The 72,089-nt window shown below is 39.6% G+C and overlaps 1 long non-coding RNA gene across 2 annotated transcripts; it reads right to left on the bottom strand.

Moving 5' to 3' along the window:
* Positions 1 to 40,549: 40,549 nt before the first annotated feature.
* LOC125918917 (uncharacterized) lies at positions 40,550 to 59,807 on the bottom strand. Of its 2 annotated transcripts, none has more exons than XR_007456616.1 (7): positions 59,723 to 59,807; positions 53,612 to 53,802; positions 53,056 to 53,113; positions 45,822 to 47,726; positions 44,990 to 45,197; positions 44,610 to 44,688; positions 40,550 to 40,846 (listed from the first exon to the last, which is right to left on the bottom strand). It is a non-coding gene; the product is annotated as an uncharacterized LOC125918917 (long non-coding RNA). The 2 variants fall into 2 exon arrangements; XR_007456617.1 differs by lacking the exon at positions 59,723 to 59,807 and adding an exon at positions 54,082 to 54,281.
* Positions 59,808 to 72,089: the final 12,282 nt, after the last annotated feature.

Here is a 72,089-nt window from a genome sequence, read left to right as displayed (position 1 = left end):
ACCTACTTTGTGCTAGAGACTGTGTTACGTATTAGAGATTCACTAGTGGTTTCATGGAGGACAAGATCCTATGGATCAAATTTACAATATGTGAATAAATAAAAACAAATTTCTGAACCATGGATGACCAACCTTGGTGGTGTCATTCTGATAAAGCCCTTCTTGAAATAGTTTTTCTTACTGTTTGCCTTAGACTGGGTTGTCTTAAGAGCAGAATCTAAAACAAAGGCTATGATCAGGTACTAAATTTGAGATGCAGTTCTAGAAAGTAGCTATAAAAAGTGGAAGAAAGTTGGGCAGGGAATAAGAAAAAGTCAATAAGAAGATGCATTACTGTGTTGGCCCCAGTATGAGAAATGGAGATCAATTCTATGGAATTCTCTGGAAGAGCTTAATGAAATACATGTTTGGATGGCTTACCCAGAGAACAAAATTGGAAAGCATTCATCTATCAGTTCACATCACACTTTCAACGATATCACATCACACTATCACTTTCAACGATGGCTCCCGGGGCATCAACTTCCCTATTTTTCTGGACTCTGGATGCAAAGTGGCAAGCCTGGGTCCACCAGCATCCCATGCTGTAGTATCCAAAGCCCCAGGAGAGGAAGTAAGAACTATGAAGCAAAGATCCAGTAAAAAGCACTCTTGATGAAGTACACCTGATGAAGTATGGAAGCCTACACAGAACTGATTGCTACAACAATGGCTGGTCATGGTAGGAAGTGACCCTAACAGGATGTGGAAGAATGCTTAAGAAATGCCTATAAATTATTCTGTGACAATGACAGTGATGAGTAATGTGATAATCATCTTATTTCCAGATCATCTTCACCATTTCCTTCACTACCACCTCTGCCACATACATCCACCTTCACCATCATCATCTCTGTCACATCCTTCACAACCACTTTCATCACCACCACGACCACCACCTCCATCCTCACCCCCATCCCCAGCCAGTACCCTTCCCTCCACCAGCAGTGCTGCGGACACTACTGTTAGTCTACACTGCCACCTTCCTCCACCACCACCGTATGTAAGTCACACCATCACTGAGAGCGCCTCAAAACTGTTATTCTGAATGTTGACTCTGAGCATTTATAATTCTTAATAAATAGTCTTTAGTCCTGGAGTAAAGTTTTTGTGGTAATTTAAATTAGGGAAGATTTGTTTAGTTCCTGAGTAACTATTAAGTGTTAAAAGGTTTTTAAGTTTTACTACATAATAATTTGGAAGTGGAAGAAAAAAACACCTCAAACTCCTTGTAAACTTGATTCATCATCATCCCCAAAAGATACTAAAGAAACAGAGATTTAGACAAATTTTTGTACAAGAATGCTAATTGCAACATTACGTAAGAGGATGAAAATGGAAATAATGTCCAATAATTATATTAAGGTATAATAAATTATGGTGCATATTTGAAAGGAAAAAAATAATGATATGGGATAATGTTCATACTATATTACCAGTGAAAAGGGTATGATATAAGAAGGGCTAGTTATCTACCCTATATCTATTCTCCCATTCTCCCTTTCTTTCTTATCAACAAAACCTCAACTTTATCAGGAGTGGCAATGTGTCCAACTAATAGAACATTTGCTCTCATCCCTTGAAGATGCCTGCAGGGAAGATGACCCAATGGTCAGAGATAAAGCACCCATCTTTCAATAGTGAAGAGAAAAGCCATATGTTATGAATGGATGAGAGGAAGCTAGAATAAGCCTAGATCCTTGAGGACTTCTCAAGCTGCTACGCCAACCCTAGTCTGCCTATGTTCAGACCTTTTTGTTTTGTTTTGTATGAAAAGCAAAAACCTCTTTTTGTTAAGCCACTATAGTTGAGCTCTGTTACAGGAGCCAAAGGCAATATTAAGTAATACTTACAGGTTCTGCAATTTTGTTTGAAAAATTGAGAGGATTTGCATGCCATAAAATCCACTTATTTTAAGTGTAAAATTCAACAAATGTTACTGTTTTTCCAGAATTTGCAACTTATTTTTATTTTATATTTTTCACTTAGCTTGCATATCATGTTATAGATACTACATATGGATCTGAGGTTCTCTTGTTAAATAGCTGCATCATGTTTATGATAGTCATTAGTGTTATATACTGATTAATTCAATCCAGTATCAGGAAACAATTGCTCTGCCCATGGAGTTAGGTCTGGCCACCTTATGAAATGAAATGTGCCCATAAGTGACCCACATTTCTTTGAAGTAGAAGCTTTAAGATTCAATATATGCAATTCAGCACTTTCTTTCTATCTGTCATAGTGACTGGTAATGCTCTAAATAGTGGCAGATAAAACAGCCTGGGTCCCAGAGTGTGGAGGACACAGAGTACAGCCCTTAGCTGAGCCAGATGAGTATGTATCATTAGTGAAAAATAAATCTTTGCTTATTTAACCTACTGAGAATTTGAGATTGTTTTCTCATAGCAGCATAACCTAGCCAATCCTGCAGGTATAGTGTTATATACTAAGATCAATCATTCCTGTATTATTTGCCATTTGTTCAACTTGAATTTTTTAATATTATAAACAATGATGAAATGAATATCCTTGTATATTTATGTTTATGCATATTTGAACTGTTTTCAAATACAGTACTAGAAGTAAAATTATGGGATCAAAAAGTAGGCACACTTTATATTCTAAAAGATATTACCAAGTTGCTTCCAAAGAAAAGTTTTGAATATTCTCACAGAAAGTGACTGTATCCTAGCCATAACACCAATAACAGTATTATTATTTTCACTTTTGCTAGCCTGATAGGCAAAAAATTTTATTGTGCTTAATTTATACTTCTCTGGTAGTGAAATAGAGCATTTATTTTCATATGTTTGCTAGTTGTTTGAATATCTTCTTTGTAAATTACTAGTTTTATTGTGAAGTACTTACTGTGACCTTACCTTTATCCTCTTGGATTGCTTACCTTTTCTTCCAGATTTGTAGAAGCTCTTTAATATAGTCTGAGTATTAATCTTTATGTTATATGATACAGATATTTTCTGCAACTCAGTCTTGCATTTTTATATCTGTTGAGTGCAGAACTCTAAAAATATTATGTAATTAAATCTATCATTTTATTTTATAGCTTCTGGGTTGGGTGGGGGAGGAAAGCCTTTTCCCTGTATGATTTTTAAAGTTCTCTTATTTCCTTTTAATACTTCTGTAATCACTTTTTACATTTCACACTTGCAATCCATCAGGATTTTCTTAAATGAATGATGTGAGGTGGACAAAGCATCTTACTATAACACTTTCAAAATAGACTACTAGCTTTTCCCATGGCATTATTTCTCCTACTGATTCAAAATACCACCTTTGTCATAATCAAAATTAGTATGAAAAGATTGATTACTGAAACTTGTTCTATTTCAATGATCAATTTTAACCTATTCATACACCAGTAACCCCCCTCAAAGTTTAATTAAGCAAGACCCCCATAATTGTTCTACTTCTGATTTTTTTCTATTAACTGTTCTTGCAAGTATTCTCTTTCAGATTAGTTTGAGAACCAAATCACCAAGTTCCCTAAAATATCATTAGAATTCTGAAAGTAGGTACTATTTATACATAATTTTAATTAAGCAAGACCCCCATAATTGTTTTACTTTTGATTTTTTTCTATTAACTATTCTTGCAAGTATTCTCTTTCAGATTAGTTTGAGAACCAAATCACCAAGTTCCCTAAAATATCATTAGAATTCTGAGATTATGTACTATTTATAAATTACTTTGGAGTAATTTGACATCTTTACAATATTTGCAACCAGGAACACAGCATGTCCCTCCACTTATTTAAGTCTTCTTTTATGTCTTTGGTAAAGATTTATAGTTACCCCCATAGAGGTCTTGTACATTTCTTGCTCCGTTTTTTAATGGATTATTTTTGACATCTTGTTTCCCCAGGTTACAAGGCAGAAATGAAGTCATTAGACTCAGGCAGTTGCTTCAGTTCAAAAGCTTTGGTTTCACTCTGGTATTTAATGTTTAGAAAATGTCTACTTATTTCTTCCTCTCAACTCAAGCAAAGCATTATCTTTCAGTTGTGACAGTTTGGAACAACCCATTGCATTTGACCTGCACATTTTCTTTCATCTGATCTATATTTATGTTCTGTTGCATGAATGATGACAGGGTAGTTGATCCCAATTGGCTCAGTTCTCATCAGCCAAACGGTTCTTGCATTCTTATGCTGTTTTAAATGATGACTCCCTCTGAGTATGTTAGTTATTAAATCACAGTGAAATTCTTTTTGCACAACATGATGTTACATTTATATTAAACCCCTGAGGGCAACAATGTAGTACATATTGCACACACAGGCTCGCAGGCACAATGTAGGGCCTTATTGTGCACAGGAAACAGAAGGCTAGATTCCTCTTAGAAGAAGAGGTATTGGCATATTTTGCTAGGATCCAACAGGTGAGTCAGTAATGGTGAAAGAGCCATGAGTGCAGCCTACTCCCATTCATTATTATGATTCTTTAACTGATAGGCTTTCACAGAAAACAGAAATTCTAAAATTTGCTTTGAATTTCATGTAAAAGCACAGGATGCTTTTGAAATGTCACAATGCTTTTTGTTGAGGACTTTTTCTCTCTTCCAGGTTTCATATATATGTTTGAAAAATGTTTTTTCTGTTTTTGAAGTTCTGTAAATCTAAGTAGAATATTAAGATTTGATTGAACTCATACAACATCTGTGATAGCAAGAAAGTACTTTGGAAGTTCTTATCTTTCTTTACTTTCCATCCATGTTTTTTTCTTCTATCTCTTTCTCTCTATATATAATTATTTTGTTTCTTTTCATTGCTTTTGCTTTTCAAATATAAATAGTAGGAGACATATGGATTCATCAGCAGCTCATTGGAGACTATAATAGCTTCATATTCAAATTAAGGTTGCATAGACAGATATGTGAGTTTTCTTAACCGTCAGCTATGACACAACTTCCCAAAGATTCCTGTATTCACCACTGACCTTGTTTTATAAGGTGAATTTATATCCTCCCAAAAGATATGTCGAAGTCTTAACCCCTTGTACCTCAGAATGTGACCTTACTTGGAAATAGGGTAATTACAGATGTAATTAGTTGAGGTCATATTTGAGCAGAGTGGGCCCTAATCCTATATGACTGGTGTCCTTATACAAAGACCACCATGTGAAGAAGGAGGCAGAGATACGAGTGAGGCATCTACACAGCAAGGAATGCCAGCTGCTAGGAGGGAGGCAGGGAACAGAGTCTCCTTCAGAGCCCTCAGAAGAAAACAGTAGTGCCAACATCTTGATTTCAGGCTTCTTGCATCCAGACTGTGAAAGAATAAATTCCTATTGTCTTAAGAAATCCAGTTTGTGGCTCTTGGTTACAACACATTATGAAACAAATATATCCTACTTAAGAATGTAGGTATCGGTTCTTCCTAGTGTGCAAATTTGGATCCCAAGTTCTTCTCTTCTGTATCCTGAATCATCCTAGATACACATCAGTATGTTTTAGAAATAGATATTCTGGACACACATCGTACTTGACTGCAGTAGGGAGCACTTTGGGATAAAAATCTAAACTAATAGATGAGGTACCAGTACTCAGTTTGCCATAAATCTAACTTGATACATGCTAGCTTTGATTTTCTTTATCTGTGAAGCCAGTGGCTGCCCCCTGGAAAGAAGTTTAGATTATCCCCAAGCCACATCTTCAGCCCCAGGATGAACTGTCCTGTCTGTGAGTATGCGACCTACTAACTGGATCACCTAAGATTCTGCTCCTAGAACCCTGTGACAAGTCTCTCAATAAGAACCGTAGCACGGATGGGAATCCATTAGTTAGGGCTCACATCTCACATCACTTCACAGAAAACCTTGCCTTGGGGTTCTTGGGTGGCTCAGTCGGTTAAGCGTCCAGTTCTTGGTTTCAGCTCAGGTCATGATCTCACAGTTCTTGAGATCTAGCCCCACATCAGGCTCTGTGCTGACAGCGTGGAGCCTGCTTGGGATTTTCTCTCCCTCTTCTCTCTGCCCCTCCTGCTCTCTCTGTCTCTTTCCCTCTCCCTTTCAAAATAAAGAAATAAAACTTAGAAAAGAAAAGAAAAGAAAAGAAAAGAAAAGAAAAGAAAAGAAAACCTTGCAACCAGCACTGCTTACTGTCATCTTTCACACCTGCTGGCCTTCTAACTGCCTGCCATTTGCCACTATGGTTATAATGCATCTTTCCTGTGTGCATGCGTGTGTGTGTGTATATATATGTGTGTATTTATTTTTAACTCTTTTAAATTCAACACTGCCCTATACATGCCACGTCCCTCCTTTGGAGTCTTTTTACTGACTTCATAGTCTTATTCATACATTCAAAAACTATTTCTCTCCTGGCTCACTATAAAACTGAAACCTCTGAATCCCTTATTTTATTCAATAGACATAAGATTTCACTGGGGGAAGGAAGAGCTGCTATTGCCTCCAGCACACATAGGATTGGGGAGGATCTTCACCATTGGAATATAAATATTTCATGTGCAAGCTTCTTTGTGGAAAAATTATTTTATGATATAAAGAACCCCATGGGGCACTATTTGATCTAAGACACATATGCAGCAGTTTTAGTGAAGTCAGTGGAAATCTACATGGGTCCCCTGATGGAAGGAATTAAATTCAGATAGGATGAGATAATTTCACCAGATGCCACATATTTCCATGTAAAACTGAAAATCATAAAATAAGAAGATTAGAAATGGGGGTAAATACTTGCATTATGTGATATCCTTCACCAGGAGGTGTTTGAAGAGAAGCAACAGGCTTTTTTGTCAGTAGAATCTTTTTTTTTTTCTTTTTTTTTCTTCAACGTTTTTTTTTTTTTTTTTTTTTTTTTTTTTTTTTGGGACAGAGAGAGACAGAGCATGAACGGGGGAGGGGCAGAGAGAGAGGGAGACACAGAATCGGAAACAGGCTCCAGGCTCCGAGCCATCAGCCCAGAGCCTGACGCGGGGCTCGAACTCACAGACCGCAAGACCGTGACCTGGCTGAAGTCGGACGCTTAACCGACTGCGCCACCCAGGCGCCCCTGTCAGTAGAATCTTTGACAGAGAAGAGGGCACTTAGGTCATTTTAGAATTATTTAGGAGTTCTTTTATAGAAGTATTTCCTATCTCTAAGAATTCAGACTACCAGCCTGTGGGGGGTTTTTTAATGTCAAATTCTACAGAATACTTCATGGGATAAACAGGAAGTTCACCAACAAGAAACAACCATCCTAAAATGGATTTCCAGAATTTACCCCCAGGAGTAATACGCCCACACCACAGTAAGAAGTGCATTATTTGGTTTGAGTAGGGTGACGGACACATGATGGGCTCCCAGGCCTGGAGTGTAGGGATAGCATAAGGGAGAGAAACCAGGGTTTTGTGTGTGCCTTCTTAAGCTGAGGAAAGTGAAGCTGAGCAAAGATTTCCCTAAGGCTGTTCATCTAACTGACCATATTTCCTTGATCTGCCTCTCATCTTCCCACAGGGCGCTGAGGATCAACTCCATAGCTGAAATGTGTGGAAGCATTCCTTCTGGACAGACCCTTTCTGCTCTACTCCTGAACTCCAGCCTCATCTATGAAGGTTAGTGGGAACACTGCTTTCAGTTTGAGTTTTTAGGCTTGCTGAGTGAAGTAGTCTGAAGAGACAGCATGTCAATGTCAACATGAGCTCCAATTCCTTGCCTTACTTAAACTAGATGTGGAAAGGGCTGAACTTCAGCTTCTAGATAAAATGCAGCCAATTTAAAGTTACCTCAAATATGAAGGGGTTATTGTTGGACATAGGGGAGTATAACTGCAATTTTATGTTATAAATACATAATAAAGCTATTATATAAATGTAAGTAAGCATTGCCCTCAGGAAGAGGTCCAAACTCATTAGCTAGGCCATAAAAAGGCTCTGCCTGCTTTTCCAGCTAAGACCTAAGCTTCTCAGGCCCCTCCCACAGTGCCTTCCAGCCAAACTAAACTTTTGGAGGTTGGCCAAAAATGTAGCTTCAGCCCTTCCGTTTCCTTCTGATGCCCATCTCAAGACCCACCCGCCCCCTCTCACTCTAAGTAATTCTTCCTCTTCCTTCAAGGTAAGAATTTTAGATTTACAGCCCTTCCATTCTAGAATGTCCTCCCTGAGCCACCAAATTTGGAAGGAGGTTCACTCTCTGTGTTAACTCCAAGCCAAGCACTTGATACTTTGAAATGTTCTGTTAACTTGCCTGCTGCTCCCACTAATCTGAAACCTCCCTGAGGACAGGGACTGGGTCTCAGTCACCACGGTGTCCCTAGCACCCTGCACAGTATCCAGTAATGGTAGGTATCAGTTATTATGTTTCAAATGAAGAATCCGTCCCTCTTCCCTGCAGAGTATTTATGCAAACTACATCATGAGGCAAATTTTCTCAGTATATTATATCTTCCCAGTAAAGAATGTTGTGACTGGCTGGTGTCTGTGAGTCACCATGTTTAAACCAAGACTTGGATTAGAAGCAACAGGGTTGAGGATAAGTTCAGGTTAACACAAATAAAACAAAATGAAACAAAACAAATGGCTTTCAACTGTGATTTCATTGTCTGTTGAAGAGAAATAATATATATATAATAATATTTCTTTTCCTCACAGAGTCATGGTGAGGTTAAATGAGATAACCCACATTAAGCCCTCTCGTAGAACACCTGGTACAAAGTAAACAGTAATTGTTAGTTTAAGGAATGATAGTATAATAGAGTCTTAGAGGTCATTTAACACAACCTCCTCTCCCCTAGTGTAGGGCCTTACCTGAGGGTTGTTCACTCAGTGTCTGTCAGAACACCCAATAGGCTCTAGTCACTATAAGAAAGCTCTTCCTCTAGATGAGGTGAAATCTGCCTGTTGCATACATCAATCCTACTATTCTCCATATGGAGAAGTCAGATTCTTTTTCTTTTTATTTTCATTGATTTTATCTACATAAGTAGTATACAAATACATTCCCTTTCTTAGAAACTTAGAACATTACAGTTAAACTCCCTTTCCCCACATTCTTTTCATTCTCAGAGCCCACCTCCTTTGTATATGTCAACTTTCCAAAAGCTATACCTCTGTTTCTCTCCCTTTCCCTGACCCCTCTGTTCCAACTCTACTTGTCCTTAGGCTAAATCCCCATTTCTTTCCTCATGGTGTAACGTTTCTGTTCTGAAAGTCTCCACCATCCGAGTGGCCTTCATCTGACCATATCTAAAATCATCAGTGTTAGCCTCTGCAATGTGCTGTCATTTCTCAGGGGTTGTGGTGGTGCCTGTCCCTCTCTAAACTGACCATGGAGAAATAAAATTACCTTTTAATACAGTCTGGCAATATTAATCAAAATCTAAAGTGCATAAATTCTTTTATGCACTTTTTATTCACATAGGTACACAGGAACCTATACATAATTGATACACATACACACACACAGATGTTCGTGTTTGTTAAGTATTTATTCTAGTGGATATCCAAATATTATTATAATATACATCTAATAAAAATAATGAGGTTGATATGGTTGAGTTTATTTGGAAACACGGGCTAAGTGATATTGTTAAAGAGAAGAAAAGAATTTTCAGAAAAATATTTTTAGACTACTCCCATCTATGTTAAAAAACTTTCAAAGTAGAAAAATATTTACTTATATTTGAACAGAAAATGTCTAAAAGACTACATAGAAACAGCTAAAAGTTATTATATTGGGGGAGAGAGAATGAGGTATGGCAAAAGAGGGGATAGATCAACCTTTCTTTTTCATTTAATACCTTTTTACAGTGTTTGAATTTATTTTTATTTTTTTGCCATGAGCCTGTATTAATTTTATAGTTTAAATAAATATAGTTAAAACTTAGTTAAACGTATTTAACTAAGAAAAATTCTTTCTTACTACCAAAGTATAAAAATCAAGACATAAGAGATTTGAGCAAAAAAAAGCTCATATTCCTGAATGTTCATTTAGTCCAATTAAATGAATGAACATTTCTAAAGGAATGTCACTCAGAGAAGGGAGGAGAAAAGTTATCCAAAGAAGCTGAAGAAAAAAAGTAGCTAAGAGACAAATGATTGCAGTGAAGATCTGAGTATAGTCGAAAGGAAATGAAGCCTAACCAGTGGACTTCAAATATCCCCATCCCATTGAGAAGACCATTCCCATAGTGGTGAGGTAGTTGGTGCCATGGTTCATAGATTTCAAGTATTTGGGTCCATAAGCAAGACCTTCACAAGTGTGAGGTAATTTCATTAGATTATTTTTGGCTGATATTATAAAATTCAATGATTATGAAGGCACAATAATCAAAATGAGTAAATCATTAAGAAGTGAAGTACCCGTATGTTCGCCTTAGAGTGGGAAGAGTAGAGAATTGAAATATGAAGTATACAGAATGATAGCTGTTTGAGTTATCATATTCCCTCATGTTTTGAATTAGCATTAGTTTCTTCTGTCCAGCCACAGTACATGCTTCTTAAAAGAAAGAGGTTACATGTCATGAATGTCTGCTGTTAATTTATACAACTGCTATATAATCCTTGCATTGAAGAAACCCTAGCTGTAAGGTTCCAGATGTACTTTCTGTCATTGTCTTTGAATGGACTCACATTTTACTCTATTGGGAAGCTGACAAGTTAGTTTGTTACTGTTTTATGGATGGTTGCTGGCATAAGACATGAAACTCCTGGGTCAGAGACAAAGGACTTTATTGTTCACTGCGCACTAGGCAGCATGAGTTTCATATTGGTTTGCTTTGATTCCCTATGACTCTCCAAGTCCCATGGGTGACACAAATGAGATTAAATGGATTTCTGCAAATACATTTTGTTGAATTATAGAAGAGGATAAATGACTATTGAGGTATTTATTACTTTTACAGGGTGTAGTGAATAAGACAACTCTTTGCCTGAAGGGAGATGTTATCTCATCCTTCAAGGTTACCACTGCAAATACAATCCTGAGACTACACTAACTGCAAATACAACTACAGAGTTAAACTATGAGGCAGTTGAGAAATGGCCCAGGTAAAGAGTGGCCAGAGCCTTGCATGCTTGGCATATCCAGTGTACATGTGCAGGGGCACTCAGGGCCCATGGAGAATTGTCTCTCCTAACACTTTCTAGTTGGAAAGAGAGTAGGAATATGAAGAGACAATCTATGATTCTCTGATTGTAACAACATTATAAGAAAAGTTTTAAGAAAGAAAGAGAGAGAGAAAGAAAGCAAAGAAAGAAAGAAAGAGGGAAAAGGGAAGAGGGAGGGAGAGGGGAAGGAAAGAGAAGAGAAGAGAAGAGAAGAGAAGAGGAGAGGAGAGGAGAGGAGAGGAGAGGAGAGGAGAGGAGAGGAGAGGAAAGGAAAGGAAAGGAAAGGAAAGGAAAGGAAAGGAAAGAAAAATAAAGCTACCACCCAAAAACATCAGAGCTACTGTTTATATATTAGGGTGATAATCCAACTATGCTTTAAGTCACTGGAGTATGTCCTACAATGTCTCCCATAGGGATATCACTCCTGGTTCTCAGAATCAAGGAAAGGAAGTGGGGAGAGAGAAAACACATGCTGAACTCAGGCCATAAGATCTGTCCTCTGCCTGTACCCTGAACTCAAGTGTCCTTTGAGACAGGAACCTCTGTTGGCTTTCTGTCAGTAAATCCCTTCTGTGTTTTCGTTTCTCTGGTGCTCTTTTCTTAGGCTCTATGTTGTCTTGTTCCAATCCTTCCTTAGAATAACTAATATATATAAGGCGAGATCTTTCTCTTTCTCTTCATTGTGCACCCATTGAAACTTGTTCTGAACATGCTTCAAGCACAGTATCTCTAACACTAATTTTTTTTATTAACATCTGATTTTCAAATGTGGTCCTCATCCCTCAGAATCACGACAGTCCTCCCAATGTGCTGAAATGTAAAAACTTCCTTCTATTTTTTATTTTAAAACATATTTTAAATGTTTATTTGTTTTTGAGAGAGAGAGAGTGAGAGAGAGAGAGGCAGAGTGTGAGTGGAAGAGGGGCAGAGGGAGAGGGAGACAGAATCCAAAGCAGGTTCCAGACTCTGAGCTGTCAGCACAGAGCCTGACATGGGGCTCAAACCCACGAACATGAGATCATGACCTGAGCCAAAGTCGGACACTCAACCAACTGAGCCACCCAGGTGCCCCCTTCCTTCTATTTTTAAGTGCACAGACTTTATTTTTCCAATGACTTAGGACTGGTATTAATAATAATAGTAACCGAAATAATCGTTACTACTTATATGATGCCTACTAGGTACCAGGCATTTTTTCTATCAGTTTCAATCCTCACAACAGCCAAACAATATAAGTATTATTAACATTTCCATTTCACAGATGAATAAACTGAAGTACTAGAAGGTGAAATATCTCATCAGGGACAGTCAGTATTCATACTCAGGCCGTTGGGCTCAAGGGTCTGCAATCCTAATCCATAATGAAAATTAAGTAAAGTGTTCATGACATTATTTCCTCTCTAATTTTTTGTTATCACCAATCTCTTTTGTTTTTAGTGAAAAATGATAATAAATAATAAGATCGGTGCTAGCCAAGTTGCCTTTTCCATGTGAATATGGTTGAAAAAAACTCTTTGAAAACCACAATACTAGACAATGAGATGTTTGTAAACATGGTATATGTCTTAAATCTTACCTCCCAGTGCCTGGCAAGGTACCTGGTATGTAACTGGAACTCAAGGAAGAAAGAGAGAGGAAAGGAATAATGGGAAATAAAAGGATGGAAGAGGAGAGAAGGGAAGGAGGAGGGAAAGGGTGGTCACATAGGAGAAAGAATGAAAATGCAAGAGGAAGAGGGGAAACAATCCTGATAATAACCATGTATTACAGACATGTATTTGTTGATTGGTCCAGTACCAGTAACAAAATGAGCTGACAGGAAACCTCTGCTTAAGAAAAGAGAGTATTTGGTGCTTAGGTGCTATTTTACCATTGGCCCAGAACACTTTCTTTTCCCTTGGATGTCTCAAAATGCCTTTTTCATTGTCTTTTTAGTTATTCTTGTTTTCTTTTATTCTTCCAGTACACATATAAATGAAGGGACTAAAAGAGAAGGTAAGAAGATGCTATCCTATAAGACTTCAATACCTTGCACTCAGAATATTTTGAACAAGGTCAGAAATAATATACACAGTAACACTAGCAAGAGAGCCTTTCTGAGCATAGTGCTTTACCAATACAGACCAAGTTTTATTACACAAAATAGGAGAATATCAATCTTATTCTAGATATACATTTCAAAAAGTAAATGACTCACTGCCCCCTTAAAAAAAGAAACAATGCCAGCAACGTAGCATTCATGAACAGCCCTATGATAATAAACAAGTGTGGGCAGATTAAAAAAAAAAAGTATTTGCAAGGAAACTAGTTCATTCCCAGAGTTTCCAAGGGCTTAGTATAAAAAACAGTGACAACATGTTTTGTTAAAACGAGAAAAAAATGCCTTACAGTGTTTATAACTATTTTCAAAAGGAAGTTGCATGGCCTAATGAACTGCATCTTGGATTGGGAATCAGGAATTTTGAATTCTGCTCTTTCTCAAACACTGTCTGGCTGTGTGGCCTTCGGTAAATTACTTACCCTCTCTGTGTTTCATCTTTTTTTTAAAAAATGGGAATTATACTGACGGACTACACAGAAGAGGTATTATGTTCACCAATGAATTAGTGACTAAAATGAATCGTTCAAATATGAACAAAGAAGTGCTATGTCTAACCTGAAACACACATTTTAAAGTAGTTGGGAACAGCTCCCTTATTAGGTAAATAAGGCAGTTCGACCAGTTGATTTTTGAAATAAATTCCAACTTCAAAAATTCAATTACTCTAAAAATCACATTTCTAAAACAACCCCAGAAAATTCATAATTTACTTTTGATATTGAAACTGCTTACCCTTTTGCATAGTTTCCAAATGAGAATCACCTATTTTTTTAAAATATGTTTTCATGAAGCAGGATGAGAAACAGAGAAATTACTTCAGCATCTGTGTCCTCATCTACTCTTAGCAAACCTTATTAACCTTTGGAATTTTGACTCTGATTTATTAATGACCCACAGTAAATTTAGTCAAATATGACAGAATCTAAGAAATCTTTCATTATACCCATGAAAGCCCAACCAGCACAAGCCCATAGTGTTTTGTACACACTTTCTGATATTATCTGATCAGATGTCTGTTGCTTTGTTAGATTATAAAATGACGCAGGATGGAGACTGTCCCTTCCCCATCTTGCACACACAACAACTAGCATAATGCTTGGCACATGGACACTCTTAAATAAATATCTGTTGAGCAAAACTGAAATCGGAGCAGTTAAGTTGGTTTCTTCAGGAGAATTGGATTCGAAATAAATTTCTTGAATTGACAGTTTTCTAACTAACAGAACCAAGAATCACAGAGGACAGCTTCAGAAGCCTCTTCTATCAAATTGCTGGATAAGGGAATGTAATGAGGCGTAGCTAATTTAATAATTTCAGTAACCTTCAATAATTTTCCACTAGGCACAGATTATCTAAACTTAGCATGACATATGGGGCCTATGTGACTGTATTACCATCCTTTTGGGATAGAAAAAATTCTCTCCATCTTCACCTCACAATGGCAACTCTGCTTAATGCACACTTCCCTCTGGCCACGTTAAACTCTTTGCTAATTTGCAAACACTTTAGACCTTTGTACATCCTACCACCCTCCGTAAGGATTTTCTAAGGGAAATGCCTTTATATGTGCTAGTCCTTGAAACTAGTATTTTGTCCCTTTTCTGCCCACGTGAACTCCTACCCATCTTTAGGACCATACTCTGTGAGGTTCTACCAAACTCTCACTCCACTTCTTTGATACATAGCTCTATAACAACACATATTTTTACCATTTGTTATATAAACTCATCAAAGGCAGATGCTGGGTCTCATTCTTTTTTATGATCCCAATACTAGCATGATGTGTGCCTCTTATTATGTGGTGAATACATTTTTATACAATGGATTAATGTTTGTGGGTCCAGTTTTTCAAATTAAGGTTCTCTCCCCAACAACCTTTTCTGAAATCAGTAGACCCTTGGGCTTTGAAGGTTAGTCAATCAGTACATTGTGGTGGGAAGAAGGGCACATGGCAACTTGGAGGGCTATTAGAATTCCTGTTAAAGAAGCCACCTCACCAAGCCAACCATGCCTACTTAGTAAGTTTATAAGACTTGCATCACAATAAGCCATTGGGATCGGGACATCAGACACTAGGTTTTTGAGGGTAAGGAAGTTAGTCATACAGGCTTGTGTGACAACAAAATTGGAGATATGATAAAAATCGTTTTACAAAGAAAAATGAGTTTATTATTTTTTTTTAAGACTTTATTTCTAAATAATCTCTACACCCAAAGTGGGTCTCAAACTTATAACCCTGAGGTCAAGAGTCACATTTTCTACTGACGGAGCCAGTCAGGTGCCCCCAAAGTAGAGTGAGTTTATATCATTGGTTGTTTAAAACAAATGACCTCTCTCTAAAATGAGATTGCGATTGTAGGGATTAGTGTAGTGTTTCCATGAGGAATTTCCTTCCCAGCACTTCTCAGCACAGTTCTATGTTTTTCCAAATCCCAATTATCAGCAAAGTAAGTAGAGAAACTGAGAAACTGTTTCTACCGTGAGAATTAAAGTAACAGAGGAATGTCACTTATTTGAAGGAATCCACTAATGTCAACCCCATAAAGAGTGAAAATGTTGTCACATGGAGATTAAGGTTGGCATTTCTAGGAACAGGAAAGGGGAATGTAAGAGGGAAGGCAGCTAGGTTGGGCCTGAAAGTAATACTTTTGCAACTAAATGTGTTCCATCACTTGAGTTGGAAGCACTCTGCTTAGCTGCTGTGATAGTAGACTGTGCTCACTGCTTCAGTAATTACCCCCAACAGTCCCTGATAATGAGGCCACTTGATTATGAATATGTCCTATCCTAGAGCGTGAGGATGAAAACTAATGGGAATGAGACACAAAACTGCCGAAGAGAATGAGAAAAGCTGGCTTAATTTTCACGTGAAGAAACTGAGGCCTGGCTAGATGAAGGGACTCTTCTAAAGACACTTGATGACCAAGAAGCAGAGGCAGAATCAAATCTAAATTCTTTCCCCCTTGTGTAGTCTCTGAAAATAACCAACAGTAAAAATAGGGGAAGGAAAAAAACAAGTTAGAGAGGGAGGGAGCCAAATCATAAGAGACTCTTAAAAACTGAGAATAAACTGAGGGTTGATGGGGGGTGGGAGGGAGGGGAAAGTGGGTGATGGGCATTGAGGAAGGCATCTGTTGGGATGAGCACTGGGTGTTGTACAGAAACCAATTTGACAATAAATTTCATATTAAAAAAAATAAACTAAATAGCATTGCCTAGAGGAAGTAGGCTCATACACTGCCAGCAGAAGTAGAAATTGGCACAGGCTTTTTGAAAGCGATTAGGCATGATATACTGGGCACTTTTAATTTTTTTAATATTTATTTATTTACTTATTTATTTATAGGCGCTTTAAAATGTTCACACCATTTGACCCCATCACATCAGTTTTAGCACACCAGCCTTTGGAAAAGCCAAAGATGGGTAAATATTTTTGCACAAAGAAATATATACCTTTAAGTAAATATAGTATCTTTAATACATAATTTAATATAATATCTAATGTAATATCTCTAAGATCTAAGATGTTAAAATAAATATCTTTATGCAATATACATATTATATATATAATGTGTTTGTTGGGGGAGGTGGGAGAGAATTGGCACTAAAGTTCCACTCCGTGCCCTTCAGAAGCTCACAGTAATAAGCATACCTATGACTCGGACAGTCAGTCAATGTCACTATTTTCCTGCCTCTGTCTACACTCACTTTGGTCAGGGCTCAGGGCTACCCTTCATGCTATCAATCATCCCACCAAGTGTGCAAGCAACTCTCTCTCCTCCAGGGGCCTCAGCTGCCCTTGGCTGTTAGACAAGAAGAACCACGAGAAGGACAAACAGGCATTAACTCAACCTCCAGGGGCACTGGCAACGGAGCATGCATGTCAGTGTCTTGTCTCATTCTCATGTATCATGACTCCTGCCCCCACTGTCTTCATCAGCACTTGGGCATTTTTTAGTCTACTCTCTAGAGATTGAAAACAAACAAAAAACTTTGTTCTGCAAATATCACCTTAATTGTCTTACACTTGGAGTAGTGTCTATTGGAATTAATAAAAGTATCTGCAGCCTTTGTTTTATGTGCCCCAAGTGGGTGACTCAGTCTAGTTGTTTAGGGTGGGGGCTGGGGGATTTCAGGGAAGGTGCGGTGGAAGGGAAATGGGGGAAGGGATGGACCTTGGGGCATAAAGAGGAAATACGATGAGCACAGAAAAGGAGGCAAACATTCTAATAGTCCAAAATAAATTATACCGCCAAACAAGTAACATATACACATGTTCAAGAGTTTAAGCAGTACTAATGAGTCATACTGAAAGACAAAGTTTCTTACAACTCCATCTCCCTAAATCTTTCCCCACAGGTGAGTTGTTCAACCTCTTCAGTTTATCACCTCCAGAAGGGGCCAGGTTTAGGTTTTGTGGAGCCTGAAAGGTATTCACTCTGTGGAACTCTTTTAAAGGAAAAGTATTCATCTGACAGTTTGTATACATCTCCAGGCTCTATAAGGAGCCTGGAGGAGTAAGGAACCCCAACGCTTCATTAATTTCCTGCTTAAAGTCCCCTTGGCAATCTCTGTACTCAAAACGGCCTCTATACACTTTGAAAGGCACAGACTTAGGTCACCCAAGATAGCCTCTACCTCCTTTTCTCATCTATGTCTACTGATATTTGCCAGTTATATTTTTAGTTCTTTGGGGATCTTTTTATCTTTAGATGATATGCTAAAACCTCTATATCTACTTCTTCAGAAAAGTTAAAGATTAGAAAATGAATTTCCCTGCACTTTTCTTTTTCTCTCTGTCCCACCTCTGCTACCTCTGAATTATTGTCAGCTGTACCAGAACTCCAAAAATAGCAAACTTGACAAAATATGTTTTGCTCAGTATCTATAATTAAGTCTTCTGTACTGTCAATAAAATGATTTTGAACATTGATAGCATCATGATCATGAGTGTTAATGAGTGCAGATACACACAGTGTGATTGAAAGTGGGAAGAGGAAATGTAATCAACAACATGAAATGTGGGTTCATACAGGAACCTATCTCAAATGTTAAATTCAAATAAATTCTGTTACTTCATTCCGTTAATTGCTCAAAAATTTTGTAATTTTGACTTTCCTTTATATTTACACCTTAACTTTCTTGTACTGATTTTTTTTCTTAGCATTTCTAATTATCTTTTTCTTTGTTTGCTTTCCTTTTTACAGTTCTTAGGGTAATAATGTGTTTCTAATGATCACCAAGCACACCCAGCTTTTTCAAGTTTTGTCTGTTATAATCAGTATCATTTTTTCTCAAAGACATTCTGCCTCAAACTCTGGCTTCCTGTTCTAATTTTGAAATTTTTTTAATGTTTTTTTTTTTGAGAGAGAGAGAGCAGAAGAGGAGCAGAGAGAGAGAGGGAGACACAGAATCCGAAGCAGGCTCCAGGCTCCAAGCTGTCAGCACAGAGCCCAATGTGGGCCTTGAACTCATGAACCATGAGATCATGACTTGAGCCAAACTTGGATGCTTAACCGACTGAGCCACCCAGGCGCCCCATTCCCATTCTAATTTTGAATGATTGCTTTCCTGGCCTGCCACACAAAATCATCCTAAGAATTCTTTTCATAATATTTCTCTGATAAGGCAACTGGATCTTGACACTCATGCCTTCCTCTTTCTTGGATCCCTTTTTGGTTTTGCAGTAGCACATCCTGAAGGAACTTTTTATAGAAAGAAGGGAGGAACACTTTCTCAGGTCTTGCACATCTCAAATATGTCATTACTTTGTCTTCAGATTTGATTGATAATTTAACTCCGTATAGAATTCTAAATTTAAATGAATTTTCTCTCAGAACTATGAAGGCATTGCCTCACTAGTTCTAGCACTCAACACATCTGAAAAAAGAGGGGGGGATGCAAATCAGATTCTTATTCCTTTCCATATTGCCTGCTTCGTTTTTTCCCCACTCTGTAGATGCTTTTAGTAACTTCTTTTTATCATTTGTGTTTAAAGACTTCAGTAGTCTAGGTACTAAGATGGGTATCTTTTCACTCCAGTTTGGTCTTCTATATTGCCTTTCAATAAAAAAAACTTAATGTCTTTCTTCAGCTTAGGAGACTTTCCCTCAAAAGTTTAAAAAATTATTTTCTCCCCTCTATTTTCTCTGTGCTTTGATTCTGTAACTTCTCCTAGATGTTTCATCTTCTGAATTAATCCTCTATGTCTCTGAAAGCTCATATTACATTTTCTTCTCTTGCCTTTTTGTTCTGAAATATGGATGACTTCCATGAGTTTTCTTTTAGCATTCTATTGAAAAAATTGGTCATGGTAGTTTTCAATTCAAATAAAGTTTTCTTGTCCTTGGATTTAATAAATTTCCCAATTTATTAAAAACTTCTCTTCAGTTTTCTGAATTACCTCCATTTCTTTAGGGTTAATTGTTGTGTGTTTCTTCTCAGTTCTTGTCTGTATGCCATTGGCTTTCTTCAACTGTCTTGGTTGCCTGTTTATGTTTGGAATAAAGAAATTAGACTGATAGTCAAGTTCCTCCACTGAGGAATAGTCTATTTTCTCAGCAAACCTTTCTACCAGGTGGAGGTTTGTTCTAGAACTGTGTATACAGGTCAGGGTAAGTATCTTGTCTCCAGGGGTAACTGGTTGAGTGGTCATTACTAGCCAAAATTAGAAGAGTTGCCATGGAATATGTATCCACACCCAAATCCTGCTTATTTCCAGGCAGCTAGTTTAACTTCTTTGCATTTCTTTGGTTTCTGCCTGTGGATAACTTCCACTGTCAGTCGCTCTGCCCATACACAGGTGGGGAAAGAGAGTGGAGGATGAGGAGGCAGGTGAATCAGGTGTTTCACAGCAGACCTGCGGCTTCATACCCACATGCCCAACCCACCTTATGTCCCTGCTTTTTGACTAATACCATGCTTGGAATTTATTTGAGGTTCAACAAGGAAACTGGGTTTCACCAATTTCTTCCTCTTTTTAGTGGCTGAGGTTTCCCCGCAATCTACCTGCTTCCTGTATTCTAGAAAGTCAGCAACACATCACGCCTGCTGATGATCCTTGTCCATTTGCTCCTAAATGGTTATGGATTTACTTTATTTTGTATTTCTATAGTGTCATTCTGCACTATTTTGTGCTTTTTAAGCGTCATTTCAATAATGTTTAGAAAAATCATGAAGTAAAATCTGCCTTCCAAGGCCTGTTTCTTCCACTAAAGCTTTAACCTTAAAAAAAACCCAGAACTTTCCTCTAAAAAGATTCAGGTCTATGTACACACACACACACACACACACACACACACACACACACACACACGTAAAGTTTTGGAATCAAATGATTTTTTGAGGTAGCAGGAGGGAGAAAATCGATAGATGCTCAAGAAATACTTAGTTGACTGATTTAAAAATTTTGTTCAAGAGAATATAATAGATTTGTAATATATGAAAAGAGCAATGTGGAAAGTTGTTCAGTACTGGACACTAATTATCTAGGCATTTGGTGAAAATGAAGGGTAATTTTTTTTTTTTTTGTAAATAGAGCTGGTTAATGATTTCAGTGGCAGCAGAATATTACAGATGATGAGTTAGAACACGGCAACGCGCTCCTAGTATTTAAATGGAACAGCTATTAACCACTTTCTCAGTTTTGCCTGTACACATGGTCATGAAAAATTGTGCAAGGTTTATTGCAAATATATCTTGTAAGTGAAGTTACACGAAGCAATAAAATGTAGTAGTCCTTGCTTTACTAGGCCACTCTGGACTTTACCAAAACCCTCTTTTTCTTACACAGCAGCCATTAAGTGGGGAGCCATAACTGCGTGTAATGTAATTAAATGGTAAAAGACTTTTAACATTTTTTATAGGCTTATGAAATATTATTCCCCTGGATCTTTGAAATCTGAAAGTAGTAGCACATTGGTAACTCCCAGTATTGAAGATTCTTTTAATAGGCACTTGGCTTTGAATAGAGAAAAATGGTAAGAAAAGCAGTCAAAACTCTGCATTATTTCACTAAGTACTGTGAGCGTTGGTTACTTTAGACAAGCCATGGTAAGGGAGGTTGGGTTACTTTAGACAAGCCATGGTAAAGAAGGTTGGAAATTTTCACTTCTGGGACCAATTGTGAATCTTCCCAGGTCTTCTTGACATTCTGGGTTTCGGTGCCTGTGCCTTTGTCTATTTTGTAATCATAAACAATAATAGTGGGAAAAATCATCTACTCCTGCCTTTTCCCCCATACTTCATCCCTCTCTCCCTTTTCTCTTCTTTTCTTTTTGGAAATTTCACAAATACAGAGAAGTACAAAGAATTAAATGGCAGACATTCTTATCTTTCCCATTGACAGTTAAACACTAATAACATTTTGCCTTATTTGCTTTCAGCTTTTCTCCTATGGAAATATGTTAAAAGATATTACACTAATGTATGACTACATTGTCTTCTTAAAAGAAAAAATATTAAAAAGTTACAGAGGAAAATAAAAGTACTCTTTAATCTGTAACCCGTTTTCAAAATATTCTCCATTTCTAAGAGGTAATCAGTATTATAAATTAGCCTTTAAGCCTTTTGTGGAAAATTCTTTTACATTTTTATGTACATATCCACAGAGTAACTATTGTGTTGCTTTGTATACATTTTTAAATTATATATAGATCATATCATGTTGTTTATTTGTGATCAACTTGTTTTACTTACTAAATATTATGTTTTTGAGATCTATCCTTATTGCTACACATAGCTATACTGCATTTGCTTAAATGGCTATATTGTAGCCCAACATTAATTTTATTTGATGGAAATAGATATTTATGACATCAGATTTCCTTGGGTCAGTATATCTGCTGTATTCTTATCCATCCTTTTTTTTCCTTTTTGTGTCATTTCACCTTAACCCGGTCTCTCATCAATAGAATAGAGCTAGATTATGTTTTCAAATGTAAGAGTGTCCCTCTCTAGACAAAGTTACTCCATTTGCATTTATTGTGATTCTTAATAAATTTTTACTTGATTCTTGTTTTTTCTTGGGAATGAGCCAAGATGGGGGAACAGCATGGAAGTTTTTTGTGTGTCTCCCATCCATGAAATACAGCCAGAACAACATAAACCATGCTGCACACCTAGAAAACTCATCTGAGGATGAACACAACAATCTACACAACCTGAACCACAGAATTCAGCAGGTGCATGACGCGGAGAGGTGAACAGGGGGAGAGAGAAGCTGCCGTGGGCAGGGAGCCGCTTTGGAAGGATGGAAACGGGGTGGGGAGGTTAGAATACGGGAAAAGCACCCCCCCCCCCGCAAAAAAAAGCAGCTGGAGAGAAAGTGGAAAAGTGGAAACAGCCGCAAGGACTGAACTAAAAAGGGAGAAAGGAGAAAGGAGAAAGGAGAAAGGAGAAAGGAGAGGGTTTAAATTCCATTAAGACTATAAACAGGGGGAGCGCAGAGTCTGCAGCTCTGCAGCTCAATACCTGGCAGCGCTCTGGTGAGAAAGGTGAATCCCCAGGAGCAGAGTGGAGTCCAGGTATCTTCAGGCCACACGGGAAGAGGCGGCTCCCTTGCCAGGAGGACACGGGGTAGAGTCTGTGTGGGTGCCCCAAAGGCAAGGCCCCAGTGGACTCGGGAGAACAACCACATTCGCTGGTGCTGGAACAAGGTCATTAAGGGTGAAGCCAGGTGCCAGATGTGTGTTGTGATTTGCCATAATCCTTGAAATGCTGCTGATGCTACGCAATCTCGCGAACTTTCTCTGGGACAGGCTGGCACCCAGCTGCAGTCTCTGGGCTTCGGCAGCAGCATGGTCCCGCAAACGTTCCTGGGTGTGGCCAGCACCCAGCCACTGCTCAGTGAGACCCTCCTGCAGAGGGGCAGAATGGGTCAAAGCCGCAGTCCCTCAAAAGGAAGGGGTCGGGAAAAACAGTCACATCTGAGACAAAACTCAGGAGGAAGGTTCTGCCTGGGGCTTGGTCAGGGACGGTGTAAAAGCGGGAGTGGACGAAAGCCGAAGACAAAGGATGGGTGTGCGAATCCTGATCGGGAACAACAGAGTTCCAATACTAGACAGAGTGGAGCTGGGCGACGCCATTATCACAGCACGCGCGCATGTGCACAGGCACCTACAAGCCTGGCAACAATCTACCTCAGTAAACTAAGCAACGCCATCTAGTGGAGAACAGAGCCATTACACTAAGCCCCGCCCAACTGGGCCAACCTTGCTCTTCAGGAGCACAAGTCTTTCTGCCAGCTTAGTTTATGGACTATAAAGCGCTTCATAGTTTGACTTCTGGGGGAAAATGAAGTAATTTAAGTCGTATTTCAGTTGTTCACCAGTCAATCTATTCAATTTTCTTTCTTTTTTTCTTTTTTCTCTTTTTCATTTCTTTTCTTTTTTTGATACAGAAAGAGAAAAATCATATTTATTTTCAATTTTTATTAAAAATATTTTTCTTTAATTTTTTTCTACCATATTTTTTACTTTGGTGTAAAGTTTTTCAAATTCTATTTTACATCCATCATTTCATTTTAGTCTACTTCAGTGTATTCATTTTTTCAAATTTTCAAACAATTTCTTTTTTTTTCTTTCCCCTTTTTTCTCTACTCTATCAAGCCCCTTTCAACAGCCAGACCAAAACACACCTAGGATCTAGCATTATTTATTTGATATTTGTGTGTGTGTGTGTCTTTTCAATTTTTTAATTTTAGTATTTTTTTAATTTTAATGTTTTAACATCATTAATTCCTTTTCTCCTTCAAAATGATGAAACGAAGGAATTCAACCCAAAGGAAAGAGCATAAAGAAACGACAGCCAGGGACTTAACCAACACAGATACAAGCAACATGTTTGAACCAGAATTTAGAATCACAATAATAACAATACTAGCTGGAGTCGAAAATAGATTAGAATTCCTTTCTGTGGAGATAGAAGAAGTAAAAGCTACTCAGGATATATAAAAAAAATGCTATAACTGAGCTGCAATCTCCAATGGATGCCATGGTGGCAAGGATGGATGAGGCAGAACAGAGAATCAGTGATATAGATGACAAACTTATGGAGAATAATGAAGCAGAAAAAAAGAGGGAGACTAAGGCAAAAAAACATGATTTAAGATTTAGCGAAATCAGTGACTTTTTAAAAAGTAATAACATCAGAATCATAGGGGTGCCAGAAGAGGAAGAGAAAGAAATAGGTGTAGAAGGGTTATGTGAGCAAATTATAGTGGAAAACACTCCTAACCTGGGGAAAGACACACACATCAAATTCCAGGAAGCACAGAGGACTCCCATTAGATTCAACAAAACCAACCATCAACAAGGCATATCATAGTCAAATTGACAAAATACTCAGGCAAGGAAAGAATCATGAAAGCAGCAAGGGAAAATGTCCTTAACCTACAAGGGAAGAAAGATCAGGTTTGCTGCAGACCTATCCACAGAAACGTGGCAGGCCAGAAAGGAGTAGCAGGATATATTCAATGTGTTAAATCAGAAAAATATGCAGCCAAGAATTTTTTATCCAGCAAGGCTGTCATTCAAAATAGAAGAAGTAAAAAGTTTAAAAAAGATTTTTAAAAGTTTAAAAAAGATAAACAAGTTTAAAAATTAAAGGAGTTTGTGACCACCAAACCAGCCCTGCAAGAAATTTTAAGGGGGACCCTGTGAGGGGAGAACAGATAGAAAAAAAAAAGACAAACAAATAAATAAAGACCAAAAGCAACAAAGACTAGAAAGGACCAGAGAACACCACCAGAAACTCCAACACTACATGCAATATAATGGCAATAAATTCATATCTTTCAATACTCACTCTAAATGTCAATGGACTCAATGCTCCAATCAAAAGACATAGGGTAACAGAATGGTTAAGAAAACAAGATTCATCTATATGCTGTTTACAAGAGACCCACTTTAGACCTAAAGACACCTTCAGATTGAAAGTAAGGGGATGGAGAACCATCTATCATGCTAATGGTCAACAAAAGAAAGCCAGAGTAGCCGTACTTATATCAGACAATCTAGACCTTAAAATAAAGACAGTATCAAGAGATGAAGAAGGGCATTATATCATAATCAAGGGGCCTATCCAACAAGAAGACCTAACAGTTGTAAACATTTATGCACCAAATGTGGAACACCCAAATATATAAATCAAATAATCACACTTAAAGAAACTCATTGATAATAATACCATAATAGTAGGAACTTCACCACCCCACTTACAACAATGGACCGATCATCTAATCAAAATATCAACAAGGAAACAATGGCTTTGAATGACACACTGGACCAGATGGACTTAACAGATACATTCAGAACATTTCAACCTGAAGCAGCAGACTATACATTCTTCTCCAGTACACATGGAACGTTCTCCACAATAGACCACATACAGGGACACAAATCGGCCCTCAATAAGTACAAAAAGATTGAGATCATACTGTGCACATTTTCAGACCACAACGCTATGAAACTCAAAGTCAACCACAAGAAAAAATTTGGAAAGGTAACAAATACTTGGAGACTAAAGAACATCCTACTAAAGTATGAATGGGCTAACCAAGAAGTTAAAGAGGAAATTAAAAAGTTCATGGAAGCCAATGAAAATGATAACACCATAATCCGTAACCTCTGGGATGCAGCAAAGGCAGTCATAAGAGGCAAGTATATAGCAACCCAGGCCTTCCTAAAGAAGGAAGAAACATCTCAGATACACAACCTAAACTTACACCCTAAAGAGCTGGAAAAAGAAAAGCAAATAAGACCCAAAAACAGAAGACAGAAAATAATAAAGATTAGAGCAGAAATTAATGCTACCGAAACCAAAAAACAGTAGAACAGATCAATGAAACCAGAAGCTAGTTCTTTGAAAGAATTAACAAAACTGATAAACCACTAGCCAGTTTGATCAAAAAGAAAAAGGAAAGGACCCCAAATAAATAAAATCAAGAATGAAAGAGGACAGGTCACAACCAACACAGCAGAAATAAAAACAATAATAAGAGAATATTATGAGCAATTAACACCAATAAAATGGGCAATCTGGAAGAAATGGACAAGTTCCTAGAAACATATACACTACCAAAACTGAAACAGAAAGAAATAGAAAATTTGAACAGACCCATAACCAGTAAAGAAATCGAAATAGTAATCAAAAATCTCCCAAAAAAGAAGAGTCCAGGGCCAGATGGCTTTCCAGGGGAATTCTACCAAACATTTAAGGAAGAGTTAACACCTATTCTCTTGAAGCTGTTCCAAAAACTAGAAATGGAAGGAAACCTTCTAAACTCTTTCTATGAAGTCAGCATTACCTTGATTCCAAAACCAGACAGAGACACCATTAAAAAGAACTATAGACCAATTTCCCTGATGAAAATGGATGCAAAAATCTTTAACAAGATACTAGCCAACCGGATCCAAGAATTATTAAAAAAAATAATCACCACGACTAAGTGGGGCTTATACCTAGGATGAAGGACTGGTTCAATATCTGCAAAACAATCAGTGTGTTTCATCACATCAATAAAAGAAAAGACAAGAACCATATGATCCTCTAAATAGATGCAGAGAAAGCATTTGGCAAAATACAACATTCTTTCTTAATAAAAACCCTCAAGAAAGTGGGGATAGAAGGATCACACCTCAAGATCATAAAGCCATATACAAAAGACCCAATGCTAACATCATCCTCATGGGGAGAAACTGAGAGCTTTCCCTGTAAGGTCAGGAACAAGACAGGGATTTCCACTCTTGCCACTGTTATTCAACATAGTATTGGAAGTCTTAGCCTCTGCAATCAGACAACACAAAGAAATAAAAGGCATCCAAATCAGCCAGGAGGAGGTCAAACTTTCACTCTTCCCAGATGACATGATACTCTATATGGAAAACCCAAAAGATTCCACCATAAAACTGCTAGAACTGGTTCATGAATTCAGCAAAGTTTCAGGATATAAAATCAACTCACAGAAATCGGTTGCATTCCTATACACCAACAATGAAGCAAGAGAAAAAGAAATGAAGGAATCAATCCCATTTATACCTGCACAAAAAAACCATAAAACACCTAGGAATAAATCTAACCAAAGAGGTGAAAAAATCTATACACTGAAAACTATAGCAAGCTTATGAAATTAATTGAAGAAGACACAAAAAAATGGAAAAAGATTCTATGCTCCTGGATAGGAAGAGAAAATTTTGTTAAAATGTCAATACTATGAAAAGCAATCTACATATTCAATGCAATGCCTGCCAAAATAACACCAGCATTCTTCACAGAGCTAGAACAAACAATCCTAAAATTTGTATGGAACCAGAAAAGACCCTGAATAGTCAAAGCAATCTTGAAAAAGAAAACCAAAGCAGGAGACCTCACAATCCCGGACTTCAAGCTGTACTACAAAGTTGTAATCATCAAGACAATATGGTACTGGCACAAAAACTAGACACTCAGATCAATGGAACAGAATAGAGAACCCAGAAATGGACCCACAAATGTGTGTCCAAATAATCTTTGACAAAGCAGGAAAGAATATTCAATGGAATAAAGACAGTCTCTTCAGCAAGTGGTGCTGGGAAAAATGGGCAGCAACATGCAGAAGAATGAACCTGACCACTTTCTTACACCATACACAAAAATAAACTCAAAATGGTCGAAAGACCGAAATGTAAGAAAGGAAGCCATCAAAATCCTCGAGGAGAAAGCAGGCAAAACCTCTTTGATCTTGGCCACAGCAACTTCTTACTCAACACGTCTCCAGAGGCAAGGGAAACAAAAGAAAAAATGAACTATTGGGACCTCATCAAAATAAAAATCTTCTGCACAGTGAAGGAAACAATCAGCAAAACTAAAAGGCAACCAACAGAATGGGAGAAGATATTTGCAAACGACATATCAGATAAAGGGTTAATATCCAAAATCTATAAAGAACTTATCAAACTCAACACCCAAATAACAAATATTCCTGTGAAGAAATGGGCAAAACACATGAATAGACACTTCTCCAAGGAAGACATCCAGATGGCCAACCGACACATAAAAAAAAAAATGCTCAACATCACTCACCATCAGGGAAATACAAATCAAAACCACAATGAGATATCACCTTACACCTGTCAGAATGGCTAACATTGACAATTCAGGCAACAACAGATGTCGGCAAGGATGTGGAGAAAGAGGATCTCTTTTGCATTGCTGGTGGGAATGCAAACTGGTGAAGTCACTCTGGAAAAAGTATGGAGATTCCTCAAAAAATAAAAAATAGAACTACCCTAGGACCCAGCAATTGCACTACTAGGCATTTATTCACGCGATACAGGTATGCTGTTTCGAAGGGACACATGCACCCCAATGTTTATAGCAGTACTATCAACAATAGCCAAAGTATGGAAAGAGCCCAAATGTCCACTGATGGATGAATGGATAAAGAAGATGTGGTGTATATATATGCAATGGAGTATTACTCAGCAATCAAAAAGAATTAAATCTTGTCATTTGCAAGTATATGGATGGAACTGGAGGATATTATGATAAGCAAAATAGTCAGAGAAAGACAAATATCATATGACTTCACTCATATGAGGACTTAAGACACAGAACAAATGAACATAAGGGAAGGGAAGCAAAAATAATATAAAAACAGGGAGGGGACAAAACATAAGTGACTCTTAAATATGGAGAACAAACAGAGGGTTATAGGAGGGCTGTGGGAGGGGGATGGGCTAAATGGGTAAGGGACATTAGGGAATCTACTTCTGAAATAATTGTTGCACTATATGCTAATTTGGATGTAAATTAAAACATTAAAATTAAAAAAAAATTTTTTTACTTAATTCTTCCACCTGATTTTTTGTTTCTCATTTACCATGGTTTCTCTTTGTGTGTATGTGTACGTGTGTGTGTTTTACTTTTAATCTTCCTCTTTTCCTCTCTTCCAATGGAATAAGGATGCTTTCTTGAATCTGTTTTTCCATTTGTTGGAATTGAACTTATAATTCTATTTCCTATTATTTAGTGATTACTCTTAAATATATAACATGTAATGTAGCTCATTTTTTCTTAGCAAAGTCTCATGTTTATCACTACCCTGAACTTCCTTTGCTTTTAGGTTGCTTTTGGTTTCCTCCACATTGGTATTCTCCATCTGCTTTCTTTTTTTTGAAATGTTAGTTTATTTTTGTTACCAAAAACATAAAGTAGGGGCACCTTGCTAGCTCAGTCGGTGGAGCATGTGACTCTTGATCTCAGGGTTGTGAGTTTGAGCCCCACATTGGGTGTTGAGATTACCTAAAATATAAAATCTTTAAAACAATATAAAGTATATATTAGGATTATTGCTGTCTTATTATTTTTTATGGTCAATGTTTATTTCTGCCGATGCTTTATGACCCCCGCTAAGGAACAGCTTGTATTTTCCCATTGCGCATGTCTATGCAGGGTGAAGGCACCACTACCTTCTTGTTGGCCCTGCCAGTGACCAGGTTTACTGGCTAAAACCGTCCTGTGGAGCCCGATGTTTTTATTTTGGAATAGGGAGTTTGGAATAGGAGAATATAAACTTAAGCTCCATTCCATGTTGAGGATTTTGCAGTGCTAACCTGGATTAATAAAATTAGTGTTGGTTTGTTTGTTTAATTGATGGTGGACATATGGGGAGGCAGATACTCCATTAAAATATAATTACACGAAGAACTATACATGAATTAAAGTTAAATAGAAAGCAGTGGATGATCAGAGGAACTGGGGTGATAGGGATCTCATTTTCTTTGGAAGACACAGATGTCTTCTCAGTGAGGTATATTTTGATTTGTCCCTTGAGGGATAATGGAACATAAGCCAGGCCAAGCATTATAGGCAGAGGAACTGGGAGTGCAAGGTCATTAAGATATGAAAGAGCAGGGCTAATTCAGAAAATGGCACAAAGCTCTACATGATTGGAGTGAAGGACACGGGTTGCAGTCAGGTGACAACTATTCCTTTTTTTCTTATGTTTATTTTTATTTTTGAGAGACAGAGAGAGACAGAGCACGAGCAGGGGAGGAGCAGAAAGAGAGGGAGACACAGAATCTGAAGCAGGTTCCAGGCTCTGAGCTGTCAACACAGAGCCCAATGTGGGGCTTGAACTCACAAACCCAAGATCATGACCTGAGCTGAAGTTGGACGCTTAACCACTGAGCCACCCAGGTGCTCCAGATGCTGACTGTTCTTGAATGCACGTAAAAAAGCTGGGTGTTCCACGTGACTCTGGCTGGTGGCTACCCAGCACATTGGCTCACCCCCTTTCTCATCCCTGGCAACACTGAATTAGTCATTCCACTTTTCTCACTCAGACTAGGCATGCTCTTAGAAAGCTTTTCCGCATGACACTCCCAGAGAATGGTTTCCAGTTAAAAAGAGTTGGCATTTCTATTTGTCACCTCTGCTGTTAACAATGGGAAGCCCCTGAAATCATTCATTCATACTTTGGAAAAACAGCTTTGGTGAAGGCATGGACACAAAAGATGCAGTAGGAAGTGGTTGCAGACTAGAGATGATGAAGGTTTGTCATTAGATGAGGTAACTGATATAGAGCAGAAGTAAGATTGGAGAAGAAATTTAGCGGGTGGGCTTAATCCTGATTTGGCACTAAGAGAAGGAGAGAAAAGGATGGAGACCAAAGGCAAATACAAGGGCAGCTCTAAGCTTTCAGAGTTGGAAGACTGGGTTGGGGGTGGAGGGTACCTGGTTTCACCTCCTTCCAGAGCACCTATGATTCAGGCTGCGGCTATGGTGAGCAATTCCCACATGGGCCATCAGTGTCCCGCTTCAAGGACCTGCTAAGTGGCTCTGGTGTTCTTCCTCATGGTTTTGGAAAGTCCTAGCATGGAAACAGCCAGAAATGTGTGAGAATTTATGACTTTGAGGTGGGGAGTAGCATCAACTGAGAAGGAAGGCAAGTTGGTGGATAAATGTCCCAGCCTCTGCCCTTTGAGGGGACAAATCTGAAGCATGTGCCATGCGACTCCTGAGGGCTCCCAGTGGGGCTGAGCCTCTCAGCTGCAGGTGCTAGTAATGAGATCAATAGCACGTTCTTTCCTTGCCCCTCCTCCTTTCTTGTCTTTCCTCAGCTCCACACTCCTCCTTGTGAGCTGACACCTCAAATAAGGCACCTGCACCTTAGTCCTCGTCCCATGCTGTGCCTTTGGATCACCAGATAAAGACTGTGATGAAAATACCGTTACTTAGAAGGGATGCAGACTTGAACAGAAGGCTGGAAGTGGAAGTCATGGATGGGAAAACAAAGCATTTTCAATGGGAAGTTTGTGTGATGATCCTAAACATTAAGGAACAGAGAATGGCACATAGCAGGCTCTCAGCACTGGCGTGCCTTGTTTTACTGCACTTGGCTTTATTGCCCTTCACAGGTATTGTGTTGCTTACAGATTGAAGGTTTGTAGCAACCCCTGCATCAAGCAAGTCTATTGGCTGCGTTTTCCCAACAGTATGTACTCACTTCGTGTCTCTGTGTCACATTTTAGTCATTCCCACAATATTTCAAACTTTATTATTATTATTATTATTATTATTATTATATTTGTCACAGTGATCCGTGATCAGTGATCTGGGATGTTACCATTATAATCGTTTTGGGGCCAAATGCATGAACTGTGTTCATATAAGATGGCAAACTTAATCCCTGAATGCTGTGCATGTTCCAACTGCTCCACCAACTAGCCATTCCCCCATCTCTCCCTCTCCTCGGGCCTCCCTATTCCCTGAGACACAACAACATTGAAATCAGGCCAATTAGTAACCCTACTTTGGCCTCTAAGTGTTCAAGTAAAAGGAAGAGTTGCATGTTTCTCCTTTCAAATCAAAAGCTAGATGTGATTAAGCTCAGTGAGGAAGGTATGTCCAAAGCCGAGATAGGCTGAAAAGCTAGGCCTCCTGCAGCAAACATTCAGCCGCATTGTGAATGCAAAGGAAAAGTCCTTGAAGAAAATTAGAAGTGCTACTCTGGTGAACACATCAATGAAAGGAAAGTAAAACAGCTTTATTGCTGATATGGGGGTTTCAGGGGTCTGGTTAGAAGACCAAACCAGCCACAACATTGCCTAATTAACCAGAGCCTAATCCCGAGCAAAGCCCTAACTCTTTTCAATTTCACGAAGGCTTGGAGAGGTGAGGAAGCTACAGAAGAAAAGTGCGAAGCTAGCAGAGGTTGGTTCATGAGGTTTAAGGAAAGAAACCGTCTCCAGAACCTAAAAGTGCAAAGTGAACCAGCAGGTACTGATGGAGAAGCTGAAGTGAGTTATCCAGAAGATCTAGCTAAGATCATTAATGAAGGTGGCTACACTAAACAGATTTTCAATGTAGACAAAACAGCTTTCTTTTAGAAGATGCCAGCTAGGACTTTCACAGCTAGAGAGGAGAGGTCCATGCCTGGCTTCAGAGCTTCAAAGGACAGTCTGACTCTCTTGTTAGCAGCTTAATGCAGCTGGTGACTTGAAGTTGAAGCCAACGTTCATTGGCCATTCTGAAAATTATGCGGCCCTTAAGAATTATGTTAAATCTACTTTGCCTGTACTCTACCAACAAAGCAATAAAGCCTGGATGACAGCACATCTGTTTACTATATGGTTTACTGAATATTTGGAGCTCACTTTTGAGACCTACTTCTCAGGGAAAAAGGTATCTTTTGAAATATTACTGCTCATTGGCAATGTACCTAGTTACCAAAAAGCACTGAGGGGAGATGTGCAATGAGATTCATATTGTTTTCAAACCTGCCGACAACATCCATTCCGTAGCCTATGGATCAGGGAGTGATTTCATCTTTCAAGTCTTATTATTTAAGAAATACATTGCATAAGGTCAAAGTTGCTATAGGCAGTGAAAACCTTCTGGAAAGGATTCACCATTTTGGATATCATTAAAAACATTCATGATTCAGAGGAAGGGGTCAAAATAATAACATGATCAGAGTTTGGAAGAAGTTGATTCCAACCCTCATGGATGACTATGAGGTGTTCAAGACTTCAGCAGAGGAAATACTGCAGATGAGGTGGAAATAGCAAGAGAACTAGAATTAGAAGTGGGGCCTGAAGATGTGACTGAATTGCTGCCATCTTGTGAAAGAAACGCTAACGGGGGAGGAGTTGCTTCTTATAGATCTGCAAAGAAAGTGGTTTCTTGAGATAAAATCTACGCCCAGTGAAGATGCTGTGAAGACTGTTGACAGGACTTAGCTGATAAAGCAGTGGTGGGGTTTGAGAGGACTCCAATTCTGAAAGAAGTTCTGCTGTGAGTAAAATGCTATCAAACAGCATCTCATGCAGCAGAGAAGCCCTTTATGAAAGGAAAAGTCAATCAATGTGGCAAAACACATTGTTGTCTTATTTTAAGAAATTGCCACAGCCACCCCAACCTTCAGCAACCACCACCCTGATCATTCAGCAGCCATCAACATCGAGGCAAGACCCTCCACCCTCAAAAAGATTAGGACTTGCTGGAAGCTTAGACGATGATTAGCACTTTTTAGCAATAAAGCATTTTTAAATTAAGGTATGTACATATTTTTAGGCATGATGCTATTGCACACTTAATAGACTACAGTATGGTGTGCAGATAACTTTTATATGCACTGGGAAAACAAAAAATTCATTTGACTGGCTTTATTTCAATATTTGCTTTATTGTCGGTGGTCTGGAACCAAACCCACAATATCTCCAAGGTATGCTTGCAATGTGATGAACAGACAACAGTTGAAGTCTTAGAGTAGATGAAATCTTATGTTTAAGACTAATTCATCCTGAAAAGAGACCCAAGGCATGAACTAATGCTTCAAGAGATGTTTATGGAGCCTGGTGCTCTGTTTACTTTTTACACACTAATTGGCAAATTTATTGGGTTGCCAAGATGGCAAGTTTATGGATTAAAAAATATATATAACTGGTAAATGTCATCTGTGTTGTATTTGAGTTGCTCTTTTTTTTTTTCCTTTGAAGAAAGTTTATGTTAAAAAGAAAAGTAAAAATTACAGGAAATAATATGCGAATTCATGTCATTTGTGAAGACTTTTGAAAGACCAGGGGAGTTGGGTTTGGGACCTGCTTCCCTCCTCCCCTGTTCAGTGACTGTCATTGTCTCAATGGGGAGAAAAGTTTCTGCATTTTGCTGAGCTGATGTGAGGTGCAGCTCACGAGTAAGCACCTTTGTTTATAAAGCTGTGCTGTAAAATACGTTAGCTATAGCCACATGTGGCTACTGAGGACTGGAAATGTGGCTAGGGCAACTGAGAAATATTTTCATTTATTTTATTGTAATTAGTTTAAATAAAGAAGCTTAAGCAATGTAAAATATTTTTCCATGAAACGCAAGTTTGTTTTGGTAGGACTATATTACACTCTGTTGAAAATGTAGCATTTGAATGGATATGTCTAAGGCTTAGTATGATAATTAAAGGGGGTAAATCGTCTCATTAATAATTTTTAAAAGCTCTGTTGAAATATAATTGATATACAAAACACCATGCATATTTACCATGTACAACTTAATGAGTTTGGACATAATGCATAAAACCAGGAAATTATCCCCACAATAAGGGTAATAGACATATCCATCACCTCCAAAAATTTTGTGTGTGTGGTAAGAACACAACACAGATCTACCCTCTTGCAAAGTTTCAAGTGCAATATACAGTATTATTTAGTACCCCAATGCCATGCAGCATACTCCTAGAACTAATTCATCTTGTAATTTTATGTAGTATTTTGCAATGAGAATGTTTTAGGTATGTTTGGTTAAACAAAATTTATTAAAATTCTTTCTTTCTCTCTCTCTCTTTTCCTTCCTTCCTTCCTTTCCCTCTTCCTACCTTCTTTCTCCCTTTCTTTCTTTTCTTTCTTTCTTTCTTTCTTTCTTTCTTTCTTTCTTTCTTTCTTTCCAGTAGGCCCCACGCCCAGCATGGAGCCCAATGCGGGGCTTGAACTCACGATCCTGAGATCAAGACCTGAGCTGATACCAAGAGTTGGATGCTTAACTGACTGAGCCACCCAGGCACCCCTCTTTTTGCTGTTTTTAATGTGGCTATTAGAAAATAAAACTAGATATGTGGTTAATATTATATTTCTATTGACAGTGTTGGTATAAAATGTCCTGAAAGTATAAGCCACAAGAGCTCTGGTTAACGGAGGCCTCTTCTGGGTACAAGGATTATGGTTGGGGTGCGTCCTCAGCAGCTTTTCTTTGGCCTTATGCTTCTCATGTATCTACCACACTGATATCTCTTACCACCATGGGGACTGGGAATATAAGGCACAAATCCTATAACAAAAGAAATGTTCTCTAGGGTTTAGTTTTGTTTTGCTTTGATTTTTGACCCAGACTTGGCTCTTTAATATATTTGTCAGTTTGTTTGTTTTATCGGGGCCTAAAGCATTGGGTTTTGTTTCAAAATGGCAGGAAGAGCGTAAGGGTGGGACCCGAAGAGGAAACAAAACAAAACAAAACAAAAACCCTTGGCCCTGTTAAGAACGGAGCAAGGGTGTGGCTGGAACTGAGCTGGCACCTACTCCCTGAGCCCAGAGACAAGGGATCAGGTGGAGGACAGCCTGGGGTGGAGGCCGAGATCATCGGTGAGGGGAGAATGCTAAGCCAGAGGAGCAAACCTTGTTCCCAACACAGGGTCCAAGACGGGAGAGGAGGCCAAGAGCAGTGGGTGCCAGCAGTGGGTGCCAACCCAAAACAATAGATGCAGGGACAAATCACAGAGGTGAAAGTCTCATAAATGAGCTGCTAAGAGAAAACATGAGGGTGAGAGACAAACCAGATGGAGGGTGGGAGCACGAGACAGGGGATGTAGTCAGATGTCCACCCATCTTCCAGGTCCCTCCTGCCAGGTGAGAGGACCACACTGCTCAGCCCTTGTCAGGGACCCTCCCCTCTGCCTAGATGCTGACAAATGTGTTTACTTACCCAGCCCTAGAATTTAAAGCAAACTCTATTGGGCTGTCTTCAAACTGGTTGGTATTGTTGAGTTTCTTGGCTCCTGTACATATATCACACAAAAGTCTAGTTTATTTGTCGCTCTATCCTACTAGCCTGGAGCTGTCTCAACCCTCTCTGTTGTCAGCGCCCAACAAAGTTAACAAGCTACAAACAAGTAGCCCGAGCGGTGGGCAGCGGAGGTGGGCCTGGAATTAGGAAACCATGTCACTCAAGGATATGTAAATCCTGGTACTTTTTAAAAAAGTTCCCACAGATTCTTTTGGAATGCATGGATATTTAAATATCCAAATGCATGCATGTTAAAACCCACTATATGAAATAACACCTTCATTTTGGTGTCAGTCTAGGCGAGGGGCGCCCACTTTTAGGATGGATTGGGGAGGCTGTTTTCAAGAGCTATTCTTTGCAGCTGGATTGTTCACTGACTCGATGGAGCTAAAACTCTTCCAAAGAAGTGAACTGTCCTCACAGAAATAGCTGAAAGAAACACACCAAGTTTCTTGGCATGATGCAGCAAGGCAGGCTGCAATAGATTAGCTCTGCCCTTAACAACAAGTTTCACTGGGCCGATGAGAGATGTTATGGAAACGTATCAAGGGAAAGAGGACTCCAGCTTCAGCTGGCCAGCAGACCATAGAGTAATCACTGCAATGAAAATACTGAACGAGCACCAAGACTCACAAAGCAGCTTATTATAAGGATTTAATATACAGTATTATGGGGAATCTGGATAGCTCTTGTAATGGGATATGGAGCCTTGCTCTTCTCAGTCCCTGGTTCGAATTTGGATTAAGTCCATTTCAACTAAAATTAGTTGCCATTTGAGACAATTTGGAGGCCTTGGCAAAACAAGTTGGTCATCTCATCCCGGCTACCAGGAGAGCTGACCTCACATGCAGGGGCTACATCCCCAAAGTAAAAAAATCCCAAGTGTTCTCTTGCTATAGGTTTCCTTAAAAAAATTTTTTTTTAATGTTTATTTATTTTTGAGAGAGAGACAGAGAGACAGAGCGTGAGAGGGGGAGGGGCAGAGAGAGAGGGAGACACAGAATCCGAAGCAGGCTCACGGCTCTGAGCTGTCAGCACAGAGCCTGACGCGGGGCTCAAACTCACAGACTGCAAGATGATGACTGAGCCGAAGTTGGACGCTTAACTGACTGAACCACCCAGGTGCCCCGATAGGCTTCTTTTTAGAGCAGAGATAGGAGTCCCACACTAACATTATTTTAAAAATGCTTGAGTCACAAACTCCAACTCTATGGCCCTCATTCAGTTTTGGAGAGTCAAAATTGTAAAGATTAAAAAAAAACCCAAAACAACAACAAGTTGTTAACGTTTGAAGTTTAGTTACTGAGTCAGACTTCTTTAAGAAAGCACCATGGTGATTTGGTAACTGTAAGCTACTATAGCTATCAGGAGGTTCTTTAGCAGGGGCCAGGTCTGCCCTATATTCAAGTGCAGTCAAAGATTCCAGGGAAGTCATCTTTCAGGGCTATGTGCTCTTTTTAATGCCTGTCTTCCCCGGATCCTGCTCTGTCTTGCTTGTCCAACTCTAAGCTATCAAATAGCTGAATCAAATAGCAACAGGAATAAAATTGAGTCAGCAAAGGCTTGCTATCTCTCTCCATCTATAAAGAAGATGGTTGTCTGTCGCCTATAACCTGCATTGCTACACCTTTGTTTTGTGGAAGGTTAGGAAATAAGAGTTATCAGAAAAGTGCCTGAGAACATCATGGTGCTCGAGGATGTAAAATTCCCAGGTACACTGAAGCTCTTTCAACATTACTGTTAAGTCCACGATCTATTACATGTTCGTCATTGATTCAGACTCTCCTGCATTGCCTCAGCCAGAAAAGTGGAGTCACAGGTAGAACTGTAAAAAGGCTGGCGTTCCTAAGCTTGTGGGCTCCTGGATCTCCCTGCATTCACTGCCACGATCTGGCATCTGAACTCTTTCTTGTGACTTTAGTTCCATAGCATATACACTAGTTACAAAAATTCTCTCTGAGTGTTGTGTTCCAGTAAACTAAAATCTAGATAGATATATGCTTTCAGGATTGTGCAGACAAAAATTAACGTACAGATAGGCAGTCACACCTTCTACATCCCTTCATGTGTTTGGGTTTCTCTTCAGTCTGTCATCTTCTGATGCCACAGTCATTGAAACAGGAGAAGAGAAGATTTGAAAGCCCCTGTACCTTACCTAAACAAGTAACCATTCAATGGACACAGCCACAACAATTGTCAGCTAAGGGACACCATCAAAGGCATTCCTAGACACTAGGGAGGAGAAACAATAGAATTCTCTTCCTGGTCCTTGAGATCTTGTTCACTTTCCTTCACAAACCAACCAGAAATGAAATTCATAAGTAAAATAAGCTATAGTCAACACGCTGTCCTAACATAATGGAATAATGAAAAGAAAGTAATTTATATTTGCAAATGAATTTTGATATACCTCTATGCTCCATCTTTATGGCTGAGATAGCTCTAAATGTAACCTGATAGAGTTGTGTTTTATTAGCAGCATAGCTACCAGTGGCACACTCTTATGAAAGTCTGGACGGTGCTCATAAGGGAACAAAACAAAATGTCTTCCACATGGACTCATTCCTTGAGCATTCCTAATATGTTCAAGCTGTGCAAAAGATACTTCATGTAGACCTATAAGTGGAATTAGAGTCTAGGCTTGGGTAATTAAAAGCAGGTTTTTCACCTTTGTGAACGGTCTCAAAGGATGTGGGGAAAATCCCTACATTGCACGGCAGGGCAACAAAGCACAAAATATCCATCTTTGCTTCCTTATACCTAAAGGTGGGTACAATCCCTCCAGGATTATAACAACCCAAATGTCTCCACCGCTTTCCAAACTACCTTCATGAAAAACCAGAGTTAGAATGTCAATCTAGGGACTTGGTTCCTCATGAAGTTCTGTGGTGTGCTCCACCATAAATTATTGCAAATATGTGTACAGTGCCCATTGTACCCACTAAATTATACATTCTAAGGGAGCCAAGGCTATGCCTGTCCTGATCACCACTGCATCGCCTGACATGGACTAGGCACTCAACAAGGATTTGTTGAGTGAATCAATGAGGAAATGAATGAATGAATGAATCAGTACTATATAGTCATCAGACCTGCATCAGTTTATCAGCACAGACCAACTCTACACTGTAATGCTTAAAGAAACTTGCCTTTAAATATTTTTATATTTATATTTTTATAACCTACTTATATTAGGTTTAAATGTAGTAACTCCACGGCATCTCATGTGGACCTAAGAACACCTCTAGCTCAATATCTGTGGTAATTTCAATGTCGCGGTGATTTCTTGGGTCAGAAGAATGGGGCTTTGTGCCTAAGAGCTAATATTTAAAGGATGCAAAGAAACACAGCCTCCAAATTAAACTCTTCCTCATTTCCTGCTTCACTCCTTTCCTTTGTGGCTGCATGTGGTGCGCTCTGCCTGGGGTCTTACGGTGGCATGTCGCATTTCAAGGAAGATCTCACGTCGTGTGTACAATCTGCATCCGAACACTGTTGGACTAGGAGTCAGGAAGTCTGGATTTGCATCCCACTTTTGCCACTATCTGGCTGTGGGACCTTACAAAAGTTACTCCACTTCTCTAAGTCTCTGTTTCCTTGTTTATAAAATAGAAGGATGGGACTAAGAGTCTCTGACTGTTCTTTCCAGCTCATCTATGTAACATTTAGTGATATTTCAGACATGGGAATAAACAGACAGGTAAACCCACAGTTGTGACCAAGCTAGAACGTGGTTAAAAAAAAAAAAAAAGGCAAAGGTTGGTAACTGAGCTTTGCCTAGTTGACAAAATGCCCTTGGAACTTCACAGAAGAAAAAGAAGGAAAACAAGTCTGTTTAGGTTGTGTGGTTTCTGTAACATGAATTTAACTAATTTCACTGTCTAGAAAAGTTTTATATTTTGTTTTGCATTACCTGGGAGATTTGTCACATGATGTATTCTTATTTTTCTTTACTTTCAATATTTAAAGGTAGGCTTTAACATCAGGTCCTAAACTGTCCAAAATAGGCACCACATACTGATGGTGGTTGCTACCTGTCAGAAATGAGAATCCTGATTTCTCAATGCTCATAATTGCAAATAAATAATTCTCTCCTAGCAACCAAATAATTTTCTCCCTTGCAGAATCCTTGAAACTCTGAGCTTCAATTTAAAGATCAATTCCTGTAAACTCTATCGTACTTAGGCCTAAGCACATAGATTAATACTGAAATGTTAAAGGGCTATAATTTGGGGGTTCTAAGATCATCTTATGGTTAGCCCATGAGATCTGGGAATTGCTCTGTCTGGAGAGAAAGGAACTGAAATGCATTCATGTGGCAACAGGATTTTATTTGAACAGCAGGCAGCTGCCTGCTAGCATTGCTTTTAGAATTGGCATCCCCTGCATTGAAGCCTTATTGGGATAGAGAAGTATCTCAACTGCCCCCACTTCAGCACCAGGTTGGGCCCACTCCTCCAAGCATCTTCTGGTATCTACTGACCAGCTTTCCTCCCAGATGCTAAGGAATCCTGGGGCTGCGTGAGAACTATGTCCACAACAGGGAGAAAGTCCAGCATGTGGTAACAAGCTTCTGTACACAAAGAACCGCAGGCTTCCTTCTCGAACTAAAGGAATCAAAGAAAGAACAGAGTGTTGATTGTTCAGCTTTCTATGTCCACCTGCCATAGGATCTTGAGCTGAGCAAATGGCAGATAATTTTACTTGGAAGCTTTATCATTGTACAATGACTTGAAATTGAGCATGAGAGGGAGAGATAAAATAGCACTCTGTGTGTGTGTGTGTGTGTGTGTGTGGTGCACGTGGAAGGGCCCAGGCTTTTGGAAGACATCACTCATCACTGAACTCCAAGAGCAAGTCTCCGAACTATGAGTACTCTAATATACAGCAATATAGGAAATCCCTGGATGCAACTGAAAAGTCTCAGACTAGATTCTTCTTCACCTTTAATGCAGAGCCCACACCTTTGTTATATCCCACTGATTGCCAGAGACCTGAGCCCCCTCCACCCTCGGTTATGAGTGGTTACAGGAAAAAATCACAGGGAATATGCATCAACTAGGTCTTTCCTCCAAGTCCTGGAAAAAAAAATGGGATAAACTGACGGCCAAGGCTGCTGAAGGGCTAAAGCAACAGTCTTGTCTCTCCCCATTAAAGTCTTTAAAAGCTTAACATAGTTTTCATTTCTCAGCGCTAATTCAAATCTAAGTCTCTTGCCTTCCTCACAAATCCTCCCTCCACCTTGAATTGGTTGCTCCAGGAGTATCTTCCCTGCTATTATTAGTGGATAATTGCTTAACATTTTCTAGAGGTAATTAACCTTGGCTTTGAAATGAAAGAAATCCCTAAATTGAGCAATATGATGAAAGCCATTCTTTCATGTAATTTAGTCTCATCAGCCAAGTACATCAATTTCTAGCTCAAAGGCAGGGCTGAAGAATAAGCAGTGGCGATACTGTAAAGAAAAAAACTCAAGGTCTCAACACTGTCAATCTCAGTTTCTTCAGAACAGGGATCCCAATGCAGCAGCCTGATTGCATGAGGTCAGTGGTTCTGTTCAAGCTCAACACAGCGACCTTGACAAAGGACATCTGTTAGGAGTCCATGTCGAGCTGACAGCAAGATGCTAGGTATTGCATGCATACTGAAGACTCCAGAAGTTCATCAAGCACCCCTAATTCTGCATTAAAATTTAATTTCTCTTAACATTTTTAGGAAAACAAATGTCATAGTTCAAGGAGCTCTGCTAGTCTACATGCAGTTTGTTGATCCCCGCCAGTGTCTGTATCCTTGCCTGTTTCATAATTAATTGGGTAAGCAGCTCCTTTACGACATAGGTTTTGAGGTTGTGAGATCCCACAAACAACATGCTTGCCCCTCTGCCTCCACCTAAGGCTGTGCCCAGCTGATTTCAGACTGATGGATATCAGAATTTTCCTCTTGCCGAGAGAAAGATTTCCAAGATGGAGACTAAACAACATCCGCTGGTATCTTGTTCCAAAGGTTGGGAAAGTTCTGTGCCAGCAAACCACTTTGTGGTTGCATTAGACGCTCTCGCCTGCCCTGCGGTTAGCTGGAAGTCAGTTTACCGCAGGGCTTTTATCACCCAGAGGCTGCATTTAGCTTTCTGGGTGACCGTGGCCCACACCCCAAACCAGAGGAAGGCCCTGAGGGGCTTTTTAAGGACCATCCAGAAACCCTCAGAGATGCAGGAGGTCCAGATCAGATCTACAGACACAGATTTGCAAAAAAGAGAGAGAGAGACAGAGACAGAGACAGAGAGAGAGAGAGAGAGAGAAAGAGAGAGACAGAGAGATCACTTTGGCGCCCTCTAGGGGCAGTTTATTGCCATCTTGTAGATTGTGAAATCATACATTTGGGTAATCTCATGTCAGTATGGAGACAAACATCTTGTTAGTGATTTCCTCATATGGCTTACCAGTACCCTTTCCTACATTCTTTTTGTTGATTATTTTACATGACCACAGGATCCCTTTTCTCATGGAAACTTCATCATAAAATCCTGTACCAAAGGGGAAAAAAACCCAACAACAACAAAATTAAAGCCAGAGATTTTGATTGTGTCTATCAGTTCTGTTTATTTTGATGCAAGCACTGGAGGCAGCTCTTCAGCCATCCTTTTTAAATGTTTCCCATTCACAAACATGTGATTTGAGTTGGTTTCATTCCCCTTTAACAAACAGGGGGAGCTCTGGGGGAACAAATATTATGATGCCTAATAATTAACAGCATGGTCTGCCTATTTTTCCAAGCACTTCTACTTACTGTCTTTACTACTGCTACTTACTTAACCTCTGCACCTCAGTTTTCTCAAGCAGAAGTGGGTCAAATAAGAGTGCCCTCCTCATAAAAGTGCTGTGAGGATTACATGAGATAATGCCCGTGAAGCACGTCATCCTCCTTCACAGGTGTCCAGGGTCTCTGGCACTCAAGGCAGGAGAGTGCAGGAAACTCAGAGGTCACATAACAAAGGCACGCACCTCGTAGGGTCATGGAACGCATTAAATTAGTTAAGGAAGGCAAAACACCAGAATGATGTTTAGTACCTAGCAAACATTTGAAATCGTTTGCCGTTGTTAGTTTCCTTGTGTATCTCCATTTTATACTCGAGCGAACTAAAACATACAGAGGTTAAGTAACTTGCTTAGGAAATGGACAAACAGTAAGCAGCAGAGTCAGGAATCCATCTGACTCCATGGCCCATGCTCTTTACTACTATGCTCTCTCCATGCATAGTAGCTATTACTATCAGTACTATTTTGACAGGAGAAATAATTTTCAAGCAGGCCTGCTGTCACCTACTGAAGAGAAGTTTCCAATTCATCAGCCTGCAAAGTGCACACTTAGCCTTACACTAAGACAGTAAACATGTAACCACCCATTAACCAATCTTTTGGAGGCATGGGGCAGAAGTCCTCCATATTTTTGTTTTATAATAAGAGGATATTTTCCACTTGCTAAGATATTTGACCTGATCTGGGAAAGTGGAGACAGCCACTAAGGAATTTAAAGAGGGAGTATCCAGAGGAAGAACCGAAAAGCATTCTTAGGGTCTTCCTGCCAAGGTGGACTGAATCAAATGCCCTGGTAACTTCCAACCTTTCTCTAGGAAGGCCTCCAGGCCACTCCACTTTCTGATTTTAGCACAGACGATGCTCCCTGCTCCTCTGAGAAGTAATCTGAGGTTTCTTACAATTTCTGTTGAACTCGGACAGAGATATTCTATGCTTACAATCATTGGAGTGTTCCTAATGTAGTTACAATAGGACTGCTCCCTGACGTATGGCTTCAGCCATCTTTGTCAGCATGTTACCATCTCTGCTATCTAAGCTGCTAAACCTCAGAATCTTCCCAGCTCAAGGAGTGCCCATTGATTTTAGCTTCCAAAAACAGATTTCCCGCTGTACCACCAGATCATAACTGTTGGTGAAGTCCCCTGCTAGTCTGCTTACTGTCTACAAGTGCTGAGGTTACGGAAACTCAAATCTCTGAGGCTGTCTTATTTTCTCTGAGGGCACAGAGCTAAAAGAAGATGGTTTGTTGTTTTAGGGAAGACACTCACTCCTAAGAAATTTCTAGCTATTGGGCAGGGGAAAAAAAACTGTTTTGGAAAATACCAAGTTTTTCTGATGTTGAAGTGGTACAAATATGTATTTAAAGGAGGTGCTTTCCTGAGAGGTGTAGCTGAGGAGGATGCCTGCATTTGAGCTCAATTTGGCTCTGAGGCTTCCTGGTACATTTTCTTTTCCCTTATTTAGACAAGGTAGTAAAGTACTTCATAAGTGAGTTTCTTCTCTTACTCACGTGCTGTACAAGGAGAGAAGCCCACTTGTACTGAAGTAAAATTACCTGAAAAATTTGTTTTCCTAGGAAGTGCTGTCTTGGTAAGAGGAAGATGTTTTCAGGTTGAGTATTAGTCTTGAAGACTCTGGAAGAAAAAAAAACACTCTGAAAGGCTTCATACTGCCTGAAAGTTGTCATCGTTGACAATCACTATTAATAGTTGAAGCAATGAGACAGCAATGATAATGTCACTTACATTGGCCTTTATATGGGTCTCCACATTGAAAAGTTCAAGTGCCACATGCAAGGGTATAGATGGTTTCTCAGGTGTGTTATGGTCCCATTAACAGATGGAAAACCAAACTTGCAAAGGTATCTGTCTCTCTAAAGGGCCCAGAAGAAGTCACTCAATGGTGACAGAAAAAAATACAACTTCAGAACCATACCTTTTAATATGCACCATCATTCCAAGTGTAGGGTTGACAAGTGTGGTTGTATACAATGTAATTAGCCTCTGATGAGCAGGGATGCATGATACTAGAATGTTCATTCATTCATTCATTCCATATTCGTTGAGTGTTCATTACATGCCAGCTATCACTTCAGGCAGTGGGGTACAAAGTGTCTAAGGTCACAGAGCTTCCGTTCTGGTGGCTAGAGACCAAAAAAAAATCAAAATGAAGTATCAGGTAGACATAAATGCTGTGAGGCAAATAAAACAAAGGAACAGAGCTAGGAAACACTGAGCATGTCCACAGGGTCTTGTTTTCTATAGCATGGTCAAAGAAAGCCTCCACAAGAAGGTGGCATTTGAGCAGGTATCTGAAGGACATTAAGGTTCAGTAAGAGTTGTTAAAGTATAATTTTCAAACAGTCAAAAAGCGACTCTTGCATAAATAGAAGCTGAACATATGTCAAAGATTTATTCTACTCAGTAGTTAGTAAAGGATCAATAAAATGTTAAGATTGGTTCAAAAGGGCATTGAAAAATCTGTCATTTACAGGGAGTTTAACAACGGAGTGCTCAACTAAGAAAGGATGTTACATTGGAGACTAAACTGGTTAACGTTCTACTATATTCTATATAAACTATATTCTTTGAGGTTATCTTTCTAACAGACAGAAATTGGGTCTCTCCTGGAAAAAAATCTATAACAAGTAACTTCACTACATCTAGGATTTTTAATCCATAGTAAACAGTGAGTAAAATAAGGCACATTCTTGTGTAAGCCTATTAAACAATGTATCCGTGGCACATTGAAAGGACATACGGCTCACCTTTTTAAGTTTGCCTTCTCCTCCTTCTTCTTCTCCTTCTTCTTCTTATAAAAAAAGCCACACAGATAGCTGAAGGAAGAACATTGCAGGCAGAAACAATGTGAGTGAATCAGCCCATTTCCCTGACTCAGGGAGGGTCCCTCCCACTGACGCAGACTCACACATTCACCTGGACCTTATTATGAATTTTGGTGTAAGTAAATAGCTGGGGGCAATCTGGAGAAGCTGGAAGGTTTATATTAGAAAGTGAGTGGGTACTGAAGTTGGCAGTTGAGAGTGTGGGGATTTTCAGAAGATATTAGGAAGTGAGGAGTATGAAAAGTGGTGAATGAAGGATGAATGGATTTGTGCAACAATTTGCTACTTTTATTGGGCATGAAAACATATTTTGTCTATCCCAGCTCCACCTTTGCCTGTTTCCTGAGAGACTGAGCAAAGATATGAATTAGTTCTGATTACTTTCGGTTTGTTTGTTGGACTGGGTTCAATAGGAGATGGGACCATGTCCTTTCTAGAACTTGTCTCTGAAACAATCACATGCATTAGGGTGTTTCAGCATGGAAACATTGTCACTGGAAGCTGAGCAGGAAAGGAAGTGAGAATGCCTCTCAAGTCTGGAGGGTTAGAGAAGTGCCCCCCATCCAGGGAAGACACTTGTAGTTGCCCCTCTTCTCTTCACTTTACCCACCTTCTAGCCACCGCTCTAGCTGAGGTTTTCCGAGCCTTACTGTGGACTCTGGCGCCCCATGCCTGCCCTTCAGACCCTAGCTCCTGCCTTTCTCCACATGTTCCGGGCTGAAACCTAATCTCTGTTTTCCAAAATACCTTTTCTTCTCACTCTTCACGCTGCATACAACCCCCCCTGCATGTCCTCATGGTAATTTAACTACCATCCAAGGAACCCAGTATCTCCAAACTCTTCACTTGGCCAACTGGGTGATGATACCATAATAACAGAGGCTCTTCAACATAAGGAGCAGGTATGGATGTAGGGAGTTTATTTTTCAGATGGTATTTATAGTCCCTCTAGGATATCTAAGTAGAAGTGTTCAGTAGGGAATTCCCACTTTCTGCCATCCCACCCTTTCACTGATGGATGGAGACGGACAGTGAGGGTTTCAGGCACCAGACAAGGAAGAGGAAATGGTGATCTGATGGAAGAGGAAAATGGTGGCGTTGATGGATACCCTATCCCCTCTGCTCCCTGCCAAGAAGGATAATATGTGGAAAGAGGTGGACGAGGCAGCTGGGGAGAAAAGAAATGAGTTTGTAACCCCAGCCCCTTTGCTCTTAGAAAGAGGCTCTTGCTCCCAGACACTTTCTTCACACTGTCTCAAAGTCCACTAATTAGAAATTCATTTGGGTTAATATTCAAGTATCCTGAAATGATTAAGGAGACCACCATTCTTTCATTCCTTCAAGTTGGTTCAATAAACACTTGTTTACTTCCTTGTTTTACTGAAGTTTACGAGAGGGGGGGAACAGAATCACACTTTCAGGATCCTAAATTAAAAGGGCAAATGCAAAGGAGGTTGGGGTAAACAGTCACTGAACAGGAAAGGATGATGACCACTTTTGTTCTGGTCTCAACTCAGAATCATCTTGCCTTCTTTGGCCAGTGATGTGAACCTTGCATCTGAGCCCTGTCCCCAGGCAACATCTCCAGGGGTTCCAAAGTTCCACACTTGCTTTTCTCTTATTCTGGAGTACCAGGCTATCCGCTCCAAATTAGTCCTAGATTTTGCTAAAAGCAATGCAAATTTCCATACATGTTCCCCTATTCATCCTGGGGGATGTTTTCAAATTTCATCCAGCTTAGAGTGGCACCAAGAAGCATTCTGTTCTCTCTCCCATCTTCAAGGTCAAGAATTTGTATCCTGATTGCTGAGAAAGGCCAGACTTCTCCTAGAAGGAAATATTTTTGTTAGAGAAGTCTGTGTCAGATTATTTCGTCTGTTAACAGCAGAACCAGAAGATAATGAGGACTATTTGACAGAGTCTAGCATTGACAAATGGTACACATTTTTGAACTCATTTCAAAGTACAAACTCCTATTTCATTTCGTTTTCTAGGGCTCTGAATAACTTATAGACAATTTAATTGCCTGTATTTGGAATAGGGAATTCCTAAAATGCTGAGTATAATATTTGGATTTAAAGAAAAAGACACCATAATAGAGGCCATTGTTCAAGTAAGTAGAGACAGGTTCATGTATTTCAAACCTTGGATAAAATATAAAGAAGATCATTGAGCTCTAATTTGAAAGAATTCCACTGAAAGACTCAGAAAGCAATCCACTGTGAGAATATGAGACAGAATTATAATATTTACTGGACAATTGTTTGCTAAGAAGCATTTATTTTATATCACTTTTTAACAAGACTGAACTGTCAAATTGTTTAAAATTCCATTGGAAAAATTTGGATTATCACAAAAGTGTTTACTCTTTTATCCTTCCATGTATATTGGATTACTCATGGAGGACAATGGAAAGAATCTGAGAAATGCTGGTTTTAACAGCAACTTAAACTGCATTTCAGAAATTTTATAGACTATGTAAATGAAAGCAACTTTTGGATATGTATTAACATAGCCGTGACACTACTGGTATAACGTGAGGCGCAGAGAAATGAAAATTCCAGCACTATCAGCAAAGATTTTCCTTTGGAAGATGACGGTACAAGTGAAACATGCTTCCCATATAACAACCGTGCTTGCATACACAAAAAAGAATCATCTTTATCTTGTTTTGCTAAATGCCATTGTTAGCTCCAGCAGCTATGATTCTGAGTCTGTGCAATAATACATGACCTTTTATAGTCATTCTGGAACTATGGAATTATCACCTATGAAGACACTGTAATCATATATAACCTTAGATCACCCACTGAATATACTTCCATGAAAAGCATGTTTAGAACAAAGCCAAACTTTTTCTTGGTATGAAAATCACTTTTGATTCTCCATTCTAATACCAGATAGGCACTTCCACTGGTCATGTGTGAGTTCCAAGGACATAGATAACTCACAATGATGCAACAGGTCTTAGCTGCATGAGGATCACCTGGAAGGCTGGTAGCAGCAGATTGCGGGGTCTCTGCCCCCAGAGTTTCTGAGTCAGTGTACCTAAAATGGGGCAGAGAATGCATTTCTAACACATGATGTTGATGCTGCTTTCCTGGGAACCACACTTTGAGAACTGCTGCACTAAATGACTCTAGGTAGGGAGTGCTAAAAGCAATTTTAGGGAAAAAAAAATCTTACGTGTGGGTCAGGCTGGTCTTGTGAAAAATGAAAACAAAGAAAAAGCCTATAAGCTTCCCTCTAAAGGCTCAGCCTCTCTATGGTCCCCTCCTCCACACAGAACCCTCTGCCTCCTGGTTTCCATTCTCTCTTTCCGACCTCCAGTTCTCAAAAGTACTCACAGGTCTTGCTATCTTAATTGACCCTAAAATGTACATTAACCATAGCAGCAGTTATTCCTCTCAGGGACCTTTGCATTTTGACATGGATCAAAAATTCAGACCTGACCTGATAAATGAAATCTGAACAAAAAAAGGTGTTAATTTTATATGGGAAAAACTGTTACATTTCCACTCCATCACCTACATTACACTAGAGTGATCTAAAAGTCAAATCTCTTCGCGTTACTTTCTTGTTCAAAGTCTTCAATGACTATCCTTCTCCCACAGGCAAATTTTAAAGGCAAGGCTTCCAGGCTTTTCCATATATGCCACTGCCTACCTTCTCAACCTCCTCAGCCACCTTGCCCTCCTTCCACTTTGTATATGACAGTACTGAACTATTTTAAATTCTTTGAAAATGACCTATTCTCAGGATCAGCTACATTATTTGGGGAACCCAGGGAAAGATGAAAATGAAGGGCCCTCTGATCAAGATGTATTAAAGAATTTCAAGACAGCACTTGCAGAGATTCGCCCAAGTCCAAAGGCTTCTGAGCACAGAGCGCTGTGTGGCTGCAGGTCACACACACATGAGCAGCCCTGACTGTTCCAGAGACAATAATCTCTAAGTCCCTTGGCGCTTGTCTTGGGGTATCACAAAGAAACCAGTCAGGGTGTGTCATTTCCTTTTGCTCTGAGTTGGTATCTCTAGGTTTGTTGAATGTCAAATGCAGGAAAGCACCTGAGCTTCGCCATGCCTCTGTTCATTTTCCAGGAAAACTCTTAGGTAGCCAGAGGGTACAATGTACTGCTTTGACCCTGGCACTACTTGCTCTCCTTATGCCACTGTCCTAATCTCTCCCTCTTTTGTACCTTTGCAAGGTACCATTCCTGCCTTCTGAAATGCCATTCCCTGTTTCTCACCTGATTAACTTGCATTCAACCATCCTTAGAGGCTCAGCTGAGGCTCCTCTTCTGCTGGGAGGCCTTTCCCAAATTCCAGAGCCCCTGCGTGCACAGTACACTCTGCCCTTTAGTGGTTAGCCTGCTGGGTTTTCATCTTGTTTGCATGAGCACCATATTGACTAAGTTCCAAGCTATTCCAAAGCATCGATGGTGTCTTCATCTTTGTATCTGCAGAACCTAGCATGACATCTGGATTGGAGAAATGGCTTCAAAATGCTCATAACGTGGAAGAACAGGAGGTCATGCGTGCTAACATTTTTCACAACTCAAAAATAGTTTCTTGGAAGAAAACCATTTCTGAAGCTGACAGGCAGCTTACATGGGACTCAGAATTCTTCCAGAACTCCTAGGTGAGGTGGTCAACTGACTTCTAGTTACCGCAAAGGAAGGAAGCTCTGGGGCAAGAACTGAACTGCTTAGCCTCTTGAACCTAATCTGAGTGGGTGTGAACCCCAGAGACGTGTTCAGTCCCACTCAGTGGAGGAATCTAACACATGAGAGAGTCTGAGAGAGTCATCAAGAATGCCTTTCCTAGACCGGCTTCATATGGGAACTTTTAATCTTAATTCAAATATCAGAGACTGTCTGAGGTCTACAGTCAACTTTCCAGGGCTGATGATCTAGTTTGTGGTTGATGTAAGTTATTTGCGTCTCCTCCTCCTTCGTGACTTCTGACTACTCACTGTCGTTCTACCCTGAGTGGGTGGTGAAATACCTTACAAGCTGAAATTCAAACCAATAAAGTCTGCTTTTTGTAAGTTTATGGTTTATCTATGAATTTCATGTACCCAAGCTATCTTCATCCCTGGCTGATTCAAAATTTGAGCATTGGCAGGATATCATATTTACTTAGGTATTTTTCTCCAACTTGCGGGAATATACTATTCTGGGTTTCTGGGTGCATTTTGAGAGAAAATCCAGGAAGCTTTTTTTTTTAATATAATCTTCTTAGTTGTTTTTCAGCCATTGATATATACTTTGTGCCTGCAAACAGTCTAAGATTGAAGCAGCATCTGGTTTGTTTTCTTTCTGGCCAGGCCAGGGAGAAAAGGGAGCTAGTTGTTCCTGACTTTCTCCATAGACTGCTGCTTCTTTCTCTCTTTCTCTTCCAACTCTCATGACGCGGGTGGGCTTTCACTCCCTTGAGGTGCCTCCAGCCCTCGGACATCACTAAAGAGCTGGGACAAAGGGTGGTCAGGTTCAGACACAAATCTCAAAAGGCAAACAAGGTTAGATTCCTCTTCAGCTGACACTGAAGCCTGAATCCTTGTTCAGACAGGCACACTAGCCCACCTGCTCCAAAAGCAAATCCTGGGCTGCCTAAACCACACCACTCATAATGGAGTGTCAGGGAGCATAGGAGAAAGTCCTGAGTGACCCAGAAGTGTGTCTCAATAGTAAGGCAACTTTATCTCTCCAATGTTAATGGTTCTGTTTGCTTGGATACTTAATTCACTTAGGAGCCTTACAAATTGCAAATCTGTAGACTTACAAATTTATAGACTTAGAATCTGGACTCTCAGGGTTGTGAGGGAATTCAACAGGTTGTATAGTTGGTCCCTTCCAACACCTGAGTCCCTCTCTGCCACTGCCATGCCTGGGTTTTGTTATTATCTGTGCTTAAACGTTACCAAGGATGGCAAATTTACTGCTTGCCCAAGGTCACCCATTTCATTCTTGAGTAGCTCTTTTAGAAATATCTTCTTTTCATAAACCAGATGTCAGCTAAAGTCAACTTGCCCTTTCATATTTAAATGAAACTGTTTTGAATTCTCATGCCTTATGAGGTAAGCCATTCAGCAACTCTTTCAAACTCTTCGTTAATCTTTGACATGTGGGCAGGAGGTTGTTTATAACTGTCCAGGCCACCTCTGGCTGAGGCTTAATCGCTCCATGTATGGAGCCCTCTCTTTTCTATGCCTATTCTCTTTTCTACTGTCGCCTCTTCCTCCACACTAAGCAGCGCTCTGTTTTCCTGTTGGGACATTCCACGTGAGCCTGTCTCAAACACAAGGCTGTGCAAGTGTGTGTGACATACTTTTACAGGACAATTCAGACAACTGCTGGAGTCAACAGTGCAGTGACCAATCTGCTTATGACTAAATATTGCACATTTCTAGTCTTCAAAGCCCCTCAGGTACCTCATCACCAGGACCTCATTCCCTGGCCACATTTCCCTGTAGCTTCCACCTCCCACCTTGTACTTGGCCCCCTCTTTTCTTTTAACTCCTCCCCTCTTCTGTCAAATTCTTGGCTTACGTCCCAAATCCTAGTTGACTTCCTCTGTAGAGAAATTTGGTTTTGCCTTTATCTTCTAGACCTTGACCTTGGGATCTCTTGGCCCACATCCAGGGCAGTTTACCAATGTGTTTCCCCAAAGACAGTCTACTCCCTAAAAGCCTTGTGCCAGAGGATGCCCTGTCCCCATATGGTTACACAAAGTCCACGTCTGACTCCCTGTCAGCTCTACCCAGTTCATTACAACCTGCCTTCTCTTGGCTGGCTTCTGACTCTGGAGTCATTGCTGTAGACAGAAAGAACACAGGCTTTGGAATCCGACCAGAGTCTGAATCCCAGATCTACTATTCATCAGTCATGTGACATCATTGGCCTAACTTCTGAAGACCATCATTCTCAGCTAAGAAATGGTAATTATACCATCTAAAGAATTTATGTGAAAATTTGATTAGATAATATACAGTGTCTGGCACACAGTAGACCCTCAACAATTTTTATTTATTTGAATTAAAATAAAATAAGATGGAGATCAGCCTTGAACATCTATCTCCCAAGCAAACAGAACCATTTATGCCAAATAAGCAAAACTAAATGCAGCTTCTTGTATAAGTGTACATGAAACTTACCTTAGGTTATTTCTTGTATATGCCACTGATAATCATAACAGAAATTTAAAATGTCCTCCTAAAATGGTATAAGAAAAGCACTTTTAACCAATCCCCTGCCATCTGGAAACCCCCACCATAATAACCAATCACTGTAAAGGTTAAGCAACTTCCTCATTGTCAGTTTATAAGCCATCCTATAACATCATGCCTCTGAACTTCATACCAGTTTTGGGTCTCAAGCACTGCTGACGGTGACCTTTTTTTCCTCATTCAGTAAAATATTCATATCAAGTAAAGCTCTCTAAATTTTCTTTTAACCCTTTCCTTCTCCCCCAGCCTCAAAAAGCTTCAAAGCTGGTGCAGATGAACCCTCCCCAGCCTGGTTGGTTCCCTGCTTGTTTTGACCCCTGATCCCTCCCTCCTTGCTATCTTGGCTTTCCTGCCATTTCATCTGGTCCCTGCTTTCATTCCCAGCTTTGGCTTTCATGACTCAGTCACTCCCACTCATATGCAGAAGTGGAAGAAATGTCTCCTTCTGCCTCTCCCTTTGTTTGCCATCATGATTCTGACTTACCTGGAAACAGCTTCAGAGATGATTAAGTTATGGCTCACAGATATAATTGAGCCGTTTCCGAATTTCCAAATGGCATCAGAAGCGCTGAGATCACCATAAAGATGCATCGTCTTCTTTGTCAGTGAGGACTGAAGAAATGCTGGCCGTCATATCTCTTTTTTGGAATCTCCTAAGTAAGGACCTCAGTAGCCCTGAAAGAAAAAAAAAAAAAAAAAAACAAAAAAAAAAACAAAAAAACAAGTCAGAGATACCATGATAGCTGTCACAACCCAAACCCCACGAACACAAAATATTTAAAAATGTTAAATAAGCAAATAAAGTATCTTGCAACATAATCTCTGTTCTGGTGCTAAATAACTTTGTTTTAAATATACAAAACTCCAAACATAAGCCCTTAAGGATAAAATGCTAGTAATGAAATTGATACTAAGTGAAGACGACCATTTTTTATGAAATATTTATTGACTTACCACATAGGCTATCTGAACCTCAAAACTAACTCAGCCTCTGCCGTGGTGGGACTTCAGGATGGAGGCTGACAGAGAACGTACCCTCACCCACTCAGCCAGGCAGATGCTCCGGGATGCACATGTCATTCAGATTTGGCTATTCTTGTGGTGTGGGGAAAGAGCTGCATGATTTCACTGGCATTTCCATATCAGAGAGGAATTCTAAGAGAAAGTATCATATTTGAGCTGCTTGAGGGGACTGTTCCATAAGCAATTTCAGGCAAATTATTTATCTCTTTGAGGTGTACATGCTCATTTGCACAAAGAGTATAAAAATGAATGCCACTATTAGTTTGAAAACAGGTCTGGCTATTATAACAAAAGTCAAAATAACCGCGGTTTAAAAGAGGCGGGCTGTTATCTCTCTCATGATACAGTTTGAACACAATGAGTCCAGAGTTAACAGCATAGCTCCCCAGTTTGGGGCCAGGCTCCTCGGATCCTGTTTTGCATCTTCAACACATAGCTTTCACCTCAGGGCTAAACTGTCTGTTCCCAACTCTTGTCTCCACATCTACATTCCAGCCAGTGAAAAGGAAGGAGAAGGGAAGGGCACAATCTTTCCCTAAATTTAAGGGTATGAACTGTAAGTTGTTTATATCTTTCTGCTCGCATCCCATTGGCTAGCACTTAGTCATGTGGTCACAACAATCTGCACCACAAACTACAAGCCAGAGTCTTCCACCGGGATTCCACGTACCCAGCTAAACTTCAACACCACTCATCATCAGGGGAATACAAATCAAAATCACGATGAGATTCCACATCACACCCATCAGATGGCTAAAATTAACAGAAGAAACAACAGGTGTTGGTGAGGATATGGAGAAATGGGAACCCTCTTGCGCTGCTGGTGGAAATGCAAATTGGTGCAGCCACTCTGGAGAACAGCATGAAGCTTCCTCAAAAAACTAAAAATAGAACTACTTTATGATCTACCAATTGCCCTATTAGGTATTTACCCAAAGGATACAAAAATACAGATTCAAAGGGGTCACGTACACCCCAATGTTTCTAGCAGCATTATCAACAACAGCCAAACTATGTAGAGAGTCCAAATGTCCATCCACTGATGAATGGATACAGATGTGGTATATGTATATAATGGAGTATTAGTCATCAAAAAGAATGAGATCTTGCCATTTGCAACGACCTGGATGGAGTTAGAGTGCATTATGCTAAGTGAAATAAGTCAACCAGAGAAAGACAAATACCATATACTTCTGCTTATATGTGGAATTTAAGAAAAAAACAGGTGATCATATGAGTGAGCAGGTTGGGAAGAGAGGGAAACAAACCACAAGGGACTCTTAATGATTGAGAACTGAGGGCCGATGGAGGGAGGTGGGTGGTAGATGGGCTAGATGAGTGACGGGTACTAAGGAGAGCACTTGTGATGAGCACTAGGTGTTGTAAGTCATGAATCACTGAATTCTATTTCTGAAACCAATAATGCACTGTATGTTAACTAACTAGAATTTAAATTAAAAAAAAAAATCAGGACTTGTCTTGCTAACAAAGGAAAAGAGAATACATACTCCAGGGCAGCTAGCAACTATCCTCAAAACAATATAGGTAGAATGTTTGACACAAAGTCAATGTTCAATCGATAGTAATGTGTTTTTTTTATAATAAGCAAAAATTTAAATAAGTTGATTTTATTTCATTCTTGATATAGAGACAAAAGAAAAAGGTGTGTGTATCTCCACACAGAGACTCACAATGTGGGTCTGATTAAGAGTGGCTGTGGTTTGGAAATAGAGCGACTGGCGCTGCACTGGCCTTCTGGCGCTGCTGGGTTTTAGGCAGTGAAGGCATCATCTGTGGGCCCAGCCTTGCCCAGTCCCCCAACCAATCCCGATCAGGTGATCACTGGTGAGCAGTCTTTCAGCTCTACATGCACCATTTGGTGTGTGTTGGGGAGTCCAAATTGTAGTCTTCCCATAATGCCCAATTCACTTCTTCCATTCATGAATCTGGCCTTCTGGTGAATTTTTTCCCCTTGTCCACTGGTGCAAACATACCTCATGAGCAAGCCTACCCAAAACATTATACAGGGGGACATTACTCACATCCTTTGTATACACTGCCATGCTGCTATCATTACCTTTCATGCAAGGAGTCTTTTTTCCTCAAGTTCCAAGAAAGAAAAGAGAAATAAAAAGAAAAAAAGAAAAAGAAAAAGAAAAAGAAAAAGAAAAAGAAAATAAGGAAAGGGAAGGGAAGGGAAGGGAAGGGAAGGGAAGGGAAGGGAAGGAAAGGAAAGGAAAGGAAAGGAAAGGAAAGGAAAGGAAAGGAAAAGAAAGGGAAAAGACAATCAGAAGCCAAGACAGTAGGAAACCATGCCAAAGAGTTATATATCCAGAATAGAAACCATAACACTAAGCACAAACTTCAGAGTGGGACTCTGCAGTAGTGGGTGGTCACGTGGCAGTGTTCCATAAACTCCAGATCTCAATACAGGATGACATAAGACATGTCCTACCATATTGGGAGGGAGAATTGATGGCGGTGGGGGGGAGAGAGGGTGACTCATGCCATCATTCCTCACTCGAATGATTCTTACAGTCGGCAGGACATCCAAGAAGGACATACCCTGAGTGAAAATTACTTGACCATTTGGCAAAGTACTAAGTACTAAGATAGCATTTCACCAACAACTAGAAAAATTTCAAGTTAAACCATGGAAAAGTCACCCTGTGGGTGTGGAAAGGAATAATATTTTAAGATAGGCTCTGGGGCTTTCTCTGTCAAAAATGAAATAGCCTGACCAATCAGAACAGGACTCAATAAAGGGAGAAATTTCACATGAACTCTTCAACTAATGATAAAATAAGAATAGAACTCAATGTGAGAGCTTCAATGGATCTAAGAGGCCACCCGAACTCACTGTTCTATAGTTCAGAAAGCTACAGATTTGCTTAGCCCATATGTGGCAGAGCCACAATGAAAACCTGAGCACTGGAGGCTCCTGGTCCAGTGAGCCTTGGCAGGAACTTTCTGACATCAGAGGACTCTTTTATTCTAAAAAGAAAATATTTCTTGTGGGAAATCAGTACTATGTTCTTAAACTGATTTTATCAAAAAAAGGACGAGACTGGAGATGGCGAAACAAATCCTAAGTGTATAAACAATGTCATCCAACTGTTGTATAATGACTACATTCCAGAGGGGTTTTCAGAGTGACAAATGACTTCAAACAAACATTTGGTTCTGGCGGCACCTTTTGTAAGTGGCTTTAGAGGAACTGTGGAATGCAGAAGAATGCAGAAGAGAGTGGTGATCTAACCAGACTGGGAATGAGGAAAATCCTATGTCAAGTGACTGGAACAGAGAATAAAGTAATGTTTATGAAATCCCCCTTTCTATCTGAGTGAGACAACAGGGACTGCCTAGACCCAGCAGATGTTCCATGTAAGTGAAGAGTTGCTCCACGTGACCCAAACCCAATGGCAGGGACCAGACTGCACACGTGGGAGAGCAACAAGCCACCATCCCGCCAGCAAGGAGAGCAGGTAGAAGCTGGCAGGCAATGGGTAGTGTGGGAGGCAGCAGGTTGAGGGGAAAGGGCACTGCACAAGGACTCAGAGGACTTGGGTCCCAGTCCTGGCACTTACACTAGTTGTCCTAGTTGTGCCACCGTGGGTAGGTTACTTAACATCTCTGGATGGGCTTCAGTTTCCTACTCCATAAAAGGAGAAGGTTTCATTCCATCTTTGCCGGCTCGAAAATTCTGCTTTCTAGGGTTCACTAGTCAAATGCCTACAGCAATGTTTCCCAACCCCCCAACCTGAGGCAGTTTGGCCCTTCAGGAGACATCTGGCAATGTCACAACTGGTTGTCACACAGTGGGAAGGGGCTACTGCTGTTGGCATTAGGTGGGTGAGGGACAGGGATGCTATTCAACACCTCCAAATACAAGGAAAGCTCCCCACAACAAAGAATCACACAGCCCAAAATGTCAATAATGCCAAGGCTGAAAAACACTAACTGAAAGGACAATAGACAAACCCATTTCACCCAATTATTGTCATGTTGCCAGATCTGTTGAAGAGAATCTGAAAATGTGGATTTTTTGGTAAAATATCCCCAATTGAAGAGAGAGCAACATTTTTTTTTAACGTTTTTTTTTTTTTTATTTTTTTTTTATTTTTTATTTTTGGGACAGAGAGAGACAGAGCATGAACGGGGGAGGGGCAGAGAGAGAGGGAGACACAGAATCGGAAACAGGCTCCAGGCTCCGAGCCATCAGCCCAGAGCCCGACGCGGGGCTCGAACTCACGGACCGCGAGATCGTGACCTGGCTGAAGTCGGACGCTTAACCGACTGCGCCACCCAGGCGCCCCAACATTTTTTTTTTAATACATAGAAAACACTCTGGGAGCCAAATAAAATGGGGCTTTAGGACAAATTCTGTCTGCAAGCTGCCAATTTCTGAAATCTAATTAGCCACATACTGTCCAAGTAATTAGTGTCATTTAACTGAAAGCGTGGATTTGTTCATCTGTGTCTAGTTATCTGAGCTAAAGTGAAGCAGGTCACGGTTAATCCGTGTGCGTGCTCATATACACGTCTGTGTGATACAGTGGGAAAAACACTACATGAAGTGTTCAGAGACATACCCACTTACCATGTGGGTAACTTTAGGGTCAGAATCATTAAATTCTCTGAACAACAGGGTCTCCACTTTCATGGAGGGTATCAATATTCTTTCTGTCTACTTCTCCAGGTTGTCACAGGATAATGGTATCATGGAGCTGAGGGGTGCCTAGGTGGTGCAGTCAGCTAAGCCTCAGGCTCTTGATTTCGGCTCAGGTCATGATCTCATGGGTTCATGAGACCGAGCCCCACGGAGGGTTTGGTGTTACCACCATGGAGCCTGCTTGGGATTCTCTCTTGCTCTCACCCTCTCGCTCTACCCCTCACCTCACAAAAATAATAAATATTTAAAACAATAAAATAAAAATACGTATCTTGGAGCTGGAAGGATCTTCAGAAATCACTTCATACACAGTTATGCCCAGAGAAGTGATCCCATGACGTTGCCCTTGAACTCAGTCAATGGCAGGCCCGGGGCTTGGAAGCAGGTGTCCTGACTCCCTATCTTTAGTTCTGTGAGGGTGAGAGGAAGGGAGGTGGTGTGGGTGAGAGTGCCAGATGTACACTCTTCCAGATGTGGTCTGCCACCATTTGATCTTTCAGTTGTGCCTGAGCAGCACCAGATGGGACCCGAGGAGGAAATGAGAGGGACGGGAAAGCTCTCTGGAGCCTGTAAATGGCTCCCCTGTCTCCCAAACGGAAGGTTGGTGTTGGCATTCGTTTTTCTCCAACGTACACCAGCAGGCAGGTCTCTGGTCAGCAGCAATGCAAGTGCCTGATATTGAGCAAAAGGAGGCCTGAGCCAGAGCGTGTGACTGGCTCAGCACGGACACTTTACCCTGCTCAGAAAAACTATGCAAGAGCACCTCCGCACCATCAGTGGGCTGCTGAGAGGAACAGTGCGGTCACGGCGCCACAGGGGCCCACGGCGTTCATGGGAGCTAGAGGCCTCAGGTGACTCTCCAAGGCTAACCATGGTGTATAGACAGAACCCTTCCCCCACCTGCCTCCTCGGAGCACCTCCAGTGCTTTCCTGTCCGCGACTTTGTTCCATTACTGCCTCCTGTTGGGGATGAGCCCCGTTCCTGTGCTTACCTAAGGGCCTGGGTTGGCGGCTCACAACCGGGCCAGGGGCTACCTCCGAGGCTTTGCCGAAGCGCAGCGTGCGCATGTCTGTTCTGCAGCCGGCTTTCCCGTGGGGCGGAGTTTCAGCTCCCACCCCGGCTGCCCTGAGCAGGTCAAGCAACTGCTCTCTTAAGTTCTCAGAGTCGCTTCCGTCTTCTCTTAGCCTGCTCGCTGGCTGCGGTCGCACGGAGAGGCCCGGGTGTTGGCATCAACATTTAGAGCTTCTGTCTTTTTTCTTTAGTGCTAACCCGTCTCCCAAGCCCATGGTGAACATCACCACGGGCTGTCCTGTCCGTGGAACGGGTGAGACGGAACTTGCTGATGCTGCAGCCGCTGCCGTGCCGTGCGCTCGGCTGCTCCAGCAGGTTTCACATTTTTTAGTGTAATGACAGAGTTTTCAGTTACTTACAGGATGTAATTATAAATACATATTTGCAATAGAACCAGCTTGATGTGCTTATTTTTCCATTAATAGCACACTGCACTTTTTGGAATGTGTGTACCACCCTTTCCTTAAAGCTCAGCTAAAGCCTTAACCTCCCCCTCTTAGGCCTTCCAGCCAATGTCTTTCTTATGTCTGTACCACTGACTGGGGACTGGAGACTCTCTATGTCTCATCCGTTTAGGTGGGATTGAAGGAAGAGTCACCTACTGTGTGTTCTACCCAATATAAAGAGTGTTAACCTTGGAAAACAAGCAACACTTCTTAGATCCTCTTTATCTCCATCATGTGAGCTAGTGCTGTAGTTACTAGACTCCCAAGAAGATTTAGAGTCCACAGAGACTTTGAGGGCCAGGGACCTAATAAAATAGCATCTTGCTTCCATGTGAGAGTGATAAGTATTTTGAAGAATCAGACATGGGAGTAGCAGAGATAAAGGCCAGTGACTAAAATGAAGTTGGAAGACACAGCTCAGGGTGAGATCCAGCTGAATGTCAAGGTGTCGAATAAGTGGCAGTAGTGGTGGTCTGGCCAGGCCTCTCACTGGTGAGGCAGAACAGTGGAGACAAGTTCTCAGGTAGACACTCATCTCCAAAGAGAAGAAGGACAGGGTTATTAGTCACCACTAGATTTACCTCAAATTTACCAATTTGCAAACCAGTGTAGCTGCCTTGAGCCACGTCACTAAAGGGGCAAAGTTACACTTTGGAAGTTACACTTGTAAGCTCCCTCCGTATAGAAGGCTGCATGAGACGTGGGGGAGGCTCGTTCTCCCTTAAAATTTATTTTTATTTCTTTTTAATTTATTTTTAATGTTTATTTTTGAGAGAGAGGGGGAGAGCACGAGTGGAGGAAGAGCGGTGGGAGGGGGGGGGGGACAGAGGATCTGCGTGGGCTCTGTGGTGACAGCACAGAGCCCGATGTGGGGCTCACACTCACCAACCATGAAATCACGACCTGAGCTGAGGTCAGACGCTTGACTGACTGAGCCACCCAAGTTCCCCAACAGTTTATTTCTTTTTTTTTGTATTTATTTTTTATTTTTTTAATGTTTATTTTTGGGAGAGAGAGGATGAGCCAAGGAGGGGCAGAGAGAGAGGGAGACACAGAATCTGAAGCAGGCTCCAGGCTCTGAGCCACAGAGTTGACTCTCAGCACAGAGTCCAACGCAGGGCTTGAACTCAAGGACTGAACTGGGAGATCATGACCTGAGCTGAAGTCGGACGCTTAACCGACTGAGCCACCCAGGTGCCCCCCAACAGTTTATTTTAAATGATGGCAACATCCAAGCTATTTTTTCCAATATCTTTACCAAATTTGAACACACGTCCTTGAAACCTCACCCAAATCCCAGCGCAATCTTCTGACATTACCGATTCCTCTTGAAACATGTTTATGTTTCAAGCAAGTGATTTTATAGCAAGAAGTGATTTTATAGCATCATAAAATGATCATCTTACTAAGGATTCATACACAAACACTTCTTAACTTATTAACTGAACTAATTCATTTCTTCAGTGCCTGCATTAGTATGGCCTATCTATAATTCACTCGCCTTTGCAGAGACGGGGGAGAACATGATGGGAGAGTGAGAGCGGCTCAGAAGTGAAGCCTGTCCACCCCATGGAGACTGGTAGGAAAGGCAACATCTATAGGAGAGCTTAATTAGGCCAATCCAGGGGATAGATTCAAATCCGTGACCAGAATTTGTGAGGCTAAGGAAGCAGCATTACAAAGTCTGTAGTTTATATTTTTCTCATTTTTATCTTTCTCTATATAAAAGACTTAAGTTTTTTAAAAGCAGTGTTAAACTGAGGGTTGATGGGGGGTGGGAGGGAGGGGAGGGTGGGTGATGGGTATTGAGGAGGGCACCTTTTGGGATGAGCACTGGGTGTTGTATGGAAACCAATTTGACAATAAATTTCATATATTGAAAAAAAATAAAACAAAGTATACATATAAAAAAAAAAAAGCAGTGTTAGTTGCACAGCAAAATTGAGAGGAAGATACAGAGATTTCCCAAATACTCCCTGTCCCCACACATGCATAGCCCACCTGATTACCAAAATTCCCCACCAGAGTGGTACACTTATTATAATTGATGAGCCTATATGGACACATTATAATCACCCAAAGTCCACAATTTACTTTGGGTTTACTCTTTGTATTCCATGGGTTGGGCAAATGTGTAATGGCATTTATCTATTATTAGAGTATCATACTGAGTATTTTTACTGCCTTAAAGATCCTAAAGTGCTATTCGTTACTTTCCCCTTCACCTGCTGTCCCCCTCATCACTGATGTTTTCATTGTCTCCATAGTTTTGCTTTTTCCAGAATGTCACATAGTTGTAATCATACAATACAGTATGTAGCCTTTTCAGATTTTCTTTCACTTACTAATATGCATTTAAATTTCCTCCATGTCTTTTCATGGTTTGAGAGCTCATTTCTTCTTAGCAATGAATAATATTCCACTGTCTGGACTTACCACAGTTTATCCATTGACCTACCAAAGGGCATCTTGTTTGCTTCCAAGTTTTAACAATTATGAATAAAGTTGCTATAAACGTCCACGTGCAGGTTTCCTGTGTGGACATGAGTTTTTGACTCCAATGGATAAATACCAAGGGGCACAGTTGCTGGACTGTATGTTAAGGGTATTATGCTCAGCTTTGTAGAAAACCACTAAATCGTCTTCCAAAGTGGCTGCATCATTTTGCATTCCCACCAGCAATGAGTGTTGTCAGCATTTGATGTCAGTGTTCCAGGTTTTGGCTATTTTAATAGGTGTGCAGAGGTATCTCATCATTGTTTTAATATGCATTCCTCTGATAACACAGGGTAGGGCATCTTCTCATTTGCTTATTTGCCATCTATATATCTTCCTTGGTGATGTGTCTGTTAAGGCCTTTAGATCATTTCCTAATTGGGTTGTTTGTTTTCTTATTGTTGAGTTTTAAGTATTCTTTCTATATTTGCATAATGGTCCTTTAGCCAATGTATCCTTTGCAAATATTTTCTTCCAGTCTGTGACTTGCCTTCTCATTGTCTTAACATTGTCTTTCAAAGAGCAGAAGTTTTAATTTTAATGAATTCCAGCTTACCAACTATTTATGTCATGGATCATGCCTTTGGTGTTGTACCTTAAAAGGCCATCACCAAATCCAAGTTCATCTAGTTTTTTCTCCTATGGTATCTTCAAGGAGTTTTATAGTTTTGGATTTTTACATTTAGGTCTGTAATCCATTTTAATTTTTGTAAAGGGGGAATATCTGTGTCTAGATTCATTTTTTTTTTTTTTTGTCTGTAGATGTCCTTTTCTGTCCAAAGACTCTTTTTTCAATTTTATTGCATTTGCTCCTTTGTCAAAGATCAGTTGACTACATTTATGAGGGTCTACTTCTGGGACTTTTTTTTTCTGTTCCATTGATGCATTTGTCTATTCTTTTTTTTTTTTAAGATTTTATTTTTAAGTAGTCTCTACACCCAACATTGGGCTTGAAACCATAACCCCAAGGTCAAGATTTGCATGCTCCTCTAACTGAGCCAGCCAGGCACCCCTCTATTTGTCTATTCTTTTGCCAACACCACACTGTCTTGTTACTGTAGATTTATAGTGAGTCTTGAAGTTGGTAATGTCAGTTCTCCATCTTTGTTTTCCTCTTTCAATATTGTGTTGGCTATTCTGGATCCTTTGCTTCTCCATGTAAACCTTAGAATTAATTTATCCATATCTATAAAATAACTTGCTGAGATTTTGATTGGGATAGCATTGAATCTATAGATGAAATTGGGATGAACTGACATTTTGACAATATTGAGTCTTCTTTTCCATGACATGAAGAATCTATATTTATTTAGTTCTTCTTTGATTTCATATATCAGAGTTTTATAGTTTTCCTCATATAGATCTTTTACCTCTTTGTTAGATTTATAACTTAAGTATTTCAAGTTGGGGGGGGTGCTAATGTAAATGGTGTTGTATTTTTTTATTTCAAGTTCCACTTGTTCATTACTGGTATATAGTAAAGCAATTTACTTTTGTATATTAAAATTGTATCCTGTGACCTGGTTGTAATTGCTTATTAGTTCCAGAAGTTTTTTTGTTGACTCACATTTTTTCCATAGATGATTTTGTCATCTATGAACAAAGAGAGTTTTATGTATTCCTCTCCAATCCGTATGCCTTTTATTTCCCTTTCTTGTCTTGTTGCATCAGCAAGGACTTCCAGTACAATGTTGAAGGAGTGGTTAAGAGAGGACATCTTGGCCTTGTACCTGACCTTAGTCAGAAAAATTTGGGTTCCTCATTAAGTGTGATGTTAGCTCTAGGTTTATTGTAGATATATCTTTATCAAGTTGAAGGAGTTCTCCTTTGTTCTTAGTTTGCTGAGAGTTCTTATGATGAATGAGTGCTGGATATTATCTAGTGCTTTTTCTGCATCTACTGATATGATTAATGGTGATATCATCAGTGGCATGTGATATAATGATTATATTAATTGATTTTTGAATGTTGAATCAGCCTTGCATACTTGGGATAAATCACACTTGGTCATTGTGTTTCTTTCTAAACTGTTTTGGTTTTAGTTTGCTAATATTTTGTTGAAGATTTTTGCATTTATATTCATGAGATATTGGTCTGTAGTTTTCTTGTAATGTCTTTGTTTGGTTTTGGTATTAGGATAATACTGGCTTCCTAGAATGGATTGGAAAATATTCTTTGTGATTCTATCCTCTTAAAGAGATTGTAGAGAATTGGTATAATTTCCTTCTTAAATCTTTGGTAGAATTCGCTGTGAACCCATCTGGGCCTGGTGCTTATTGTTTTGGAAGGTTATTAATTATTTGTTTAATTTCTTAACTAGATATTGGCCTGTTTAGATTGTTTATTTCTTCTTGTGTCAGTTTGAGCAAATTGTGTCTTTCAAGGAATTGGACTATTTCATTCATGCTGTCAAAATTGTGGACAAAGAGTTGTTCATAGGTTTCTTTAACATCCACAGGATCTATAGTCACGACCCCTCTTTCATTTGTGATAGCAATTTGTGTCCTCTCTTTTTCTTAGTTAGCCTGACTAAAAGCTTACTGTTTTGTTGCTCTTTTCAAATAATCAGCTTTTAACTTTATTGGTGTTCTCTATTTCTTATTTTCATTTTCATTGATTTCTGCTCTAATTCTTATTTCTTTTCTTCTGCTCACTTTGGATTTAACTTGCTCTTCTTTTTCTAGTTTCCTATGCTAGCAACTAAGAGTGTTGATTTTATATCTTTCTTCTTTTTTAATATATGCATTCAATGCTATAAATTTCACTCTAAGCATCACTTTTGTTGCAGCTCATAAATTTTGTTGTGTTTACTGTATAATTCTTAGTGGTTCCAAGAATAAGCTTAGACTTTAAGAAATTTGATGAATTTTGTGAATGAATCCTGGGATGATAACCCCCTGTGAATGAATGAAATTTCCCAAAAAGTAGGTGTTGTTTTCCAGGAGCAAAGCGATAAAGAAAGACACTATATTTGGGAGAGAAAAGTAAAATTGAAGTCAAGAAATAAGGTTAGAAACAGGAATGGCTATAGTATACTGCCTGTAAAGACTTAATTTGGGGAATCTTTCTTGGACTATGGAAATAATAAGTGGATGGTCAATTTTTTTTTCCTGTAATACATCACAATTCTTTTTTGTTTCCACTAGAGCTTAAGAACAACCAGCTACCTGTCCATAACTTTATGAGATGGTAGTAAACAAGGAAATGACACAATAATTAAAAATAGAACTGTCATCAAAATCCAGCAATCTCGTTTGGTATTTATTCAAGGGAATTGGAATCAGGATTTCAAAGAGATACTTTGTACTTCCATGTTCACTGCAACATTACTCCCAATAGGCAAAATATGGAAACTACCTAAATGCCCACCGATAGATGGATGGATAGAGAAAATCTGATATATACATACAAAAGAATATTATTCAGTTTTAAAAGAGGAAGAAAGTCCTAACATTTGTAGCAACATGGCTAGACCCCGAGGACATTGCACTATGTGAAATAAGTCAGACATAGGGAGACAGATAAATACTGTATGATCTCACTTGTACCTAAAACCTAAAATAGTCAAACTCATAGAAACAGAGGGTACAATGCTGATTGCCAAGGGCTTAGACTAAGGGAATATGGGTAAGTGATAAATAAAGATTGTAAAGTTTAATTTATGTAAAATAGATAAGTTCTAGAGATTTGCTAGTAGATTATTATTATTATAAAGACTTATTATTATTACCATTATTACTATTATTACAAAGTAGGTTAGGGGAAACCTTGGGAGGTGATGGGTATGTCTAAGACTTTGATGGCAGTGATGGTTTCCCGGGTGTATGATTACCCCAAACTCTTTGAGTTGTAAATATTAAATATGTATAACTTTTTACATGTCAGTTATACCTTAACAACAACAAAAGAGAAAAAGATAGGAATGACAGAACTATCAATACAAGTAAGGCCCCTGTTCACCTCTTCTTGACCATCCTTTGACAATGTGGATGTGACACACTGAGGAGGAGAGAGGAGAACTACATATCTCAGGTGAGGCAGCAATCAGGGATGATTCAGAAACAAATATAAACTAAATAGTCTCTTTTCTTTACTAAATATGTCATAGGGAGATGACTCTTAATGGGAAGAAAAAACTGTCTCTTGGGTCATTGGTGGAAAGGCCCTGCTGCCTTCGTAATACAATTAGCTGTTTTCTTTTTGTGTTACAGGAGCCATTCCATTAGAGTTACATTATATTTCTTTATAAACAAATATAGATACTAACCATCAACCAAGTAAGGGATGCTCAGTGGTTCTTTAATCACAGAATATTGTAGAACTACTACCTTTTCCTAAGTTCTGTTTCTATGAATAATTTAGAGAGTTGTGCGACATGCAGATAACACAAGGAAATAGGAATTATTGTTTTTACGCAGACCATCTTGTTTCTTGCCTGTAAATTGCCTCCAAGTGGCTTTGAAAACAATATTGCTTTACATCGCTTTCAAAGAAGGAGAGCTACCTGAGAGCATTTACATCTCATATTCAACAGAGACTATTTCTGTGCACCTCCATCATGCCATTCAGATGGACTACATCAGTTAGTGTTTCTTCTTAAGGAGAAAATCCACTGGGGTGCAGGAGAGTTTAGAATTTTTGCGATGAAAAGAGGGAGAAATTACAAAAACCAACTGTTTGGAAGAAATCTAGAGCATCCTAAAAGTCACTGTAATTAAAACACAGCAGTTTGTAATTATTCTGAAGAGAAAAAATAGTAAGAAAGGCTTAAAAATACTAATGTGGTTACCCAAGGTCCTACCACATTAATTCGAACTGACTTAGATATGATATCTTCAGATGGGCTGAAAACTGTTTGGAAGGCTTAAAACAAAAGAAACTGCATTATAATTAGGTGGAAAAAGCAGTGGGTTTGGAGTCACTGGAGTATGGGGTTGGTTCTGCCATTGACTAACCAACTGACCTTTGGCAATTCGTGGAACTTCTCTGTGACTCAAATTTTGAAGCTGCAAAACAGGATACTACCACTTAACCTTGGGTTTAAAGAATGTGTGTAAAGGTTATTTTCTTTTTTCAAGTGCTGCTCTCCACACCCCTCTTTCTCTTCTTTCCATCCAGTGATAGACAACCTCCTGCCTAACTTCCCCACCAGCCACCTGCTTCACCTTTATTTGTATATTCAAATTCTTCCTTAGCATAATCCTTGAATTTACACTTTTTTTAATATTTTGCAAAGCCAACATTCAATGTCATTTAAAAAACTTAACCCTTGAGTATATGTATGTTCAGTGTTTCTTCAAATTATACATCAAATTAAGAAAAAAATGATTCCTCTCATTATCCCTTTGCTCTTCATTTACCACTTGCATCTCTTTGGCTCCCACCATTAGTTAAAATTAATTCACTGTTCAGGTTCTTGTTATAGGTGAAGCGGTCAAACATAAAGGGGTTTACTGAGGTATTGTTTTGATAAGGTCAGAGTCGTCTCTGTAACAGTGCTCAGGAATAATGATTGTAATTCATTATTTAAGTAGAAGTTTTGGTAGAAGTTCTTAAACTTTATTTGTATTGAAATAATCTGAAACATAAGTTAAAAAATGAAAATTTCAGAAGGCTTCTTCAGAAGATTCTGATTTGGAATGTTTAGGTAAAAAACCAGGAATCTGCATTTTTAACAGGTATCCCTGGTGATTCTGATGTGGGAGATTCACAGACCATCCCTCCAGAAATGCTATTAGAGGTTATTTAGGCATTTCCAAGAGTAATCTGGAGTTTTCAATCCTTGTGGCTTAAAAAAGAATATTGTATAAAGAAAAATATTTGCAGAAGGATTTTTTTATATTAAAAAATGTGATGACGTATGTCATCAGAGCACAAACTGGAGTTTGGATGGTAGTTTGTTCATTTAATACCTGTGTGTCTTAAAAAAGGTCATTAGTTTTATTTTCCTACTGTGTAGCATAATAACACCATTAGTCGCTCCAAGCAGGTATCATAGGGATAAAATGCATGTAAAATAAAAACACCTTAGTCATAAAAAGTACGATAGAAACATTAATAGTTCTCTTTAGTATTGATAATTTTTTTTAAATTTTTTTTAACGTTTATTTATTTTTGAGACAGAGAGAGACAGAGCATGAACGGGGGAGGGTCAGAGAGAGGGAGACACAGAATCTGAAACAGTCTCCAGGCTCTGAGCTGTCAGCACAGAGCCCGTCGCGGGGCTCGAACTCACGGACCGCGAGATCATGACCTGAGCCGAAGTCGGCCGCTTAACCGACTGAGCCACCCAGGCGCCCCTAGTATTGATAATTTCAAGGGCTAGATTATTCAACTAAATGAAGAAAAGCTAAGCCCAGATTTTCCATTAATTAATGTTTTCACCCACATAAAGTATGAAGGGTATGTTTCTCAGCACCCAGCAACAAACCAAGGCTAGACATAGGCTGAGGTGCAAACATGAAACACATCTATGTGATTAAATAGCAGTTTTCTGGCATTAACAGCAATTCAATAGAATCTGTGCTTTAGTACAAAGAATTGCTAATACAATGTATAAACTTTAAATGGCATTTTTTTTCTTATTGCACTAATTCATTTCAGACAAGTTCAACCCATCCTTCAAAAGAAAGAAAAGGAAAGTTACCAGTTACAGACTAGCTGCAAATGAATTATGCGATTTTCCCGTTATCTGGGAGCCATTTTTTATTCTGCGTAAGATAGTGTCAGGTAGATCACAAGTACACTGATTACCAATTTATTTATAATCCAGGGTCTGGATTTTGGAATGTAGTGAAAGATCAACTGAAGAATGTGGTGGTTTGTATCTTTCTATCTCTGCCTGTACCCCTTCAAATATATATATGTATATATACACACATATATTTATAACATTCATACAGAGCAAATGCATGACAATATATGACATACACCCAATGTATGTGTGTGTGTGTATGCACGCCACTTTCAGATTAATACACTTTTTTTGGCAAGAGAAAAAGTGTTTAGTAAAATTTTCCAACTTTGAACAGTTAAACGTAACCCTGGCATGTGCTTTCATAGCAAAGGTTTGTATCCTCATCATGTTTGTATTCTGGGTATCTTGTGTAGTGCCTACAAACATGAGACACTGGAAAATACTAATCGTTGAAGTTGATCTGATCTCTGGAACAAGACCCAGGTCGGTCTTAGTTAGATTCTCAAGGAAGTATTAATGTAAACAGGTTACAAGACAAAGCAGGTTAAGACAGAGCAGGTTAGGGGCGCCTGGGTGGCTCAGTCGGTTAAGCGTCCGACATCGGCTCAGGTCATGATCTTGCGGTTTGTGAGTTCGAACCCTGCGTCGGGCTCTGTGCTGACAGCCCGGAGCCTGCAGCCTGATTCAGATTCTGTGTCTCCCTCTCTCTCTGCCCCTTCCCTGCTCATACTCTGCCTCTCTGTGTCTCTCAAAAATAAATAAATGGAAAAAAAAAAAAAGACCAGGTTATACTGCAATAACAGAAAACTCCCAGATCTCAGTGACTTATACACAAAAAAAGGTTTAGTTCTCATTCAATTAAAATCAGTTGTGGATGTAGGCAACCCTCCAAGCCAACTGTCCTTCATGCGTCAGCTACGTGTTGTAGATCCACAGTCTCAATACAGGTCTCTTCCCCTGCCCCCCAGCATGGGAAGAGAGCTTGGGACTGGCATCAAGAGTTAGATGTGTTTGGCATGGATGTGACACATATCACTTCTGTGAAGCCGATGATGAAGACTATTAGATGGTGGTGCTACTCCACTTTACTCTCATGGTTTAGGGAAATATAGTCCACTCTGTGTCCCGGAAACAGAAGAGAACTGGATACAATAAGACCAGAAGTCTCTATGATACAGTTTAAATGGTTTCCAAGGAAACACATAACAAGCAATAAGCTTCTTTGAAGAGGGGGAGAAATATAAAGAAAAATAAATTGATGAAGAAACTACTTAATCGTAAAAAAATAACAGATCTTAGGTGATGATTATGAAGGAAAATTCCAGCTTGAATACATTTTTAATCTAACTAAAGCTAACTTTAAAAGTCAATGTGAGTTTATTTTAAAACAACATGTATCTAATATTTTAAAGCAGTCTTTTGTTTGTCAATTTATATCTAAATAAAAAATACAAATAATAATAGAACTGGGAAGATAGGAAACCCAATAGTAAGCTGATTAAATTCTGTTCTGAGGTAAGTTTTCATTCTGGCATGAAATATATGGTCTACAATCACTGGGACTTTGATTAAAGCCATTTTCCCTTCCTTTGATTGTGTATGTTTTTTCCTTGAGGAATTCTAGGAAAAATGTTCTAACATAATGTAATTATGATTTAAATTCATGCTAGGCCAAAGCTGGAAGTATTGTGCCAGTATAGTTTCTGGTCATCACAGAACTTTTATAAAATGGTTGCCAGAATTGAGTTGACTCTCTCAGAGTTGTTTAGAATAGCTTTTCTCTGGGACTTTTTCAATACCAGATCCCTCATGGATTAAAAACTGGACCGATCCCAAGCCTGACACAAAGAATTTAGAACTAAATTATTAACATAACTTATGATAGTTTCCTCCTCAGTCACAGAGGTGTGATTAAACTTACTGGTTCAGCCATTAGAGTTGGCTAGCGATCCTTGAAGAAGAAATTGCATGAATTTATAATAAATGGAAGCCAAGCTTAATTTTAACTTTTGTGTGAAAGCATCTTCAATATTATAATTAATCTTCTTGTATGAATGTAATTTAGGATAGTTTGAAATACCATGTGCTATGGGAAAGCTCAAATGCAGTACTTTCTGTATGTGCTGGACTAGGTCAAGTCTGAATTCCCCTCCAGACCTAGAATTTGATGTGTAGACAGAGCGTGCAATTTTGCAATCTGCCAAGCCAGAAGAGGATTTAATATTACATTCAAAACTGTACTCAAGTTGTCAAAAAATGTTCAATAAAATAACATTGCAAATCATACTCAGTCAAACTAGCTGGCAAAGGTAGCATGACAAAATTGAGGAATAAAGCATATGGGACTTAGTGTTATTTACATGTTTTCAGGGCTTACGCTCTGGGTGGCTCGCTATTTACAAGACAGAAGTTTCCACCCTTACCCTCTGCTTTAGGTTTGAGACAAGGCCAAGTCCTCCTTCTGACTTCATTTGACTGTGGTCTAGTTCAGATTAGTGTTTGTCACCACTCTTCACAGCAGACAGGAATGCAGCAGACTGGGGGAAGAGGAGAAGG

Source organism: Panthera uncia, chromosome B4 (assembly GCF_023721935.1).
Source record: "Panthera uncia isolate 11264 chromosome B4, Puncia_PCG_1.0, whole genome shotgun sequence".
In the NCBI taxonomy this organism is placed as follows: Eukaryota; Metazoa; Chordata; class Mammalia; order Carnivora; family Felidae; genus Panthera; species Panthera uncia.
The sequence above is the reverse complement of the archived record's forward strand: the minus strand, read 5'-3'. Positions and strand labels throughout refer to the sequence as shown.